At 37.2% G+C, this 72,089-nt stretch overlaps 2 protein-coding genes across 2 annotated transcripts; both read left to right on the plus strand.

Moving 5' to 3' along the window:
* The first annotated feature begins 20,409 nt into the window (after nt 1-20,409).
* LOC139144693 (SREBP regulating gene protein-like) lies at nt 20,410-24,398 on the plus strand. Its single transcript, XM_070715419.1, has 5 exons — nt 20,410-20,531; nt 20,678-20,828; nt 21,553-21,704; nt 22,240-22,353; nt 23,488-24,398. Exons 1-5 carry the CDS (start codon nt 20,439-20,441, stop codon nt 23,572-23,574), a joined length of 597 nt encoding a protein of 198 aa, XP_070571520.1. The 5' UTR covers nt 20,410-20,438; the 3' UTR covers nt 23,575-24,398.
* Nucleotides 24,399-26,295: 1,897 nt separating this feature from the next.
* LOC139144690 (uncharacterized) lies at nt 26,296-46,252 on the plus strand. The gene is made up of 14 exons (XM_070715415.1): nt 26,296-26,435; nt 26,999-27,176; nt 27,844-28,063; nt 28,559-28,682; nt 29,441-29,606; nt 30,580-30,758; nt 31,392-31,535; nt 32,245-32,406; nt 35,021-35,136; nt 39,660-39,912; nt 40,644-40,941; nt 41,946-42,176; nt 43,138-43,319; nt 46,103-46,252. Exons 2-14 carry the CDS (start codon nt 27,038-27,040, stop codon nt 46,103-46,105), a joined length of 2,217 nt encoding a protein of 738 aa, XP_070571516.1. The 5' UTR covers nt 26,296-26,435; nt 26,999-27,037; the 3' UTR covers nt 46,106-46,252.
* Nucleotides 46,253-72,089: the final 25,837 nt, after the last annotated feature.

Genomic DNA, 72,089 nt, shown 5'->3' on the forward strand with positions numbered 1-72,089 from the left:
CCAGCAGAAATGAATAACAAGGTATCTGACAGTTTCGGTTCTTTGAGTGCATAGATGTCCAGTATTGCTGTCGCTTCTGTGTCACATGAAGCGGTAACAATATTACCTTGAATCACGTGACACGTAAATATTTTACCCGCATCTTCTGTACTTGAAATAAACTCATACGTAACTACAATTGTTTCATTTCCAAACCCACTCTTCTTGCCGACAACGAATCCAGTTTCGGAGACTAATCTTACCGTTACAGAAGGATAACCACCTCTGCTTTCACAGCGTACAGTCGTCTTCGTCGTAGTTTCAGTCATGTCGATGGACACTCCAACTGACTTTACTGAACACACTGGGTATCCAGAATCCGGTAGAATCATGACATCCAGTATCACATTATGAGTGAATTCTTCAGTGAATCTATTGTGATCGAAACGAGCATTACAAGTATACTGCGCGGCATCTTCAAAGGTTGTGTTCCTAATTGTCAAGGAAAAGTCTAATAATTCTGAGATGCTGTCTGTTTCTGTCGACATGCTGTAACGACCACGTGAACCGGGACAATCACAGTCAATTTTACTGAAGTACCTTCTAAAGAGTCTCAAAAATCCAGAGCACGAACACACTCCACGTCCTGATGATACAGACCATTGCACATCCATGAAAACACGTGGTCGATATCCATAATCACTTAAGAAATCGAGAGCAACCGTACACGGCAATACAGCGTCTTCACCTCCTCGCACAGTGACGTTCTCGCCATCCACAGCGACGAGAATTTCGACTACGACAAAGATCAATGTAAACAGCAAGAATCCACAGGAACGTACGAAATTGTGAGAATGCGTACCCATTACGTAAACTATCAGCCGTCTCGTAATCTCCGTTTACCTGTGTGTAACGATGAATTTTTCGATGTGAACTAATGTCACTTCAAGTTGAAATTACAGCCTTTCTACTCTGTGTAAGAACGTTTCCTAATTCTTGTTGGTACCTCCGCTTTCTATTATTGTATTTCTTCTAAAAGCGTCAATGAATGATGACTAGGCCCCTCTTCCTGTTATATGACTGTGACCTACCAGGTATGGCAAAAATGATACGATAAGCTGCAACGTTCAATCACACACCATAGGAAGTTCCGGGACTGCTCTCTGTTGTGTTGATACTTAAGTCTATCGTGCAAAGGATGTTATAATGAACTTTGTGTACAGGCTGTGGTGATGAAAGGTGGCTCACATAGGTTCACAGGTAGCTGAGGGGCCATGACATGTTTTGTTTATTGATTTTCATTTCCAATTATAACGTTCACTGATATTATCCAATTAAGTTTCAATGCCTTTAGATTGTTTTTGCACGTGTCAAGCACGAGACTGTCTCAGTTTTACCTTATACCACATGACGTGAATGTTTTACCTCCATATTATATACACCAGCGAATATTAATGTTCTTACAGTAACTCAACAATTCTTTCCATGAAAAGTTTGTTATACCGATTGTACGCTTAATGTTCCTTTTCATCAATCAGAGGTTGTTAATAATGCACTGTTATTTTATTGACTAAATAAATATGATTGAGAGTCTCTTATATAAAAGTGTAAAATTTTATTATCGAAGTGCAACAATCCAAGATATTTTCAGTTGTGCAATTCAATGTGTGTCTGTTCAACTAGATAGAACATAGCACCGAGTTTCGGACCTCTGAGACATGTCAAAAGTGTTAGGAAACGTATTTAATCACAGTTTGAATAACTGTTTGTTGTCCAAGGTTTTTCCCAATGGCTAGTAGTAGAAAAGCTTTACAAATAATCCATCGTGTAATGCTTGCGGGTAATGTCTATCATTACAGAGTGCTGACAATAGTCGTATTGTCCTTGTCACGGATCTGCATTGGGTATTTGCTCTGATAGACCAGGATATCCTTCTCAGATAAAATTATCCTTAGCGCTGACTACAAATGACGTCATTTTCCTTTTATTAATATGTAAAAATAAATATTTTTCCGCATTTCAGCAGATCGATGAAAGTAAAACCTGTTTGTGTTACAATAGATACAAAGGATCACACTAAGTTATGGCTCAGACTACAAGCTATAACAACAACCGTGCATGCAACAACAATATTTGTTCAAATTTCAAACAGTAGTGTCCGATGTCGCGTGCGTGCAGCTATGTTTAATGAGAAACCTGAAATCGCGATCAGCGGTATTCATTGGTCGGTTTCAAGCAAAAGCCCTGAAGACTCCAAGAGTTGTGACAGAGTCAAGCATAGCTCGTGTTATACAAATTGTGTCGGACATGCGCAGACACACTACGATTCGTGAATTCCATGGAATGACAGAGGGAAACAAAATATGGTGACAATCCATGATAATATCATAACATGTGACAGAAGAGTGAAGAGTGGGTATGTTTTAGGGTAGACTCAAGCAATGTGGTCAATCATGTAGGGTGTTTAGATATTATTAGCTAGAAATTTGTTGAAGGAGGACCTGTGCACTATCCAGATATGTTTCAATCTATCTCTATGATTTTTTGAACAGTTTAGGCCTAAAGAGGATTACAGTAACCGACAGTTTGCTTTTTGTTTGTACATCTCCATTGTTCCATAATTCCACATGTCAAAAAGAGTTCATGATAAATAGCGGAAATTCTAAAAGATCTTGCATGACGCGATAACGATGTAACGTGACCTACACAACTTTTCTTCTGCACCCGGAACCATGAAGTCTCGCAAAGCTGTGGGTGAAATGGGACATGTGACGTCAGGGTCCGTCAGGACACAAATTTCAATAACAAAGACACTTCTTATCACAGTAATGCCTTTGCCTTAAGTTCCAACAACTATATTTTGTATCAAACAATTACAAAATTTACCAGCATCAACCAGATGAGTGATCACATAAATCGTATTCGAATGAATAAGTTGATAGACATAATGTATATGGTGATACAATCGACAACGTGGTGTGTTTTAACTTTAGTTTTACCTCAAGATTGGGAAAACAGACTTAGTGAATCAGAGGCTGCTTCGTCTGCCGACAATCGTCAAGGGAATAAGTATAGAAACTCAATGTAGTCATGGATTTTACCATCGGCCAAGTTGATTACTACAATCGATAAACATCTGAAATTCTGGGGAAGGGGTGAGGAAGGCATTACACATACACCGTAGAGAGCGAAATCTATTTCATACAGAGAACTGAAACCAAACCATTTTAACGGGTTTTTGCAGACGTTTATCTGTCAAGACTTTAACGGAAAACGGATGTTAGATTTTGATATCAAGTTTCATCATCCTACTCTTAGCTGGCCGGTTTTCCTTCACCAGAAAGGTATATTTTTTACAAATACATCACACATTATGGTTAGGGTGATAAGGGTGGCCCATTTGATTTGGGGTAGCTAGAGGCTTTTGAAAAAAAAATTGCTGGCCATTTGTAGGAAAAAATTGTCTGCATGCCCAGTGGGCAGGGAGAGAAATTGTTTCAGGAAGGCTATTGCCGTGTATCTGAAGATAATAGACTGTGTCTTCAGTGGTCTCTGGAACTGCTGTGTACGGCAGTTAACTATGACCAAGCTTTGGGAAGACCCACATGATGCACCCACATGCTACAGATGCTATAGATGCCAGTCCTGGTCATTTCAAAATTATGTAGGTGATGCTACACTATACGAAGATATCCCATGATTCATAATGATTTGAATCCTTCGAGATTCCTCGGGGAAGTCTGCAAAGTCTCCCATGTGTAGACGAATTCATAGACTAGTTTTAAAAATTCTGCAATTTTTCTACCTCACCATTCTTCTCTATAACCTTTCAAATTTATTTGGTAAAGAATGCTTGATTGAGAGAGGAGATAGTATTTTTGTAAAACAAAAAATCACAGATTGTGCCCACAGCAATACAGAATAATGTAACGGAAAGTAAGGAGACCAGTTGTACCTGTTTTATGAAACAAAAGGATATTGTCCAATAGAAATGACAAACAGATTGCATGCTGACTATTCTGAGAATGATACTTTCAGTTTGTCATACCTTGCTTGAGAAAGACACTTGCAGAATACGTGACTTTAATGATAATGTAATGATTATTTTGAAATTTTCACTTAAATATCTAAACGCACTTTAACTAAATATTATTAAACAATTTTACATGTTTCCATTACTATTTATATACAGACCAGTATAAGGAAAGCAATATTCATTGGTACATATCAAACAGATATATATCTATATTACTAACACTATCAACGCAGGACACAGATATATATATATATATATATATATATATATATATATATATATATATATATATATATATATATATATATATATATATATATATATATATGTGTGTGTGTGTGTCCTAATGGGAAATTACAGTGCTTGATGCGGAAAGCAGAGCGTTATAGATAATACCACAAACTACACAAAGTTCTTCTGTCTGAAGATTTGCGAGATGCATGAAACTTAAGTAACAGATATTATTACTTTGTACTCGAAGTAATTTGTATTATTATATATATATATATATATATATATATATATATATATATATATGTAATTTTTAAATACCAAATATCCAGCTTGTCAATTTGTTATGTTGCACTGTTATTGTTGTAACCCAAAATTGTACGCTGAGTCTGTACCTCAAGTTGATTACTAACACTATCAACGCAGGACACAGATGTACGTATACTGTCAAGCTAGCTGAGTACTGAGTATTTCAATACGCTGTGAAAAATACATCTAGAAACTATTGATGACACATGCAACAAAACCTAAAACAACAACGACAAAAACAATTTCCAAAAGTTACAGTTACTATACTTTTGATCACATATGTGTTGTAATGATGATGGAGAATTATTAAGAACTTTCCGTGGCTGATAAAATAACCCGCTCGCGAACACCATTTTACTCGAACAGCTTTGATGGCCGTGCACGCAAGTAAGTTCTTGAATAATGGGATTTTATCCCTCATCGGATATAAATGTAAGCGCTCAGACTATTTTTTTACAATTCTGTCTCTACTGACATTGATCACAGAGAATAACGAGGACTTTGAATGCAGTGAACATTCACATTTCAGGGCATTTGCTTGGTCAGAATAATTACACCAATGATCTGCATATTCTAGATTATGAAAGTTTTGAGAATGTTTGTAATGGTGTGATTTCTTTGAAAAGCGTGGGCAATGAAAAGTTTAATTCTTTCATTTTAAGTGCGTATTAAACCAGTGTACGACGTGCACGTGTAAACAATACATATGTGACTTGTGGATGAGAAACATTTAGCTTGTGTCCTCGATAAGTCTGCCACATATATCAAAGTCATTATCAGTTGATCGCTTACATTCAATATATTTTCATGTAAGGATTATTAATGTGTCTATCTTGAGTAAAGATAATTGAGGAAACAAACTGGAAAACAATGTTACATAAAATCAGCTTTGTTTCCGTGAAAACAAAGCAGACACGGCGATCAAAATATTCCAAAGGAATGACAGACAAATATTGGTGTTTTGACACTTCACTATGAATCAACGAAACACACTGTAACACATCTACGAATTTAGTGGGTAGCTTATCTCTGAACCACAGTCGCCTGATCGATACACAATGGCCGTTGTGTGGTAAGTCTATTTTTCTGATGCATACCACACAGCGGCCGTCGTGCATCGATTTACAAACAACTGTGGTTTGAGCAATATACTGCGAGCAGTTTATGGTACAGTATCAGTAAGTGCCCTCGGCATATAAAGATCAGTATAAAAACCGTATAGATATTAGAAAAGCAACTTTGATTCTTAAGACCAGCTGTCACTATCAATTCAATACCCAATCATGATTACCTATATAGTCCCATCGTATTTTGGATATTAACCAAATTCACTTCATCTGTTCCTCATTGTATATTTTTCAGTCTGAAACTTTCACTTTGTAAAATCGTGATGTCCAAATGAACTTAGTTTACAGTTACTATCTTCATTGAAATTCGTCGGCAGAAATTATATTCGGTCCTTCAAAATGTAGAAATGAGCACACTGCGTAAGGTTCTACCCTCAAATAAAAGTAAAAATGCGTAGTCATCGTATCGAACGTGAAGCAGTTACAATTGCAAAAACTCAAACTATTTTGAAGAAATGTACGTTTATACATTTTTGGTGTTAGTGATTTCAATAGAACCTACACAGCTTCGTAAACATCATCACTTACGACGACATCGCCTTGGCTCAATCCTTCATATTGTGATGCGGACTGTTCTGCCGTCAAGTCTGCGTAGTCTCCAGCTTCGGGTTGTGCCTTGATCTTCATGAAACCTTTCTCGATGACAACATTTTGGTAGGTTTCTGAGCTTGGATCGATGTACAGGGGCATGTTCTTGTTCTGCACTTCATCAAAGTGCTTTTCGCCTTTTTCTTTCATAGAGCTCATTCTCATGGATTTGGATGCTTTCTTGTTTTGTATTCCTTCATCCGTGTACTCGTTGTCCTTTGCTTTCGTTCGAACCCGGATGTTGCCTGGAAGGGACCGCTGATCTCGCATCCTTGACCGCAGTGACTCCAGACCCGATCTAAGGTTACCAGTGCGCAGTAGATAAACCATACAAACCATCATCAGACAAAACAGCGTGAAGAAGACACCTCCAACAAACGCCCCTGCGATATCACCGCCTTGATACACTTTCGAATCCTCGGGACTTGGGCCCTCACAATCCGCAACTGACGAGGGCAGACTCAATAGAACAGTAGTAATATTCAAAACCACCTCTGCAAATCCTTTGCCTATCTCGTTCCGTGCCTCACATCCAATGCGTTGGCCATCGGCGTTGCTTGAGACATTGTACATAATGAAAATATTCCCTTGCACAGAAATTTCAAGGCCTCCTGCCCCACCAGGTCTCGTTGCACCAGGTCTCGTTGGATCTTGGATTTGCAGTCCATCAAAGTACCACTTAAAGGAGGTTGCAGATGCTTTCGTGCTAATAGAACACATACATATCAAAGATATCTCCCGAGATGCATCAATGAATGTCTCGACATTGAGCACTGTCAATGGATCCGTTTTGCATGATTCTTTCAATACTCTGTCACCTTGCATGACACGACAGGTATACATCTTTCCTGCATCTTCATCGGTTTGCTCGTACTCGAAACTTGCAATGCTGGCACCATTGCTGTGTCCAGAGGTCAAACCCACAACCTGACCAACGTCAGAAAACAGCTCCACGACATTTCGAGGCCTTCCAACACTTTCGCAACTAACGGACGCCTTTGCGACGATACGGCGAGACTCCATCGAGTAACGTGAATTGATTGAACAGACGGGAGCAGTGAAAACGGATAGTTTGGTCGAACGTGTCAGGGGACTTCCATCATCCCCAGATACGCCACTGATTTCACACTTGTAATCCCCTGCATCCTCAAAATTGATGTTCTCGATCGACAGAGGAAAGTTGAAATCCTCTTGAAGGTCGACATCAAGGTCGCAGTTCGGACATGTGCAGTCTTCTGTGCTGACAATATCTGTAGTTCGATTTACCTTGAGAATATAATAACACTGCACTGTTGAATTTGGAGTTGTCCAGGTGATATCGATCGAATTATCTTTTGAATTCTGTACATAGAATTGATCGAACGAACAGTCAAGAATAGCGGGATCACCGAGAATCACTGTCATAACGTTGTCGTCGCCATTAGCCATCATAATTTCAACTGTATTCATCAAAATTGTCAACAGCAGAAAAATACGATTGCCGTGCGGGAACATGACTGATCTCTCTCGGCCAGCGTCGTAGAGGTGCGAGGCTACGTCCCAGGAATCATGAACCAATCTGACCTGAACTGTTGTACACCCTGGAAATTTCCTTGATCCGGGTCTTCTTTTACTTAGCAGGTCTTATGCTTAGATTTCCCCTTCCCGGTTCAAGTAATAAATATCCATCCTCTTGTCCAATCGAAAGTTGTCAGAATACCCGCTGACATTCCTTGTTTTATATTAAGGGGAGAACCATCTAATTTCTGAGGGGGGGCTGGAGGAAATGGGTATGGCAGCATATCCCCCCGCAACAGTGGCAGCAATTTTTGTCTATTGTCTGTCATGCATCAATTTTATTCCACATGGGGAAGCAATGCAAATTCTTTTCGTGATTACCAGTTTTTTAATCCGTGGTTCTTGAGTCGATTACATGTCACTGGTTAACAACTGCATATCTAGCAATAATGAGTTGTATTCTATGTCAGCACAGGACAGATGATATTAAATTAGAGGACAGAGATTGTGCAAAACAAAGGATTGTCTCTAATGAATTCTTTATTGAAATTAAAGAGTAAAAAAATTGGTAAAAAAACTACCAGAGCATCTTGTGGAGATAAACAATCTAATGTCCCACGTGATGTAGAAACGAGCCATACTTCACAATCCATAAGTCTGTTATTTTAAATTCATTTACAAGAGATAACTGGTGAAAACCCATGAGCAGCTGAATGGTTGGTTGAGTGTTGTACTCCAGACCCCTCTTGGTTCCTTTCCTTCAAGCCATCATAGTAGAACCAGGAACACGAAGAAAATCTTGTGTAGTTATGACCCATGAAATGTGTATGTCAGGATGTAGCATACAACAAAGCATTTTGTGGAACGAGTTTCCTCCAACATTTGTTGTGTGTTCACATCACGAATACTGGCAAAAAGAAATTGGACTTCCTTTCAAGTGTATTTTGAAATGTTAGCGCCGACGAAGAGAGTCAGATATCCCAAATTTTGTGAATATTTTTGGTCTTCTGTGATCAGTTTTCTCAGGACATTACTGAATCAATTTTGCCCTACTTCTTCACCTGCCGACACATTTTTTCCCCAAATATCCCAACCCCCAAACCAAATGGTTCTCCCCTGAAATTAGACTGAAAGATTCAGTTGTGTGCAGGCGCTCCGGCGACCTAGGACCCTTTACTACTTAGTAAAGAGTCGTAGGTCGCAGTGCGCAGGAGCGCTCGCACACGACTGAATCTTTCAGTCTACCCTGAAATCCATTGGCTTGCTTCTGTAGAATGTGAAATGAAGTGTGCAGAGCGCGCGTAGAGTGGACTGAACTCGCCAAGAAAAATCCACAAATAAATCGATGATAAGTTTATGTTGAAACTGAACTAGTTTCACTCATACGCACATATTGACGCACGTATCCCTGAGGAGGAACTCTTTATACTTCCTCTCTTCGGACAATGTATGATTGACAGAGTTTATGCATAAACAGTAATTCAAAACGAAACTGAAATCTTTGGTGAAAATAGATAAGCTGTAACGAGCAGCCCACAGAATAGAGGGGATGATCATGAGTAGGGGGCGATGTACAGTTTGAATATATGTCAAATTTGATAAATTGCATACTATTAAACCTCATCCACTATTGGCAAACAAATCGTCAGCGTGACAAACTCAATCGAGTGAGGGCGCTCCAGGCTATGCAACCTACGACCCCTTTTCAAGTTTTTACATTTATTTATTAAATGAAACCTTGACAGTAGATATGTCAACCATCAGGGTGAAAGGCAATGTCCACATAACTGTAAATAAGTAACGTAAAGCCAAGAAAAGCAAACTTACTGTCACATAGTACCTCAAAGCGATTCATTGTTGACCAAATTTTCTCTATTTTCCCATCGTTTTCCGATCCTGGATATAGCGGAGTTCAGGACGCCTGCATTTGACCAAAAAGAAATTCGCTTTATACCACGCCACATATTCATTCTCGGCTGCGATTCGCAAAAAGAAGCCAAGTTTCGAGAAAATAACATTTGGTAAGCATATCGAATGGGGTAATAAATTAGACCTCATGAATATGTGATAGGTGTTATATAAACAATCCAATCTCAGACCTCATACTTTAAGGTACTTTGAGATATGTAATTCTATTTTAGATATTCAGGGTCAGCTAAAACATTTTGACAAGATATTCTTCAAATACATAATGTCTAATTCCGATGATTCTTTTGTGCATTTCACAGCAAAGTTCTTCAATGATCTGATGAAAGTTTAGTCGATATTTTGCCAATATAAAACAAAACTAACAATATCTGTGCATTTATAGACATTTAATAATTGATATACACTTTGCCATCTATCCCACATGTTTTTGTCCTTTGTATTTTAGTAATTAAATACTATCTGTATTGTTCCTGCAAACTGTGATAATCTTGTCAGACTGTATACTAGTATGTCTTAGCATGCATGTATATATTAGGGAGGGCATGGAACAAACCCAGAAAATATGAGGGGGGGGGGTCATAGATTTTCTCCATTTACCGGGGGGGGGGGGCATGGAAAAAAATAATCAGCAAAATAAAAAAATCATCCATGGCCGCTTTGGAAGTAAATTCTGTGAACACTCGATAACATCGAGTAGTATCAGGAATTATTTTGAAAATTTCTCACATATGCAATTAGTTTTGACTGAGCGCCATTTCTACCAAGAGACAAACAGACAAATGCCCTTGAACTGAAGTAAAATAAAGAAATAGTTATTTTCAGAATAATGATTTGAACATTCGTAGGCAGGCTGTTAGTGCTCGTTACTGCTCGTCACTGGTCGTTATTGCTAGTTACTGGATTTACAAACACCCCGCGTCTGCAAATCACTTTTTTTTGAAAATGTTGCCATGGCAGTTAAGTTTATAACTGGGCATGCTGAGTGCACGTGGTACGTACGTCTCTTTGGATTGGATAAATGTCATGACCTTAGACGGGGTCTATAAACGTGTCTGAGTGAAAAAATACTTTTGAGAAAAAAATCTTGTTCATTGGATTTTTGGACCAATGTTCAGGAGCGGCGAGCGAAAATTGTTTTTGATTTTTTAGGGACTGGACACAAATTACAGGGGGGGGGGGGTGGGCCGGTGTTTTTTGGGGGTGGGTCGCCATTTTTCGCGCAAGCATTTTTGAAGGGTCATAAAATTTTGTGCAAGCCTATGGGGAGGGTCACCTTTTTCATGCATCAAAGCTGAAATTGCATGTGCACGTTATGGAATACTGAAAAAAGAAAAATACCTCCTGGCACTTTCATTTTCTGCCATTACCACTTTTTCGGCGCGCCCTTCGGGCGCAAATTTCAGGTATAATAAACAATGTATTGATGATCCAAGCAGCCACATTGATTTAAGTTGTCATGATTTCTACTTATTCAACACTATTGTGCATAACTGTCCCCTATAATGACTCTTTCAATAACAATTTGGGAGATTACTTATTTGACATCATTCGCCCATTGACAATACATTGGGTATAGGTCGGTGTCAAACGTTCATGTCGCTGTATGTACATTTTTTAATTTTTTGAGGACATTGACAGAATACAAACTGTTCAGAATAGTGCATAGTGTCATCAATAACAACTGGAAGCTTCAGGTCGAACAACTTTTGAATAACAATTTAGGATCAGATAACCTATGAGTTATTTGTAGTTTCCTCATAGCCTACAATGAATCAACATTTTGGTGAAATTCCAAAATCAAATTTCTTGCACAACCATGGACTTGAAACCACTCTAGTCTAATCATGAATATTAATACTAATAATTAGGTGTACATAAATGCACAGGTCTACCAAGTTTTGTATTGGAAAAAAATTATTCATAGTTTCATCATAGACTGCCATGTATAGTGAATGGACATTTCAGTGAAATTCCAAAATCAAATTTCTTGCACACCCATGGACTTGAAACTACTCTAGTCAAATCATGAACATTAATACCAATAATCAAGTGTACATAAATGCACAGATTTTCCTATTTTTGTATTGGAAAAAAATTATTCATAGTTTCATCATAGACTGCCATGTATAGTAAATCGACATTTAAGTGATATGCCAAATCAAATTTCTTGCACAACCATTGACTTGAAACCACTCTAGTCTAATCATGAACATTAGTACCAATAATTGAGTGTACATAAATGCACAGATTTACCTATTTTTGTATTGGAAAAAATTATTCATAGGGTTTCACCATAGACTGCCATGTATAGTGAATCAACATTTCGGTGAAATTCCAAAATCAAATTTCTTGCACACACATGGACTTGTAACCACTCTAGTCTAATCAAGAACATAAATATCAATAATCAAGCATACATAAATACACAGATTTGCCAAGTTTTGTATTTAAAAAAAATTATTCATAGTTTCTTCATAGACTACAATGTATAATGGATCCACATTTCATGTGAAATTCCAAAAACAAAGTTATTGTACACAGATGCACGTGTTACCACCCTCTTCTAATCAAACACAATTATGTCAATTATTCAGGGTCATATATACACAAATAGTGCATATTTTTAATTCTGAAAATTTTTTTTTACAGTTTTGTCATAGACTCCCATGTATAGTGGATCAACATTTTATGCGAAATTCCAAAAACAAAGTTATTGTACACAGATGCACATTTTACCACCCTCTTCTAATCAAGCACAATTATGTCAATTATTCAGGGTCCATATATGCACAAATAGTGCAAATTTTTAATTCTGAAAATTTTTTGACAGTTTTGTCATAGACTCCCATGTATAGTTTTGTCATAGACTCCCATGTATAGTGGATCAACATTTTGACAGAAATTCCAAAATCAAATATCTTGTTCACATGTGCACTTGTAAACAACCCATGCTAATCAAGTATATCTATATCAGTTATTAAACATCTGTATATGAACAGATATAGCTAGTTTTATACTGGAAAATACACGTTCATAGTTTTCTTATAGTCGACTACATGTATAGTGAATCAACATTATCGATAAAATCTAAAAATTACATTTTTTTGCACAGGCATGCACTTTTTACCTGCCACTTCAAGCAAAGTACATTTACATGAATAACACACATATGATTTGATATTTTTTGGACAACGCGTTATATCGGCCACATTTTGCCTTCCTTTCGGGAGGGCGACTTAAAAAGTATAGCAAGTCAGAAGGGGGTCTTTAACACATTGCGGGGTTTTTTGGGGGGTATTGAGTAACAGGGGAGGGTCACTTATTTTCATGCACGGATAAGGGGGAGGGTCACTAATTTTTGTGCATGAACTTTTGAAGGGTCACTATTTTTTACGCAGCGGTTTTTCGAAAAACACCGGCCCACCCCCCCCCCCTGTAATTTATGTCCAGTCCCTTAGGGGCCAAAGGCAACCGCGGTCTCTCTGACTTTTTTTCGCCGGGATGCAGACAACGCAAAATAATCTTAGTTTTAGGCTAACCAGAAATATCTCAGACAAGATACACTGATAATGGTTCTTGAATTCAACACTGTATTTCTCAACAATAACATAGGGAATTACATATACAGTCGGTGTTTGAACAACATCACAAGGGGTATGTCTATCCACCATATTCCTGAATCGTAGGGAACCAGGAGCCCCAAATTTAAATGACGTCATTCTTCGACCTATATCGAGGACGGGGCAAAAGAAGAAACGAGATCAAAATCGTGCAAGTCGGAAAGATTTTAGTGTGAAGGTTTTCGGACGATCTCAGGTTTCGGACATTTAATGACATGCTGTTGGTTGTACTCACTTCGCTCCGTATCGATAGCGATTTACAAATCATGTTACGTTCCGTTTTGATAGTTCTTTTTAGGTAATAGCTATTTCGGGCGCTACAAACTTGTACGACCAGACCCCAGACTGTACGATACGAGGTGCAGAAAGAAACACACAGAGACAGCTTATGTAGGATGTACGATAGGTAAGCGCCACACGCATCGAAATATGTTGAGTCGTCCATGGAATAAACGGAACTAATTACAGTTTTCTAAAACACATCGAAATTGAAAATCGAGGTTTTGAAGTTTCAAATTATCAATATTTAGCCCCTTATCACATTCCAAATACGACGTCCGATTACTGCGATAGCAGCCGATTACTACGCACTAAGGTACCGTTCAGTTTTTACGGCCGGGGGGGGGGCCGGCAAAATCCAGGGGGGGGGGGGGTCATCATAATTTTGGAATCCGCAAAGGGGGGGTCATCGCTTTTTCACTGGTAGGAAAGGGGGGGGGGTCACCACATTTTCAAAAACATAATACCAACAATAAAGTTCACTTTATGCCATGGCCATGATCGACCCTCTTTACCGGCGGGCCGCCTTCGGCGGCCCACTACAATAAATATACATTATGTATTACCCATGACCCTCTTAACGGGCAGACGCCTTTGGCGGCCCACTTCAATTAGGTTTACTTCATGCAATGGCCATGATTGACCCTCTTTACCGGCGGGCCGCCTTCGGCGGCCCACTACAATAAATATACATTATGTATTACACATGACCCTCTTAACGGGCAGACGCCTTTGGCGGCCCACTCCAATTAGGTTTACTTCATGCAATGGCCATGATTAACCCTCTTTAATCAACCATAATTGACTTTATGTAATACCCCACGGCAATCTTACCGTAAAATTCCCAATTGAAGCCGCGGCTTGTATTAGAAACATTTTTGAGGGACCCCTGTGATCACGCACTGAATAATGGTAATGGCCGCGCGCCTTCAGCGGCCCTGTCAAGTAAAGTCTACTTTATGCAATAGCCATGATCGACCCTCTTTACCAGCGGGCCACCTTTGGTGGCCCACTAGAATAAAGTTGACTTTACGTAATGGCCCATGACCCTCTTAACCGGAATGCTGCCTTTGGCTAACCACTCCAATAAAGTTTACTTTATACAATGTCCATGGACATGAGTTGTCTATGGAAATGAAGTTAAAAATTGCCTTACAGTCGTCCTAATTAACAGACGTTTCAATGGATGTGGCTGAGAAGTTTGTGCAAGGCATCGAATAAAGTGTGCTGCGTACCGGAGTTCAAATCCAAACCATGCGGGTAAATTTGACATATGGGTTTTGGTTATTTTTCAGGGGGGGGGGGGTCATCAATTTTTTTCGTCTGACAAAGGGGGGGTCATCTTTTTTTCACAAAAAATTCAGGGGGGGTCTATATTTTTTTGAACACCGGCGACAAGATTTTGCCGCCCCCCCCAGGCCGTAAAAACTGAACGCTCCCTAAACATGGGGTCAAAACATTGGCAACTTTGACCCCTTAATACCACTCCCATCGTGTTAACAGTTGAGAAAATATGACAATAAAGTTTCGAAAGGTATGGTAATAAGATTTCGTAGTGCTCGTCATTTATGAGATGGCTTTGGGCGAAATCGAAATTCACTACCCTCGTAACCCTGTCCGAAAACTGTCACACTGAGTGTAATTATCTTTTATAGCAGAATTAAGCCAAACTATCGGCACGTTCAGTGTTTCGTTTCGCCTGCATTATTCGAAATGCATGTTTGAATTTTGTATGAGCGGACCTGGTAATATTGTAAATTGGCCCATATCTGGGAATTCCCTAGGCTAGTTCATAATTTACATGTATCCCAAGCATGATCATGAGCTTCTTTCATGTATGAACTCTATCCAGGAATCCCAGGAATCGAAGGAGATGAGATCGCTTTCCATATTTTAGAGTTGATTTTAGAGGCATTACACAGAGCTTGAATGGTATCATGCAGGTGCAGCCAACGGAGCTATTCATCGAAAAAGCTGTTCAGGAGCAATTTTTGAGGGCAGGGGAATTCTAATTTTGCTCGGGCAGGGGACATGTTTTTAAGTGGCAGGGGAGCAAATTTTAGTTTTTTTGTAGGGCAGGGCAGATATAGGTTGATTGTCCTGGGGAGAGGGCTTGGCGAAAAACGAGGAGAGGGAAAGCTACTGTTAAAACGGGGACAGGGGAAGTTGAGCCATGGTGTTTCCCGGGAATTGGGACACAGGGCAAGTACTTATAACTTTTCATGTTTGCAGGGGAAACGGAATGATAAAATTTTGAGGGGAATTTTTTCCAGGGCAGGGGAAATCGGCAAGTTTTTTTCGCCAAAGGGCAGGGGAACTTCAAAAATTCACAGTGGGGAGGGGAAATAGGCAAAAATAAGTGGGGAGTGGGTAAAAATGAAGTTTGAGTGCGGGAGGGTAGGTCGAAAAATTTTAGTGGGAGGGCAAATTATGAACAGCTAATTAATTACCCTCTTGACTTAAAATTAGTCAGTTCACATTGCTTGTCATACACAAAGTATCTTATCATAGTAAGGACCCCTTTAAAAGTGCATTGTTCGTTGGCTGCACCTGATCATGATAGAATTTCTCAATACATTGCCTATGGTAACTGGAATCACATAGTAATACTAGTGATAGAATGTTGATATGTTTAAGATGCTTGTCTGAAAAAGTACGGTAACTTTTGAAGTATTAGGCAAAAGTCAGCTGTTGAAAACTTGTGATGGGGGCGTGAGTCAGCCACTTTCAACATTGATTCGTTATTACTGGAATCAGTTCATATCAACGGCTCTAGGTATCTCTTTCTGTTCTTGCGTTTAGTCACAGTTGTAAAATTTCCATCTTCACTCGTAGCTGATTTTAGAGGTTGTCTTAACTGTATACCTTGACTAATACCAGCCATGCACTTGTGAATGATATAACAAAACATTAATTTCAGAGTTACAATTAAGTGACCATAAAAAGTTTGTTTGCTCTGCATATCATGAAATGAGAAAGAAATTTTTACCGTCCTTTTATTGTGATTTACCGACAATAGCAGAATTTACATTACTCATGCATTTACACAATCATGACACTCTGTTAAGTCTGTCAAAACTCCTGTTTTATAGCTTTAAAAAGAGAAAATTTGTTACAAAATATGCAATACATGTCCCTTTTGTGTATTTCAGATGTACTGTAAATATCCTGCAAGTATTCTTCCTTTCCTAAACGTTGTCTGTTTATATCACTTTTTATTTTCATGAATTGTATAGAGCTGGTGGCCTATTACTATTACTATGTATGTATATATATATATATATATATATATATATATATATATATATATATATATATATATATATATATATATACATTGTATACATTTTGTATATATATATATATATATATATATATATATATATATATATATATATATATATATATATATATATATATATATATTATATTTGTTTTTTATTTTCTAATTTGGTTGCCATAAAATAAAGTGGCTGCCACTGAGACAATCCTGAGGAATATTTCAGAACCTTTGTTAAACAGAACACCTTATCCATAACATGAATTCACATATATGTTAAATTTCTGCTAGTTCCATTCACAATGTCAAGAAAGTTCACATTTTGTTACCAATACATTTTTTCAAAGTTGACAAAGCATGCATATTTCACATTTTTTTACAAACTTTACTCATGTGCGTGATGCGCATATTTTCAGATTGCAGGAAACAAAACATGTTAATTTGTTTTTTGCCTTTTCTGCCAGCCGTCACTGAGAAATCCTTGATCTTAGAAATCAGAACGAATGGAATTCTAAAGTACTAGTATCATTACACAGTGTGTCAGCCTACCCACAATTCTCCTTGATTCATACACTGAGATCACTTCTTGACTTCAGCAAATTTCTTGTCTTGGGTACACAGGGTGCTACGGTCAATATTTTAAAAATCTGACACCATAGTGTTGATGCACATGATCTTCTGGATACACATACAGAATTGTTGGAAAATCAACCCTTTTTACACATAGGAGCTAGCATATTTGTAAAGTTTTCACCAGATATTTTTGACAGCCATGCATTATGTTATATATCAGCAATTCTGGGCAAATAATCAGTTGATGTGTTTTTTCCTTGCCCATCTAAAAGAATGTTGTATTTTGGTCGGCCCCCCAATTTTTGTTGGGAAAATGGGTGGCTTCCCCAGAAATTCCTCCAGGCCCCCCTGGAAGTAAATTCTGAACACCCCCTAGTCTAATCAAGTACATTAATATGAATAATCGAGCGTACATAAATACACAGATTTACCTATTTTTGTATTGAAAAAAATTATTCATAGTTTTGTTATAGACTACCATGTATAGTGAATCAACATTTCGGTGACATTTACAAATCCATTTCAAACTTCAAACAAAGTACATTTACATATATTATCAAAACATATATAAATTACAGATGTAGTTTGTTGTGTGGGGGAAAACTGTCAATAGTTTGCCTAATAGACTCTCATGTATTATGATATATTTTTTGTGACATGCTATATCAGCCAAATCTTGCCGCCTTAGGCCCTTGTTGCGCAAAATATGGTGACTCTCCCAATGCATGACCCCTTTAAAAATGCCTGCGTGATAAATTGCAACCCTACCTCCCAAAACGCCATCCCTCCACTTGTACATAACAATTAGACTAATTGTTATGTAAATTAGCTGATACTGTTTTTAGTTATTCCTGGGGAGAATACTGCTGTGATGGGGGGGGGGAGGGTCATTAGACACAAGGATAGGGGAGGGTCACATTTTACAGTACAGGTATGCACGGAATTCTCCCGGCCAATGGCCGCCTTGTAATTACTGAAGGCTCACTAAAAGAATGAATCCGAGGCAAACTCTGAAACCCGGGGAGGGGGGGGGGGATACTCTTGCTATTTTCATATGGGGGTGCCGCCCGAGTTGAATACACCTACCCATGTAGGCCTATATTTTAAAAACAAAGCAATGAAAGCTTTATTAAGCATAAAAGGTCAATTTTATGTGAAAGAATGTTAAATCCTAGACTTTGCTTAAAACTTTTTGACACATTGATTGTTCCAATTCTTTCATATGCTTCTGAAATTTGGGCAACAGAAATCACTAGTACTGATAATTGTCTTGAAAGTCTTTGTATGTCGTTTTACAGATTTATTCTAGGAGTCAGTAAACGTACTCCTTTGGAAGGCATAAGAGCTGAGTTGGGTAGACTACCATTGAAGATCTCACTTTATATGTCTGTTATAAGATATCGGTGTAGACTGAACAGTTTGCCTTCAAATCACATTCTTAAAAACGCACTCACAGAAAACAGAAAACTTCAATCTCCTTGGGTGAAATTTATTAATCGCAATTTGGGAAGATTGTAATATGCATGTTTTCAGTTCATTGGGAGTGAAATCATATTGTCAACTGAAGAAGAAAATAAAATAAAATCTTACAAGTGAATATTTGGGTTCATGGAGGAGAAATCTGTTTGATGATGTAAGAAAAAATGGAAATGGTAACAAATTACGTACATATAGAATTTTCAAAACTGAGTTTGTCTTCGAAAATTACTTAGATTGCTTGTCTGACTTTACACTCCGTAAACATTTGTCCAAATTCAGATTGAGTGACCATAACTTGGGTATTGAAATGGAAGAAAAAGTAAACCTAGATTACCTTTGAGTGAAAGAATCTGTCAGAGATGTGATTATAATGAAATTGATGATGAGTTTCATTTATTATTTTCATGTAAAAATCATACTTCAGAAAGAATTTTATTGGGACAAAGTAGTGGTACAGATTTTTGTAAATGTTATAGTCTCTTAGAAAAAGAAGAAGCTGTTAAAAAGTTAATGGAACAAATATCTTGCTGTATTTCTAAAGAATACAAATGTATGCTGAACCCTCCAGCAGCTCCGGGCTGAAAATGTCCTGGTAACTTTTGTTCAGACTTTTACTGTTTTCTTAAAGAGCACATGTTTATACTGAGCTCAAGCAGCTCCAATGAATGTAATTATTGCATGTTTTCGTATTACAGAGATGAATGGTTGTTTTTCTTTCTCTGTATTGTTCACTTACATTTGTAACACATCTTGATGTACCATACCATACTCTCTGTTAGTATGTGTTGAGTAAATAAAGATTGATTGATTGATTGATTGACAAAAAAATGACGCATTGTTTAGGGATTTCTTTAACAAATTTTGGGAATTTTCACCCACAATAGCTGTGAAAAACAACCTATGTTTAAGGATTTTTTTTAGGTTTTTTCGTGAAAAGTTACCCGTTCGGGCGGTTAACACCCGTACACCTTTTCTATGGGAGTACCCCACCGCCGCTATGACAACAGCCGCATACGAGAATTGTATCATAGGCGTAGGGCCTACTACTAGCGAAATGATATATCATACATACAGTAAGAAATAAAATAACGAAATTGAGCGACTGACTTAATAAATTTTATTTGTTGAAGTGTATACTTGCTCCAAATCGACATAAATCAATGAAGCAAGTCGCTAATCTCTTATTTATTTCCCCACTTTCTGAGTGGGGCCGGCCAGCTGTCTGACTAAAAAACTTGGCTCGGCGAAAGTAGAGCGCCACCTACGCACGACCAAAGAGAATCCCATACTAGTATATCTACGTTGTGCATTCGTACACCTTTTAGGAACATAATCTTTGATAAGAAATATTATATACTTCAAAAATGGAATAGAATAATTGTAAATTGTAATAAATATATAATTTCTAATACTTATTATACTTTTTTTATGAGTAGATGAATATTTTCGAATTCGCAAGCTGCGATTACAACAAAAGACAAAGCTTTGACCTCAAATATTTTGTTGATGGGATGTTTCCAACGCGGGCGTTACGAAAACGCTGGGTTTTAACAGTTATTTTTCTGCTTTCGTTCGTTTATTTCGTAACAAATATCTTTAATCAGGTAACTTGTTATATCTTGATTGTTTCCTTTGCTTACTTATCCCATTTAACCTTGAAGTAGTGAGCTTTGATTGGATATGGTACGTACGTACGTGTGTGAATTTATGTCCGAATAAATAATGTTTGTGTACATATGCTGTTATACAGTCAGATCCCTTTATCTTGCAAGAAGACTCCATACAGCCTGAAGTGAAGCGGACATTCAGATGGAAATCTCACCACGAAACTAAGAATTCAACAGTCTTGACAACTTGCCGCAATTCCGTCCAGGGTAGAGTCCATATCGCTGATGAAAAAGGTATGTTCACAATGTGCAATAATAATGCTCGGTGATCGTGAGGGCTGCATGGTGTAGTCATCCAGAGTTGACACATCCATACCACAAATATTGCATAGTAACGGCAGAAGACGCTTTTCTCAGTTTAAACACACATACTGTACTGAGAGCCTGACAAAACTGGAGGCATTCTCCCTATCGACCCATGCATCACAGTACAGCCGGTGTATTTGTATTACCAGGTATGAGTCATGCTTTACTCCGTGCTTTCCATGAATAAATCAAACGTAAATGTTAGGGTAACCTCCACAGTCTGCGTATTTCAAGTGTTCCCTGCAAATACCCTTGCTGTTTGTAGTATTATTAAGATCCTTCAGCCACTGATTTCAACAAATTCATGTTTGTGTAGTTGAACGAGCCATTAAAGGACTAGTCTACTGTCGACACTGGGAGCAAGTCAATGCAAATTCTGTGTCTTGGTCAAGCATGGAGGCGGAAGCAACATGACAAGTGATATTTCTGTGCAAAATCATCAGTACTACCCTAAAAAGTAAGCTGTAAAGTGGATGCCAAAGATAGCGTTAGTCAATTCCACTCATGCTGGTTGTACCCATGTGTTTTTGTATAATACGGTTTCATTGGAAAACCCATATGTAAAATTTTGCAGTGTAACATTCACTTTTATCTGTTTTTTGCAAAGGGCATTGAACTATCAGGTTGATAACAGGACTCAATTTTGTTGCAGGCTATTTATGTGAGAGAGCTGATGTGCTAGCCAATGGTTGTTGTGACAGCACTGCAGAGAAAACTGTATTGTACTGTTGTGACAGCTGTCTGGACAACGGATGTTGCAGCCTGTATGAGCATTGTGTCTCATGCTGTTTACAGCCACAAAAGGTATTTCCCCTGAACAAGTAAAATGCGTACGTCATATTGAACATTGAATTAGATTAGGTTTAAACATAGACCCTAAAAAAGATGGTTTAAACAGCAAGCAAGTTTATTCAGTAGCAGATATCAGACCTAGGATATCAGGCTTCTCTCAATTAGCATATTTGGAAGGAAATAATTATGGAGAGGAGCATCTTTTCACTTTGCAAAGCCAGACAAATGCTAAAGATTGTAAATTTTAAAATTTTAGTTTATTATTCATTGTCCAGGTCCCAAATCTTCTGGAGAGTTCAGATACTCTGGTCTTATCCAATCAGATTATTGGAGTCAGCAAGGCAATATTACATTACTAGAGTTCAGATACTCTGGCCTTATCCAATCAGATCATTGGAGTCAGCAAGGCAATATTACATTATTATTATTTATGCATGAAATGAACATGCATAACTTGTTGTAAACATGAAGTCTGCAGAGTACTGTCAACAACATAACAAAATCACAGGTCTGACATCAAAATGAACAGGGATTGTTTTTATTACAGCAACAACTCCTCCAAGCTGTTCTAGGGAGAGCCAGCAAAGCATTCCAAATTTTGTTCTCATCGGTGACTGATCATTTTGAGTTGTGTCTGGCCAAGTGTCGAACTTCATCTGAGGTAAGCATGCAATTTACTGCAGCTTGTATGTATATGCTGTCTCAAAATATCACTCTGTGAAGAATTCAAGTATGTAAATTGTTAAACTCCACATACAAGACTATTGTTTCATCTAGAGAGGGGGATTAGGGGATTCCCCCTCTGTTGACATGTTGTTACCCCCCAGTAATTTGTCAAGATGGGACCAGCCCCCTATGAAATGGTGCTAGTCACACCTTACAGATGCAAGTAGAACACATGAACTGGTGAAATCCCCCCTAAATTTTCTTGTAAAGGGGGAAATTTTGGCACCCCCTACTAATCTGTCAAGGGGGAACCAGCCCCTAATGAAATGGTGCCAGTCACACCTTAGAGATACAAGTAGAACCCATGAAGTGGTGAAACCCCCCTGTAATTTCCTTGTAAAGGGGAAATCCCCATTGTTGATGTCATCCTGGATGAAACATTGGGATACTTTTAAGTTAACTCTTTTAATCCTATTTTACAATCTGTAGGGATTGTTGTGAATTCTTAGCGTCAGTCAATCAAGAATTTAGCATACATGTACATGTAGATAATACTGCCAGTTTCAAGCCCTTCTTCACTGTATATAACGGTATACACAACCATGCATTGAAAACAAAAGGGAATTTCAGTGAATTTTTGATTGGATTCAAACCCACAACATAAGTAGGTATTCACCTTGTGAAAACATATGTGGTCTAAACAGCTCAGTGAAATGCCCACACTTCAAAGATATGGTGGTAGGATACCATTGGTTTCAATTCGGTGCCACATCACTGTGTCTGAGACAGATGCATTTTATGTACGATGTAAACAATTAACATTTCAAAGCCATCAAGTCATTGATTGGTTACAGTAAACCAGCATGGTGCAACTCTGTCTGAACAAATAGCTGAACAGTTCATTGAACTTGATCTACAATGTAGCTGTTTTTTAGTTACAATTAAAGCTGAAAGTTAGAAGATGTGGCACCGAATTGAAACCCACTGTAGGATAGCCTTCAAACTCTGTTTATCCTATGGCAGAACTCTTTGGTTTGATCATGCAGCTTACCTCCATGGTTTGATAATAAGGTCACTGGTACTTGTATAAATGTATGCTGCCATGATGTTTCCCACTTTTACTTCACAGAGTGTTCAACACGAAAATACATACCGAGATCCGGAGGCAAAGTATTGCTACGGTGACAATCCTCCTGAGTTGCAGCCACCAAACTAAAACAATCCTCTGATAGAATTGCTGAACCACCCTTGTGAATCAGGCTATAGACTATCAAGATTAGAACCCCCAAACTGAAACCAAGCACTAAGTTTTGGATGAATTACAGAGACACTGGTGTAGTCAGCTACTTCATAGCACAAAGTTTATGATTTTAAAACAATATCCAAAACAAATACAGTCTTATGAAAATTAAGTTTTTCATTTGTTACCGTAGATTTCATCTGTGATAAATTGCCAAAAGAAAAAAGGATATAAAAGTACTTCTTCTGAAGCAGGACAATTTTTATCTCATTACTTTTATTACTGGTAATATCACTCATTTCCAGTGCAATTATAAATTCCAAATGCCAAATGCATATACAAAGTCAGAGTTTCTGTTCAGAAGAAGGAAAATATCTGAACTCAGAAACATAGCAGGCAATACTTAAGTATGTGACTAAAAAGTTGTACAAATTTTTAAGTGTTTTGTAAATATTGTACAGATATCTGTTTTGGGAGTTGGATAGATTTTGTTTCTGTTGATTTCCAGAGTTTTCAGTATATATCTTGGAAATCAATAATCAAAGAATTTAACTTTTAAAGAGAAATATAAGAATCTTGTCACATTTCGCAAACTGGAATATCCCTTTGTTATATATAGAAGGAACTGATTGGAAAGTACTTCATTCTAACTTGTTTTTGTCACAGGTACAAACCAAGAGTTTTAGAGAAAAGTAGCATTAACTTTGTAAAGTATTACTTCCAGAAAGATTTGAAGTATAACATTTAGGATTTTATTTTACTGATATTTTAAAAGTCATACTGTTTTAAGAAATAATGGCCCGAGTAGCAGAGCCACAGTACAGGGTGAAGCCCTCAAAGAATGATGACATCAGCACATACCGGCCGTTTGGTCCTCAGTGGATGGATTCTGCTGTACAGGAGACCTTACTACCTGACTCACCCTGGCAAAAGGTAAATTTACGATCTATCTACAGAGATAGTTTACTTCAAATGGGATTCAGTGGTTGTTTAAAAGTTTTTGTTTGCCATACTGATTTTATGACAAGTTGAAATTCATGGTAAACAAAGTTTTCAAACTTAAAAAGAATATCTTTGTTCTTTAGCGACAATCTTTGGTGATAGATCGCACTGTTTTAATTCCTTTTTTCACAAAAAGCATTGCAAGAAATGACTGTTGCATCTGTAACCAAAACAATGTTCCATCTGTATACAAGAAAATGTGACAATTATAAACATGCATGGTATCTGCAAACAGGTTCATGAAAAAATCAATGAAGCCCTTGCCAAGAGAATAGAGGCTGAAATCTACAAGGGGAACAGTGGTGAGAAACGTGAGGCTTTGTACAGAGTACTTGGACCAGAGTTCATCAAGACATATCTTGGTAGTTATCCACGTGACCCTCAGCTCCTGGTGAGATATGCTGTTCATTTTAACTGTACAGTGCAATATTGGTGGATATTTTAGATGTCTGTGTGTGTCCATTCCCTGAGACTGGATTATATCGATGTAGTTTAGAGTTACGTGTACTTCATATGATGTGAATCATAGTCTTACAATGTAGGGATAGTCTGCAGGCATATAAATATCAAAACAGTAAATTGAAGCAATATACCATAAGTCATTAGTTAAATGCGATTTCCAACAGCCAGTAACAACTACTTATGCCAAATAAAATCCAAGTGGCTAGGGCCAGTCTATGGTATGGATTCTTTGAATGCTGCTTTGCTAATAATCATAATCATAATCATAATCTTTATTTCTTATATAGCGCATTACATATTTAAATATCTCAATGCGCTTTACATTAAAAACAAAGAAAAAAGTGACAAATAAAAACAGTAAATTTTAAATGTTCAATAAAAGTAACAGCTGGTAAAACTAAAACTAAAGAAATGGTTAAAAAGATCAACAAATAAAACTCAGGTATAAAATTACTTAAAAGGGTATAAAACTCATGTATAAAATGACTTAAACAGGTAAGTTTTTAACCCGACTTTAAAATTATCGAGTGACTGAGATGCACGAAGGTGCGACGGCAAAGAATTCCACAGACGAGGCGCACATATTGAAAACGCCCTATCACCATAGTAAGCTGTGCGGCCGATGGGTTGGTTTAACTTAATTTCCCCATTTGAAAATGAACGCAATGTCATTGCTATGTCACCTCAGTTTCTGTTTTAATCCATATACATGTACTTTGTGAATAGTATAATCAGTGGATGCTGTAATCATGAATGTTTGTATTGGCTGAGAACGCAAAATTGTACTGTTGTTGCTACCAGATGATGTTACATCATACATGTAGGGCTACACCCAACTGATAGCTATTGCAGAATTGGTCAGTATAGGTAGTGGCTTTTACAGCAAGTATTCCTGTGGTACAGAAACTGTAGTGTTGCATAACATGTTTGTATGTGAGAGATTACTGTGTGTATATACATGTACGTTTTGTTGTGTACATTGTACAGTGCACATGGCTATTGTGTGTTTACTGGTGTCATTACATGATAACTACTGTACAATTGTACACATAATTACTGTATACATGTAGGTATACATGTACACAATATTGAAATGCAACTTGAGTCATTTTGTATTCATACCATCCATTGTCATTCCAACAGAGTCCACCAAATGTACCACTGCAACAGAGAAGGCTGTATGAACAAGAGATGCAGAACTGGGTCAGAGAACAGATTGATGAAGCATCTAAAGAAGTTGGATGTGAGAGGCACCCTGACGGAGACTACAGTCAGAGTTCTCCAGAAATGAAGGCATTTGTTGATCACACTTACAAAGTTTCAATACTGGACTTGATAGACATCTTTTTCTTCAAGAGAAGAAAGAAGAACTGGTGAGTATGCTCATCTACCCAATAGTTACTCTTCAAATCTTCATATCAGCTTACAGTTTTGTACAAAGATAACAGTGCGCCCTCCAACTTTCCTGAATTTGTATACTCTTTGATCATTTGGGAATTTCTTGAAATTTTGAGTTGGTGCTTATACTGATACAGGTACTGTACATACAAAATCTGTGATCAGTCTTAAGTTAACTGTATATCAAACATATCCTCTCCCCATCTCATAGAGTACCAATCCTTAACACAGGATTAGATATTGTAAACAAATAAATGATAAAAATACAGTGATGGTGTGAAGGTACACTGTTATAGTTTGCTCACATATGTTGATTTGTATTGCATTTCTCATTCAGTTGAAGTTACAAAGACATTGCCACAGTAAGAATTTGATTTATGATAAAACTTTCCATTGTAAAGAGCCTGGATAAATGATGTGTATTGATAGCAACTTGGTATCTTCAAACTGATTAAAACTCTGTGTAAGAACTGTAACTTACATTGTTGATACCCCAAGTCCAAGATAATCTGTTAACATTTCACCGATTGTTTTGCAGCAATCAAGAGTGAACACAGCTGAGAAAGAAGTTGGACAAATGTTGAACAACCTAGGGGGCTCTCCTATGGTTTTACCAGGGAGTAGACCACCTTTGTTGCCAATTGAAGACAAAGACGAGAAGAGCACAGCTACACCTGGCACTGTCCAGATGTTGACCAGGGCTTCCAAAAGACGAGGTATGAAATACTGATCCCATGAAGTTTTTCATCATTTGTAATATTTCATAGTCATATAGCAGGGTACTTTTGAAGGTGAAGATCACATTTTGCATTACAAGTTGGTGTTTAACAGTAAAGCTTGCCCATAGACCCTAAAAACGGATAGGGTCTACGGCTTGCCAAGAGGACATAACCATATGATTCATGTGCCTTTTCTGTGCATTGAGTCTTTCACCAGTATACCTCTAACCTTTGACTGTTTGGGCAAAGGTGAAAGGTCACACTTCAGAAAGGAGATCAATGGGATTTACCAAGTGTTGAGGTGAGAAAGCTAAATGAAAGGGTAATCACTTGACAAGGTAACACTCTAATCAAACTGAACACTGGTACATATACTGTTTGCAGTTCTCTACTCCAGTGTGTAATACTCCTGCTGACAATGACCTTGTGAGTTCATCCAGAATAATCTATGACTTTGAATTTAGGAACCGGAAATCCTTCATGATTTTCCTCATTCAGATATTTAAAACAACAACTTTGACCTTGAAATTTTATGCACTCTGATTTGATGATGCTAGGTGGGCATAGTGGCAAAATATAAGCATACATACAGCACTTGAAGATGGTTTTGCATGTTCATGTACATGTCTACCCATAAAACACTGACATGTTTTCTTTCACCCAGATCGGCATGTTCTGAGTCGCAATGACATGCCACCAAACTGCTGGAGTCCAGTCAGTGAGACCCTTGGAAGGGCTATATCATCATTGCTTCGGAGGAATCCAAATCGTCTTCATGAAGTGTGTGAAAAGCTGGCCGGCAAGCAGCTACCAGGTGGTTTAAGACAGTACATATGGACTGAAGTACTCTTCAAAAGTGATAAAAGTCTGCTGAGTAAAGAGGGGTAAGTCTTCCATCAATTATCTTATCAAACTGAAACAACAGTAAGTATACTATTTGTTTTATGTCCAACTTTTCTGGCAGAATTTCCCATTGTTTGTGATAATTTGTTGCAGAAACGCCTTGACTTTTACGTTGTGACAAAATACTTCCTTACAGCAGTTACATCATAATAATTGAACAGTGTGGTGAAAGAAAACTGTCTTCAGTAGAAGCATATAGCTACAGGAAAGAGCAAGTTGTATAAGAAACATCGAATAATGGCATATTGAATTCATGTTAAATTTACTATGTGTTTTTTTTACCCACTTACTGCAAAGCTTTCAGAATTTGGAGTGGACTCAAAGAATTCACTGACTTTGGCTTATGACAATAGTATGATGAATTTGTAAAGAAATAAATTAAAAACTTATCCACAAAGAAGATGTTTGTTACCAGTCATACTTTGCTTTATTCTTGACCTGTAATCAGACTGGGTGTCTGTGTTTGTTTCTAACAGAAATATTGAGAAGTTGCTGAGAAACAGATTTGCCAAGAAAGTGTCAATGGGTAAAATAGATTTGAAGTTGAAGAAAGCTACGTACACACCGATCCATGGCTTGATATGGAATGCTATTGTTGAGGTAATATGTGAAATTTTGTACATCATCTTATTTCTTAGACAATACATGTTGTTTTGACTGACCACGAAGCCTATAGTTTTCTTTTTTCAGTGAAATTCTGTTTTCCCCAGTTTTATTCACATTATAAAGAGGGTTTGATTACTGCATCTTATTGCTGTGAAGTTGGTATGACGCAATAACTTTCAGTAAAATAATCAACAATAGTTGCCTGAAAGACGAAATAGAAAACTTTTACTCATACTTTTTGCAAGAAAACTAACTTTTCTAAATCAAATTGTAAATTTGACCACTTTAGACATAAACTGGTGTACAACAGGCTAATTTTTCTTCTTTATAATACCGGTATAAACAGAATCAGAAGTCACCCTATAAAATTGTTATTAAAGAAACTACATGTGTGTCAAATCCTCCAATATATGTAACTCATAATGACAGAACTCTGTGGGAATAAATTAAACTCAGTTTGCAGACTAAAAGGGTGAGAAAGCAGTTTTCTCTGCAGGTTTAAAACACCAGAAATGTACTAGAATATTTTAGAATCAAAAAATGTCTCTTTAGGATACATTTACCTCAACATATTCATCCATGTTTGTCTAGTGTGTTCAGTCTTATGCGTCCAGAGCCTGTAGCATGGTTGACAAAAACCTTGAGATATGCCATGCAAGAAGTTTGAAATGAAGAAACGAAGTCTGAAATTTGAAAGCAGTTCATAAAACATTCAACTCTAAGAGCTGGTTGTATTTGTATTGTTCTCACAGATGTTTGACAGCACACCAAGTATGCAGGCTTATCAAAAACGTGAACACATGAAAGAGAACGCCAATGTTCTGAATGTATTGTACACCTACAATAGAAGTTATGAACCCTACCTGATTCAATGGCTTTTCCCTGTTCAGCTGACTTTTATGGATAGAAAAGCAGAAGGTATGACATTTCTCTGTTTCTCTGCATTCTCTGTGTTATCACGCCTGTTTGTTCCACCTTCATTCCTTACAAATGTCCCTTTCATAAGGTGAGAAATCTATTGGTAATGTTGAATATTTTAAATTATATCATAACAGTATACTGATGGTGCAAATGAAGTAATCAGATTGGTCAAGATGTGAAAATAACTGTGGTATATTCATTATATAGCACGGTTGGCACATGCACAAGTTCTTGGCAAGGGCAAAAATTCTTTTTTGATGTTCCTTGCCAGACTTTCAAATGTTGTCGAATGATATAATAGCAATAAATCACACCTAGCAATGGTATACCATGAGATTTTGACCAGTTCACGACATATATGCACAAGCGATAGCGAGTGCATATATGAAGTGAACTGGTCAAAATCGAGTGGTATACCGTCGCTGGGTGTGATTTATTGCTATTATATCATAACAGTATATTGAAATTCTGGCATGGAACGTCATAAACAGAGTTTTGCTCAAGCTGAGAGCTCGCGCGTATGCCAGCTGTGGTATATCGCCAATATACCATGGTTCTTTTCGTGTCTCGACCAATCAGATCGCTGTATTTGCACCATCAATATACTGGTATGATATAATACTTGGTTTTGACCAGTTCACTTCATATATGCATTAGCTATCGCTCGTGCATATATGTCATGAAGTGGTCAAAATCTTGTGGTATACCGTCGCTAGGTGTGCTTTATTGCTTAAACAACAAAGCAACATTGACTATTATATTTATCTTTGTTGATTAGGGTGCAAATGCACTTTGTTTAGCAAGGATAGTGTAACTTTCTCTGAAAATTTACCTACATTTTCAGAAAAAGTAACACTAATCCTGCTGAACAGACTACAGGAACATTTACCTTTTACATCTAAACTAAAAAATTGCCAAACCAGTAAAAATCTGAGATATCATGCAGTCATGTTCTGTGCTTTTATTGCAGAAGAGAAACCTTATGAATTGGCAATGTACTTAGATTTACTGATGACCAACTTATTCCCCAAGTGGCCAGAAGTGTTTGCTACGGCTGAGAAAACCATGAGTAGATTGAAGATACAAGACCCAGATCTGCAGGATCACCTTGAAGAGTGTGCCTTGAAGAATGTAGATCTGGATCCTAAGGTATCAGTGAATGTAATATGATTCTGAGGGATTTGCTGTAGAGTGGAAAGGATTAGGAATGGGAAAGATGACCATGGCGTGAGCAAATGATGTATATCTTGCTGCTGGTATTGACAGCTCTGACCTACCCTCCATGTATTTAGAACTGTCTGACCTCAGGCATTCTGTGCGCATTTTGAAATGATGCATTATTTTGCCAGTTTTGCTGTGCTTTTATTTATCACACCCTATTAGAAATGATCAGTAAAAGAAAGCTCGCAACTTACCTACTGTATTGCTTTATGGCATGGTTACAGGACAACCATATTTCCAGGAGTTGCAGCCTATATATCATCTGTATCATCCATTGTTATGAGGTCAATTGTGTTGCAAATCATGTAAAATGTATCATGACCCTTCCATTTTATCATGACACACTTAGTGTATCCCATATACTGTATTTTAACAGAATGCTCTGACACTTATGAAAACTCTTAAAGAATACACAAATATGGTGATTTACAGACTGACTTTGATTGTAAGTGTCGAGGTGACTCTTGATTTCTTAGCTGATTCAGAATTGCTTCACCTGCAATGGGAGCATGTCACAATGTCACTAGACTTAGCAAAATTTGTTTCTTTGTGTTATTTCAGCAATTTCTGGTGCAACTGATTCACATTGAGAAAGACAAGGCCTTGGCTTTGGGAAGAGCATCGCCTGGATCAGAAACATCTCTCAAGCTTTCCAAAGAACTTCTGGCAGATCCTGTCATATTTGTCAGGAAATGGATGGGAGAGGTTGGTATTTCTTTGAGGTAGAATGTGCCTCAGGGACAGATTTCTGACTCTAAAATTTTTACAATTCTTTTCTGATCTACCTTTTGTGGGGCTCATTTTAAAGCTCTTGGAGAAAAATATTTCACTGTCTTAGTTCTTTGAAATTTGAACATTTTATTTTTTGCCAAAGAGTGAATACAGGGATGGTGGCCAGTTCAAATTTAAAAAATGGGTAAATGTTAGGTTATTTGTTTCTCCAGTTTCAAACTTTGCATGGTGACCCCTGATTTTTATTTTTGATTTGGTACGAGAATGGTTGAAAGTTTAATTGAAGAAAGTTTGAGCAAAAGCTTTAAGTCTCACTTTTACGGCACTTACTACCTTAAATCTTGTAATACTAGTACAAGAGCATTCAAACAGCTGCATGTTCACTACTTGCTAAAAGGTAAGGTGGATATACAGAGGGATGGCTCATTGTATGTATACAGTATTCATAACTTTACAGATCATAGACACTGTCTGCTTTGTCAGCTATATAGTGAAATGTATGAAACTTTTAAAATATTTGATTTTAATATTGAAGAAAAGTAAACTTGTAACCACTAGATCAAAAGTAAGATTAGAAGAAATACTTGGTTTGGAACTGAATGTCCTGATGTGAGTGTGATGTGATGGTTCATGAGATACAGTACAGAGTTTTTGAGGTGATACTATATATCTAACTTTGCAGGGTTTTGTTGGCATTTTGGATGGACAAGCAGTCCTGTACGTCTGGGATCAACTCTTTATGAATGGATGGAAACATGACATACTAGAAGACTTCTGTTTTGCTTTGCTATTGCTCTTGAAGGATGCATTCCACCAGGCTAATGACTACCATCAGATGAAACAGGTAAAAGACAGATAATTCACACTCAAATGACAAAACTGCCATAATGTGTCTGTGTACTTAGAATAATTTCTGTTAGAGTACATCCATGAGAGGATGTCATCAGATCCAGTCTTCAAAGAACGTTAGGGTAAAGATTATTTTTACCTTCTCGTGTCTATTTATAGACAGAGAAGGTATTAGAGTTGAAACCAGTATGCTGGTGTCAACTACTTCCGTCTGTCAAGATTTCTGTCTGTCAAGATCCGTTGACGTCATGCCATTGTGATGGGTCATATCATAAACTGGTGGGGGTGTTCATGGCTCAGGTTGAGGTGTGGGAGAACGATTTTGAGCTGTGACAAAAATCAAAAGGGACTTAGCGGCATAGCCACAGTGTTAAGCCTTTCTCCAAGGTTTCTTAGTTGACTACAATCTATTACAGACTACTGAGCTGATGTTAGGGGTACTCACTTTGTGTTTGCTCACTCTGTGAGCGCTAGTGTTTGGTACTGAGTAGCGTGGATATCCCCTCATGGCCTCACGTGATATGGGCCTGTTGCATTATCTACAGAGATGATCATATGCCTCCGAGTCTGAAAACGGTCATTGTGTAAGCCTCTCGGCATTTTCCTTGCATTTTTTTTCTCATTTAATTTTGCAAAATATCGGCGAATACCTCAATATTTCAAGATAACCCTTTCTTCCCAATCATTTCCTGGAGTTTCAGAGTCATATGAACGAAAATGAGTGAAAGTTTTAGACAGGAAAATCGGACGTCGGCCATGTTCAATGTTTACAGTACACAATCAGAAGTTTATGTGGAGGAATTAACCAACAAACACTGTTCATGATGCCCGCCCTCTAGAGGCAGACCTTCCTATATGAAGTACCACATTTGATGCTTGTGGAAAGCTTGACCACACAATGGAGCATTTAAACTTTTAGAAAATGACAAACTGAATAAGAAGGTATTCTGAAAATGTCAAATACTGAGGAAAAATGCGCAAATATTCAAAATAAACATGTTAACTGATTGGTCAGCTGTAAAAAACAATGAAAATGTTTATGATCAAAAGTTTTTGAGATGTGCACATTTTAACAAATACAGAAATTATTAACATTATAAATATAAGACAAAACTATTTTTTCAGGGATGGGACAGGTTGGAAATGAGGGGTGAGAGACAAAGGCACTCCTATTGCTGCATGTGGATGCAGCCACACCATTTCATTTACAGCATACTTATTTACTGTGTTGTGTTCAGGTTCCATATTGTACCTGACTGTCATACAAGGTTAACATAAGCAAATCAAATCAAATTAGAAAAGGATCAATGCTGTTGTGTGGATTTTGCTGAACATGGCTGATTTTAATATTTCGCCCTATATATTTGGTATCCAGCAAAGGCATATTTTGATGTAAAGTCAAAATTAACACTACATTGCTGACAATATATGTTACCGTTTCTGCATGAACTTTTCTTTTTTAAATTATGGTATAGTAGTACTTCGAACAGATTGACAATTATCGTGATGTCAACCCATAATTTTACATCACAAAGACTGTAATTCTGCCAATTTTTTTTTTTGTTTTTCAGTCATTTTATAAATTTTGCACTGCACAAGATGATTGAACAAATTGCAATGTTTGAATTTGTAAACTCAAAGAATAAAAATCCTTTGGTCACAGATTAAATTATTTTTTGAAAAGAAATTTACTCTTAAAACACTTTTGGCATATATTCTTTACGCGGTCATGTATTTCAAGGAAAATATGCCTATTAAAACATTAATTTCTTCACTTTCAATTTTTTTCAATACTATGACAATTATCAGCCATGAGGTTATACAAACACAAGACCAGATAAGCGTTTTTCATCATTTCCACAGGACTCTTTGGAAAATCCATTAAAAACAGTTAAAAGTGACTTAAATGATCACTTGGTATACATTTAATTTACAGATGCCAGGTTTTGTATTTCACATGCACTCAGGTCAGTAGGGAAGTGCGTCATTACTATTTTGGACTGTTAATTTTTATTTCTGAATTATTTAACTTTTTTTGCCACATTGAACTATCTTTAGGCAGTTTATACTGTAGCTTAGAATTTTTGTTGATTGATGTATTTAATCATCTTTTGGGTTCTTTGGGTCCATATCCCACCTCATGCCCTACATCGTCAACTATTTACCAACAACTCCATGCCAACAACCATTACCTGACCTGGCCACACATTAGAGAAGGTACAGCGTCATTGACGGTATTTTTATTATTCTTTTTATTTCAAGAACATTTTCATGAAACCAAGAAAACAGACACAAAATTGAGTGCCAGGCTTTTCACTCACTGTGGTCTGCAGCATTAGCTGGCAAATGTATCATTTACATGTAAAATACAGAAGACTTTGGATGGTTATGAGGAAGTCTTTGTCTTTTTAGCATTCAATAGGAAGTGAGATATTTGTACTGAAAAGTCATGAACCGAAAGAAAATATCTCATGCATCAAAGCTATCTTTGATATTTTGCACATTTTCAGTGTCCATCATTGTACAGTCCAACCATTCCATTGGAACCAATGATAGTATCATTATGAAGGTTTTACCCTTGATATGTACCTATATTGTACATTCAACAGGTGTTCCTACAGCAGCCAGCAAGGTTGTACACGGCAGACATCCAGAGAGCTTACCTTCATCTACGTCAAGGCGGTTCACCGAGTGATATACCAGGATTCAACAGATACAGACCACAGTAAGTGTAAAGCCTGGCACTCCACTACTTTTGAAAACCACAGCATGAAAGAAAATGTGTAATTGAATCAAAATCTGAAGGAGGGTGCTTTGTTTAAAATTCAAGTGTAAGAGAAGACAGCTTCATTAGTTTTTTAGACCATATCACTGCCTTTGGGCCTTGTCACACCATGACGATTTAGCTAGCATATGCCGACATATCAAAATTTCCCTAAAACACTGGCTTGCTAAATTAAACAATGTATTTTTCAACTTTGGGTGTATACATAGTGTATTCATAACGTAATCATAGATTAAAGATATGTTTTTGGTACGCTAGACAATTATCTCAACGTATTTCGACTTCTGAGTAACTTACAAGCAGTGTTGCCGCCAGGACGCGCCCTTGCGACAATGTCCCCAAAACGGAACTCGTTGTCCCGCATTCTTGCGTACTGCAGGTCACCTCGGGCGCACTTGTGTGTCGACTGTGTTGGATGTAGTCTACAAGTAATATCTGTTACTAAACGATGACCTTAGTTTTGCATAATTATTTCCAGGCTTGCACTTAAATACGTACTTTCGGAGCTAGCCATGGTTAAAAGTAATTAAAACGTTGCACTTGATATCATAATTTGCTTGACCGTAGTCCGTCTGAGTTCTGATTTGCGACAGATACGGAGATACGGTAGACTGCTACAATCGCCTGAAATTCAAGCATAGTGACGCGTAGATTGAAATTTGTTCAGTGAAACATATTTGTTGTAAAATAATACAAAATTTGATTGATAACTGACGCTTGTTGTCCCCAAAATGTGCAGAATGTCTCCAAAAATATAATGTAGTGGGACACAGTGTCCTCTGCCTTAAAATTCCTGGCTGCAACACTGTACAAGGAGTTTGTGTGAACATGTGTCAACAAGCGCATAAGGCCGAACAAAAAAAGTTGTGCTGTTCCGATAACCCGTCCTACCCTATTTTTTACCTGCTAACCCTAAACTTTTTAGAGCTACGTAAACATGGAAGTAAAAAAAGAAAGAAAAAAAAACGTAAAATCAGGCGTTCGTTACCTTGCATTTGATTTTTGCTTGAACGATGATGTTTTTTTATGTTTTTTTCCTTTTAAATGTATGATACATTTTTCTGGAAATGTTGTGGCCAGTGTTTGACTGCCCTGAACCCCTGAAAAATGCATATTTAAAAATAAAAATATTTTGGAAAAAAAAAATTCCTGCCGACCTACCTACCCTATTTTTGAAAACCATGTTATTGGAACAGCATATTGTATTTTTTTTGGCCTAACCTACCTACAACTTATGGCCCGCATGTGCGGGACGTATGAGCCATGTTCACCAAAATGATTTGTGCATGCACAAAAGTTTTCAATGACCTTGCTGTACTACGACTTAGACCAGCGTGCTTCAGCGTGCTCTTAACCTATACAAACTTTACCCATAATGTATTCAACATACGCCCAGCGTATTTGCCAAATTTTTCACACGTTGGCATACGCTGACTGAATCATAAAGGTGTGACAGGGCCATTTGGAAGACATGACACAACAGAGTGATGAGTGCACCATGTCAAAGGTGCAAGCCGTCTGATCTTCTATTTGTGGAAATAGTTTGTGAAAAATTACAGTGCAAGTATGGAAACTTTCCAAAACTGCATTCTGAACAGAAACATTAAGTGGTCATACAGTCCTGTCAAAGAGCAATATTTTGAGACTAGTTGAGGGTTGTGTTACCTCTCTGTGAAAATTAAATTGGTTTCAAAGTTATCTTGATTTTCCTAGTTGCCTGTGAGAATCATGACATTGATTATTTAAATAGTTACTTCTCCTGTTTCTTTTCATGGAAGAGTTTCCCAGGCATCTCACTTTTCTGAGTTTTAATAATTAGTGCGCACTATAGATGTTATGATGTCTGCATGTCACTGTACTTCATACATATCAGTCTTGAATCTATACTTCCATATTTTGCCTTCAAGAGTTCATGCATAGCTCTGCATGCTGTATACATGTACATTCACTGTTCTGTCAATATGTCTGTTTCCTGCCATAGTTACACATTTTCAACTGTATCAATGGTCACATTGAATTCAACTGTATCAATGGTCACATTGAATTCAACTGTATCAATGGTCACATTGAATTCAACTGTATCAATGGTCACATTGAATTCAACTGTATCAATGGTCACATTGAATTCAACTGTATCAATGGTCACATTGAATTCAACTGTATCAATGGTCACATTGAATTCAACTGTATCAATGGTCACATTGAATTCAACTGTATCAATGGTCACATTGAATTCAACTGTATCAATGGTCACATTGAATTCAACTGTATCAATGGTCACATTGAATTCAACTGTATCAATGGTCACATTGAATTCAACTGTATCTATGGTCACATTGAATTCAACTCTTGCATTAACTCTATCCTTCAGGCTTCAACTTTGCTTTTAACTCAAATTTTTTGTGCAAATTACTTTTAACACTCTGTACTTATATTGAGCATAAGTCAGTAACATCTAGTTTACTTTGCAACTTATATACCGGTATAGTCTCTTATATTCTGAACCAATCACTTACAGTATCTTAAGTACCCAACGTACCTTTTTCAAAAAAAGTTTTCAAAATTTCTGGTTGACAGTCTTTCTGTGACATTATTTAAGACAACACAATGGCAACGTCAAAATATATTTGAAGATCATATTTCTGTTCCTGCAAGGGATTGCAGTGTACCAACAAACAAGTAAAGTTGGTTTATATAGTAATGTTTTTATAAGAATTCAACAAATTGACTCAATAAAATTGGCTGTGGGGATTTTGACCGAAATGAATTTTATCAGGAGTTTATCAGACACTCTGAGGAAAAGAAAAGTATTTTCAATTTCCTGTTAATACATCATGTGGTCTTGTACATGCACTTATGCATTTTTGAATTGGTACATAGCATTATTTATTATTTACACTTGTGATATTTAACTCTGACAGTATTTTTGAAATTTTTGCAGCTTCATTAACAGCTTGACTCTCTCCTAGGCAGACTCAATGCATTCATCTTTACATAAACTGTACTTTTGCTCATGTAAAAGCTGCATTCTTTTTCTGATATTTGAATAATAAAAGCAAAGCTGCCTTCTCTAATTTGCATGTATCGCAGTCATTCATTTGCTTGCCGCCTCACTTTCCTTTCTCCACCCTGTCATGCCCTTATCACTGAGTGTGGACTCTGCTGTTCCTTTGAAAACAATTAGGTTGAACCATTTGAAAGGTAAGTTAGGGAGATTTTGAACTAAAAGCTGAATTTCCTCTTCTCATAATACTGCATGATGACTTCATTTTCTATAAATATCTTCCTTTAATTGAACCTAGGAATATTTTTTAGCGTAAAGATGTGAATCATGTCAAATTATTTTATGATATGTCTTCTGATGAAGTACAAGTGTCTTCAGAGCATTGTACAGTAAACATTGATCAGTGAACTGTTATTGCAAATGTTATAGCATAGAAGTTTTCTCATGAATGTGAGAAAATGGTCAGATTTTGCGTTAAGAATTGCTTGAATAGTAAGTTACTGATAAGAAACCCTTACTCAGTGGTTTAAGAGGGTCAAGATCAATGAATTGGTAAAACTGTCACTGGTTCCAAGGCAATCAAGTAGAATTCTTTTGTGGCTTGTAACTAAGTTTGTTTCAGAATAATTTAGAGTATTCATCTCCATCCATATGTGCTGTGTCTGTGAATTTCTTGATTGCTCTGTCCTAACTGATAGTTGATGGTGACAGACAATGTGTTTGTATACAGTTATGAGTTAAGAGAGACAAAGACACAGACAGAAGGCAAGAGATACTGTGAACACTTTGATGATCGTTAAGTCGGCATTGACTGTCCAAATCTGAGAGCTTACAGTGGTTTGCATTGAATTGTTGGCAATACTGGAAATCGACAGACTGTCTACATTGAGGAGTTGCTGACACTGTCAGAAGTAGTTTTCGTCTAGGTAGTAATGTCAGTGGATCACAAAGAAATCAACTCTGAGAAAGTTGAAACATTGTCTGGAAGGAAGTCAGAAGTCGTCAAACAAGATACGCATAAACAAGGCTTGGAAATGATGGGTTCTGAACAGCTAGGTGGATGTGCAGTGTTGTTTTGACTTTTCGTGACTTCTTGACAATGTTTTAAATTTCACAGTGTTGATTTCTTTGTTGTTAATTGATATTACTGTCTAGGTGATAACGACACCTGACAGTGTTGGCAACTCCTTAATTTTAGACTGTATGTCCAGTTCCTGTATTGCCAATGGTTCAACGCAAAGCACTGTAGTTTGTGTGTCCTCATAGTGAAGGGAAGACTTAAATGTGTTAACCATACATGTAACATAGTGATATTATCATCATAATAATGATTATAGATTACTGCCAGAAGAACAGTGTTTCACACAAGCTGCTTGACTTGTCAGTCTTAAGAGGTGCACACTAGAAACCCCCCCACCTCTGTTGGGTGTCTTACTCTGTGACATGTCTCACATTACAGGGGTACTTTATTCACCCCTGGGAGGAGCAGAGAAGGCAGCAAGCAAGCCTCACCTTTGCCCCCAACTTCCAAATCAAAACATCCAAGTAGAGATGAGGCTAGAGGTCAGCTGTCACCAGGAGCCCTCACTGACATTGACCCTGGGGAACTCAAGCCAGTTGGATTAAAACACTTGAAGATGACTTTAGTGTTACGACATGAAAATGTACAAGAAACCAATGACAGACTGAGCACGGCTGATAAATGGAAAAGGGTATGTCTCTCCTATGAATACTAACCTTACAAGCTTTGGTGAAAGGTTTTATTAAAGGATGAGGAACAAATAACAGTATTTGCAAGGACAGAACATTGAAGTTCAAGTCTGTTTCCGTAATTTGGTATTACGGTAGGCTGAAATGCATGGAAGGGTTATGTTTGAACTGTTACCATAAATTCCAAAGTCCTTCCTTGCTGTTGTTTTATTGCAAATTAAGGCTGAGAACATGTGTGATGTTTGAATAGGGCAGATTACACTTGTAGCTATGGCAAAGATGTCTATATGATTTTTTTATTCAATATAATAGCAACGTTTCAAAATGTTTGGAGGTGTGGAGGCAGGGTAGGGCAGTGGTTAGGGTAGCAGACTCAATATCGGTGGATGGTGAGTTGGAGTCCCTGCAAGGATTATAATGGACTCACTGTCAGAGGTTGGTTAGTTCAAGACTCTAATGGTGTTGTACCCTTCAGCAAGGCACTTTACTCCTCATTGCTTCACTGGGTACGTAATGTGTCGTGAGTACCTCATCCTGTAATTGGATGATGGATTGAATAAAAACCTAAAATCTCCCCAAAAAGCTTATTACTTTGACTATGGATGATGTGCTGAAACTTCAGTGCTTTTAAGAATACGAGAGAATGTGTACAGTAGGTAACAATGGCAATATCTCAGACAGGTAATGCTTCTATAAATCTCTAATCAGATGATTTGCTGTCCTTGACTCACAGGATCAGATGGTAGCACTGTCTAAGTTTGATGCAGACAATGTGAAGATTGCAGTGTCTGTGTTCTATGGCCTTGTCAAATTGAGGACCATACAGACACAAACCAAAGCGAAGACATACACTCCTAACCAAGATGATGTGAAAGCGCCTAAGAACAACACCAGGGTGTTTTATCTAGAGATACCAGATGAAGAACTACTCTTTTACAATCTTGATCCATCTGGTTTCCATGGTGCACGTGGTAAACACAGCCATCCATTTGCCCTGATAAAGATACTGTACCAAATTCCATCAGGCAGCAGTGAGTATCAATTGTGACTTTGCTGAAGCCTTACCAACTACTAATTTCTCATTCTTACTTGCATGAGACAAAATCAGGTGATGAAAGAATTGAAAACAGAGAGGATGAAAAAGTATCAGGAAGAGAGAAAAATTAGACTTTTTGCAGTTGTGTAGCTCAGTTGTATTGAATGATGAAGTATAATCATGAACAAGGGGTATACAAGGGTACAATATGAACTGTAATGTCACAGAATGGCAATAGAATCCTGGTGTATTCCCGGTACCATGCATGAAAGAAATCAAAGTGAAATCCAGAGTCCAAACATCATTGTCACAGCCATGCAATTACACACTCAGAAATTTCATACACAAACAAATGACAAATGACAAAACACAGAATGACAAAGTGAAAGCAAGATGTTGAAAACTTCACTTATTCCATAGGCTTCAATACGTATTGTAAAAATTTTAGAGTTCAAATATCTGTCCCTTGAAGGTATACAGTCACCTGTAATCTAAATATGCCCATATATGGTCAAAGGGGCATTTCTTGGTATTCAAAATGCATATGTGAGGGCGCTGTTTTTAAAAAGCGGCCACCCGCTTAAAATCTGTGATTGGTTAGATTTTCTCTTTCCATGGTAAATGTGGTAAAATTGGAACAGGTCACAGTATACCTTTAAGCACATCCTGCCCAAGTATGAGGCACCTTATGTATATCAAGCTGTATTGAAGTCCATAGTAGAAGCCACTTTCTGAAGTCACATGTAATTAATGCTATAGAAGAAAGGAATGAAACCCATTAACACAGTTAACTAGGTTTTATAAAATGCTCATTCAGTATCTACTACCGTACAGCCTACCATGTTGTGATTGATGGATATGTTTTTGCATTCTGTACTGTAAATCTGTATTTGAAAAGTACTTCATAGCAAAAATTATCAGTGCTGTGACAGGGCATTCGTGAATTTCACTCATAAAATTGTCTCTAATTTTTGTCTAAAATTGATGTTTGTGATTCAGAGGGTAGCTTGCAGACCATTTCACTTGGCTGGGTCAAGCTGCCACTCTATGAACTCAAGCCAGGTGCTGAGAGTGGCAGACAATCCAAGGTATCACTGAAAAGCAGTGTTAGTCAAAATATCAAGTCTCCATGGTCCATACTAGCTGATGATTACAAGGAAGCCATCTTGCCAGGACCTGCTCCAGAAAATATCACTGCAATTGACCAGCAGAAAACATACACTGGTCAAGGTAAGCAGTTGAATTGACCATCATACCCTGCGCGATATGAACACCTGTGACAGAGTAAGCTATCAGAAGACGTCGTAGATGCAATGCAAATAGTAATATTTTGTTTGCTGTGAACACCCTGAGATGATACTTTGTTTGTATAATCAATAATGTTACCCCTTCACGGCTCATAATAGACGAAAGCAAACTTTGCACAACATACGGTACATGTAAATGTACGAGGCAAAGCCAAGTTCATTATGGTGTGCAAAAGTTTTGCTTGAGTCCATTATGGGCTTGGAGGGGGTACATTATTGCTATTACTTTATAGTTTTGGCAATGCCAGGGGATTGTAGATGTAGAAAACATCCGGGCCACATTGCTGGATAAGTGGATACATTATCAGTAACAATCTGGGTTATGACATCACGAAATTCACTGGTATTGACAAAGCTATAATATACCGGTAATTCTATTTTAGCCTTAATGCTTGTTAGATGTTTGGCATAGTGTGAGGCATTACTGTTAATGTTCATATTAAGTAATATCGTGCAGAAAAGTACAATTGCTTCAGTGTCAGGCAACACATTTATTATGGAGTATAAAGCTGGTGCCAGGTCAGTGAGGAATTGATCCTTGGCACAATTGTTGTTCAGAGTCTGAACAAGACTTTACAAGACCTGGTGCAGTTTTGATTTTCAACATTTCATTTACATGATACAGGAGAAACAACATCATCAGCTTGGTTTCAGACTATGCAAAAGCCACTGATTCCACACCATTTAATCCTTTCACCCCCATTCCCTGTGTAGAGATCCAACTTTGCCATAGAAAACAATTGATCTAGACCAAAATTTGGTGATGAAAGGGTTCCAATATACTTATGTCATACTGTAACGGTATAGTCACTGACTTGTTTAATCTGCAAAGTGTACATCTTGTCACATATTCAGCTGTTTGTAATTGTGATCTTCCTGCACAGATTTTCTTCAAGAGGGTCACAGCTTGGAATTCGAGTGTTTGATCTTCAGGTTGAGCCACCAACATTACGTGAACCTTCACCAGTTGAAGAGCCAGCCAGGGCACCACCACCAGTGCCACAAACCAATCACAACCCCAACCAGAACAGTCCCCACCACCGAGAGCAGTCAGCCCCTCACCAAGGTGAGTTCATTGCCCTTTTTGAACTCATATTGGTATACATTGTATGCTACATCACCAAGTCAAAGCAAAGAGCCTCACTGTCTTTGACTCAACACCTTTGATCCTCACAATCTATCCAAATCACGGAAGATAAATGTACATTAATGTAGCAAACTGCATGTATAACTCCCGTTGTGTGGTTCTGAAAGTATGGTCAAGACAGCATGCTAGAAAGTGATTTACAACTCATATGGGTTTAGGTCTCAAACCAGAAAATTATTGCTCAAGACAGCAGACGATAAATTCTGAAAGACGGCCATCTGATCTACCTTGAATTGAAGATAGTTTTAGACACTTCCAAATGTTATTCAGATTTGTTTGTGTCTTAGTAGCTCATGTGTGGAGAGCTCAAATCATCATCCATTTAACTTGTTTTAGTAAACTTGTTTTCTTGACCACATTGTCATTTTTGAGGAGAATGTCTGTATCTCAGTGTAAGGTGTCTGAACCACTACAGTGGATATAACCCTGTGAAATAATGTCTGTATCTCAGTGTAAGGTGTCTGACCCACTACAGTGGATATAACCCTGTGAAATAATGTCTGTATCTCAGTGTAAGGTGCCTGACCCACTACAGTGGATACAACCTGTGAAATAATGTCTGTATCTCAGTGTAAGGTGTGTGACCCACTAAAGTGGAAATAACCCTGTGAAATAATGTCTGTATCTCAGTGTAAGGTGCCTGACCCACTACAGTGGAAATAACCCTGTGAAATAATGTCTGTATCTCAGTGTAAGGTGTCTGACCTACTACAGTTGATATAACCCTGTGAAATAATGTCTGTATCTCTCAGTGTAAGGTGTCTGACCCACTACAGTGGATATAACCCTGTGAAATAATGTCTGTATCTCAGTGTAAGGTGTCTGACTCACTACAGTGGATATAACCCTGTGAAATAATGTCTGTATCTCAGTGTAAGGTGTCTGAACCACTACAGTGGATATAACCCTGTGAAATAATGTCTGTATCTCAGTGTAAGGTGTCTGACCCACTAAAGTGGAAATAACCCTGTGAAATAATGTCTGTATCTCAGTGTAAGGTGTCTGACCCACTACAGTGGATATAACCCTGTGAAATAATGTCTGTATCTCAGTGTAAGGTGTCTGAACCACTACAGTGGATATAACCCTGTGAAATAATGTCTGTATCTCAGTGTAAGGTGTCTGACCCACTACAGTGGATATAACCCTGTGAAATAATGTCTATATCTCAGTGTAAGGTGTCTGACTCACTACAGTGGATACAACCCTGTGAAATAATGTCTGTATCTCAGTGTAAGGTGTCTGACCCACTACAGTGGAAATAACCCTGTGAAATAATGTCTGTATCTCAGTGTAAGGTGTCTGAACCACTACAGTGGAAACAAGTCATCGTTGATGACACAGTCCCACTTGTTAATGGGTACTTTGATTACAAGTCCTCAGAGAGGATAGAGTCCTCTTCATTAATTAGGTCTGCGATAAAAATACTTTGATACAGATGGCGCTTAATGGCCAAGAATGAGTTCCATGGTGATGAAAACATAAAACCAGTGTAGGCCACCATCCTAAAGGTCATTAAATGAGTCAACTAGGAATTAATCAACAGGATGTTGCAAAACATTTTTGCATCCTATCATAACACTGATAGATTATCACTGGTACCATATTTTATAAAGTTTGATGCAGTGATTCTGGACATTCACCCTAAAAACAAAAGTTCATCATGTAAATGCAAATTGGCAATTAATTTAATTTATTGGATCGTATCACAAAACAAATCGACGTGCATATGTATGACATAGGTCAATGTCCTTGTACCAACTTTAAATAAAATCGGTTGAGATATGCCTCTGTACATGAAAAAATTGTAACAAAATGGCCGCACAGCAGCCATATTGGATCGTATCACAAAACAAATTGACGTGCATATCTATGACATTGGTCAATGTCCTTGTACCAACTTTGAATAAAATCGGTTGAAACATGTTTGAGTTAGGTCTCTGTACATGAAAAAATCGTAATAAAATGGCCGCCTGGCGGCCATATTGGATCGTATCACAAAACAAATCGACGTGCATATGTATGACATATGAAGTAATCCTTGTACTAAGTTTGAATGAAATCGCTCCAGGCATCTCTGAGATATCTGCGTGAACGGACGGACGCACGGACAGACAGACGCACGCACACACGGACGCATGCACGGACATGACCAAACCTATAAGTCCCCTCGGACGGTGTCCGGGGGGACTAATAACCCTGTGCAATATGGTGTCCAGAGAACATCTTTTGTTGAACATCCAAATTCTATTCAACATTCAATTTTTTTTCAAAATATGCTGAATACCAAACAATAAATCTTGAGGTTGAATGTGGCTTTGTGACAAACTTTTCTGATCTACCACTGGTGTGGGCTCGTTTTGGAACTCTTGAAGCAAATAAAGTTTTATCATTGTAATTTGTCAGAACTGAAAATTTGCTCTTTGCCCATACAGTGTGCATGCAGGTATGGCTGCCATTTTGAATTGTAAATTAGGTAAATATTGTAATTTTTTTGTCTGGTATGAAATTTGCATGTGGACTAGAATTGTTAAAAGTTTCCTTTTGGAAAGTCAAAAGTTTAAATCTTTCAGTTTCAAGGCACAATACTACCTTAAGAGAAAGGTTAGTGATAAATATATGATCAATAAAACTCTCAGATCACAGTGTTTAATTTTGACTGATGTAACATTAATGAAGACAAAATATCTGTTTTTTTTTAGTGAGGATTTCCGTCCAAGACTGGAAGGTGATCCATGGATTCAACAGAAACCCAGTGCCGCTGTGTTGCCGGCAGCTACGGAACTCAGGATGGCTTTGATCTGTACATTGATGGTGTACAATACATTCCAGACAATTCCACTATCATCAAGGTCAGTTATTAGACGTAGAAGTGTTTGCTAAGTCATTCTATACTCAATAAATAATGTTCATGTTCAGACAACCATGACTTTATAGTATGCAAACACATCATCTGTACTTGCCTACATTGTACATGTAGGTACACTGTGCAAGGTAATGCTAAACATACATCTACACAGTGCAAGGTAATGCTAAACATACATCTACACAGTGCAAGGTAATGCTAAACATACATCTACCAAGGTAATGCTAAACATACATCTACACAGTGCAAGGTGATGCTAAACATACATCTACACTCATGCATACAATATATAATAACCAAGTAAAATATCAAACTTTAGATGTTTTTTATATTTTTGTATTTTATTAAAGTGCAGTTTATTGTTGCACTCCCCAAAACATGTTGAGATACACAATATTCAGAATGCCAACTCAGTCTGTTCGTGCATAGACTGAATTTTTATCACTGAAATTAAGGTACCAAATTAAGGAAATTAAGGAAACAAGGTACCCACGATTCTCAAGCTTACAAAGATGCTGTCACTTCATCTTGCAGGTGACAGGGCGTTTGATTAACTCTGGACTGAAAGGACTTGAAGACATTGCAGCGTACTGCATCACCAGTTCATCAGCTCGTTGTCCGCGTTTCAAGTACAAATACCCTATGTCACAGCAAGTGTCGGGTGACTGCATAGCTATACTGCGAATCTACACAGTGGACAAGGACACCAAGGAACTTGTTGTTATTGGATCAACCATGCTACAGATATTTGAGAAAAAAGATGGACAGGTAAGAATTATTGTGTTTGAATTTCATCTCTGACATCTTGTTATTAGTTGATAATAGTATTTGAGTGTGTAAACCTAACCCTTGAAGAGTTGTCAGGACGTGTAAGACTACCGTAGTTGTACTGAAATTTTACGCACTGCGAATAAATGAGCATGACTCATCTTGGTTGCAGACAACACTAGCAACTTCTGTAAGTGTTCTAAAATGTGTGCATGCATAAACAGTGCTTTCAAATTTGCCCAGTCAACAGTTGTTGTGAACGGATTGATGATTAACAGTTTGGAAACAGTTAACTGGTAACTGGCTGTACGTATGTACAAGTGCCAAAATGATACTTACATGTACCATGTGACCATATTTGACCAATCATGACAAGGAGTTTGTAAGAGATTTGCCACAATAATATAATTTTATATCAGTCAATGATAGTATGTGCATTATCACAACAGTCAAAGCTTGTTCGTTTTGTTGAAAGAGTTCAGCTTTATCTGTGTGAGTCCTTCATGTATTTCTCAATACCACTCTCTGTCCACTTTCCCTGCAGACCAAATTAGCTGTTGGAGGAATTCAGCTCAGAGTCAAATCCGGACTTCCAGACACCAGTAAATTACCACTGACTACCCAGGCTATGGATCCCTTACCAAATGTCCCAGGGTGCTCCATGCTTGTCAGGTTGCTTCCTAAGAACCAGGTAGGTCATTGTACTGGGGCCAAATTGTCACTTTACACTTTCAAAGTACACTTTGTAGACCCTTGCATTTTACATCAAATGTATAGTGTTGTCAAAAGAAGCTTTTTGGAAACAAGTGTATATAAGCTATTTCATTTTGAACTGCATACCATTGTAATAAATAGTGATATCACATGATATATTTTCTTTGATTAACTTTCTACAACTGAAATGTGAAAATAATTCTTCTTCAGAATATCCATGTTTGATGAAACATTTATTCAAAACAGGCTATTCACATTTGTAAAGTTATTATTGACTGTATCTTTCTATGTGATTTAATTTTTTAAATGTCAAAAACTTTGTTTTTCATGTTTGTGTTTAATAAATAGCCAAAAATCCAATTCTATGAAAACTTTGAATACCAAATATGGATATAAACATGTCCATCAGTGCAAATGACTAGATACAAGCTTTGCGCCTAGATTTTACTTTCAACTCTCTCTCTCTCTCTCTCTCTCTCTCTCTCTCTCTCTCTCTCTCTCTCTCTCTCTCTATCTTTGAAATGCATAAACTTTTCTTTATGTTGATAATGTGCTTGGCCATTGAAATGTTCCTCACAACTTTCTTTGCTGTTATGATCACAGGATTTCATTGATGCTCCAGACTATAAGAGTGGATATTACAACAGCATTCCAAGTCAGCCATACGCCTCAGAGGCACGTATTCTGGAACACTATGTGAAAGACCAGAAATTTCCTCTCTCAGTTACAGAGGCAATCCATAGACTACAAATTGATGAAGGAAAGGCAACTGCTCAAAATTTAGGTAAGCTTTGACACTTTTACACTTTCTGTGCAATATAACAGGGAGATAATATCATCATAACCTACATGTAACTCTTAATTCTTTCTTGATATTGTACTATCAAACATCTGGTATTACACACATCCAATAGTGTAAATTTGGCAAAACATTCATTATTATTGTTTTGTCATAAACTTCATGTACCTGTACTTTCTTGATCTTGTACCCTAAAGTACAATTAAACACCCGGTATTGCACACAGCAAATAGCTGTATATTTCCAACATTGTATAATCAACCACAATTTCATTCACATCAAGATGTAAGTTCAGTTTTTTACCATTAAAACACACACTCACAAAATTATGTCTGTTCAAGTAGTGAACCCAATTTTTTTATCGTGTCCATTTGTTATTTTTTTCCTTGAACTCAACAAACAAACAGAGATTTATGACCGAGATGTTTCTCAACTACCTGCCATACACATGTATAAAACACGCCATCACTTAAGGGTTTCATTGAATCATTTTGTCATGTTAGTTGAATCTGTACAATGTCTTTTTTGTTTGTCTACCATATGTATGGGACATCCAAGATGAAAACAACCTGACGATTCTCTGTGTGATTTGATGTTACATTCAAACATAAATATCTGTATTAAGACTTCATCATTCTTGAACAGATTACATATCACATCAAATTGAATTGGTGGAAGATAGCTAGATTTGCAGGGTCATTGAAAATTGAACAGTTATAAACAACTCCAGTCTTCAAATTGTCAACTTTAATCACCTATGAAAAATAAAATCATGAATAAAATGGCATCAATTGATGATTGTTCCTTTTGATTTCACTAACAGAGCAAGATGAAAGTCGTCTTTTAGAATGGTCAAAGGACCGTCTTGACAAGAAAAATTTACCTGCTAAGGCACCTCCAAAGGATCTAGACTTGACAAGATTGATTCTATATGACATCTCACGAGGTGTTGATGTCCAAGTACAGTCTGCATTTGGAATGGATGGTAGGTTACTTACAGTGCCAATATTGTGTTTGACTTGGATTTCCAATGTGTCACCCCAGGAATTGAACTTATAGCTGTTTCTTTGGTCAGAGACAATGTACACTTTGAAAACTTAGTAATTCATTCGTTCATATAAGTTTATAAGATCAACTGTTCAACATCAGTGAAATTGCAATCTGAGCTTTGGCGTTCTGAAATGTTTCTCAAAATAGTAGTAACAAATATTATCTGCTCAAATTGGGAAAGAGTCATGAAATTTCAGGTTCTCAGTATCATGCTTGGAAAAACATTTTTTCGTGGTTTTCCCTTTTTAGCTCCCATATTAGCATATATGCAAATGGGAGCTATTCGTATAAGTGGGAAATGGTTGTCTGTATGTATGTATGTATGTACGTATGTATGTATGTATGTATGTATGTATGTATGTCCGTCCTTATCAAAAACACGAAAACCGCAATATCTACCGTCTTCATATTTGGTACAAAGGGGCAGCCTAGGTTGGAGATGTGAATTTGTTCAAATCAAAATGTTTGGATCAAAAATATGCAAATGAGGTACAAAATGTGAAAATCCATTGAGCTGCTGCAACTCAGGAACCAGCAGGTAGAATGTGTTGATATTTTGTGCATAGGTAGGTAGCACCAATCGTTTACAAAAATGTTGATTTTTACAGGGATATCTTTAATTTTTGTATATTTAAGATTTTTTTTTCATTTATGGTTGAACAACTGAATTGTTATACCTTCTTGCCAGTGGGATAGCTCTTTGTTAACTATTTGTGGGTAAATTACATGGAGAGTGTACTTCTAAAAGGGAAGAAATACGCAAAGGAAAAAAAAGTTTAAATTTGGAAAGTCAATTTTCTTGATCAATTTATTTTTAACTGCGTCATTGCTGCTTATGCAAGTTCAGCCTATGTTGTATTGCGTAATTGCTGTTACGATGATAGTGTAGGACCCTATTGTTGCATGGTGAAACGATACATGTAAGGAGGGAATAGTAACAATTAATGTAATAGCCAATTTGCCAGCGTATGCACCATTGTCACCAAGTGAACGACGACAAGACGAGTGTGTCAAAGTCGACTGAGGAATCCGGATTTTTTCCTGCCGCTGGCGCATACTTTACGATTGAGGAGGTAAGCTAATCTGTATGTCTATTATAGCTTTTGCTGTTTTCGGATGTATGGTCTATCATATTTGTACATTTAGAAGTGGTGGATTGTAATTTGTGAATGATTATTGTGGCCTGTATACAGGCACTTGCTGAATCTCTGTTGTTTGTGTGGCTAGCGGCTGTGAAATTGTTCAAAACGGCATTGCCGTGTCAAGATGTTCCTAAATGACAAAGCGGATTACTTGTTGTGAGGTTAATACATCTAGTGAACTGTGTAGCATGTATTTTGATGTTAATTTGAATTTGATTTATAAAGTCAAAACGGCATGTCGATTATTGATGTCAGACTGATGACGTCTGTTATAAGCCCTAGCGAGTAGCTTTGAATGTATGTCTGTCTGTTCAGTTGGGAGGCGTTTGTGGCATGTGGTACGTCTATCGTCGGTAAACTCGCTTTTGAAGTAGCGTGATTTACATCAGTAAATGTCCCGAAATGACGGGGCGGATTACTTGTTGTGAGGTTATTTTGAGATTACGTTCAATCCGCATGTCGACCATTTTCATTTTGATGACTGACTGATTCTGTGTGATTTTCATCAGTAAAGTCGCTTTTGAAAGGGCCGGTGTGATTTTCATTTTCTGCGTAGGTTTACAGTGCACTGTTTACGCACGGTGCGGTCATCCGCGCAACATTATATCAGCTTGGTATCACGAATATCTCGATTATATTTTAGTAGATTTTTTTAATTGATGTTCGCAGCTTGAATCCGCCTAAACTTAGCAATTTTCGATTGAGAAAGAAATACTGGCCGAGACCAGCAACTAAGAACACGACGATTCAATTTCGCTGCTGCGACGGGCGCGTCGGCATTGTCCTGCAGCTGATGACAAGAAAGCCAGTTATAATTCTTGCGAGATCAAGACTGCCTACACGTGTGACGTCAAAACTCTCGCGAGAATAGGGTGTTTGGTGCAAGCTGCAGCTGCAGTAAATCCGGAAGTACCGGTACATGTAGTTTTAGCGGGTCATTGAGCTACCGGTTGGCGAATGTCTAAAACGAACCAGTGTTTTTCTCTTGTTTTTCTACTTTGTCTAGATAAAAAAAAATTGTTGCCTTTATTAAAAGTTTCGATGCTCGCGACTGCGCTATATAATTATAAATAGAGTGCATATGATTAGGACCAAGCAGGAAGTGTTTATGTGTCGATGTCGCGTCGTTGAATATCATCGGCACACAAGTCAGTCGTGTGTAGTCGATCGGTACCACCTAGCTGGCGCACATACGTGTATTGTACCCGGGTATTGTAGCACCAGTTTGTGGCATCAGTTCATGCAATGAAAGGTACATGACTTGTGGGTCTGTAATAATGTAATGGAGGGTTCGAAATTCGTTTTTTTTAGGGGGGGGGGTACGTAGCTGTTGTTGGTAATTCTTTCATTATCAAGTTTGGTGTGAACAAATTTAGTTTATTGTTTCATTTACGGTCCCCGAGGGACCGTGTTTCATTCTCCAAATTTTTGTAAAAAGATGGTTGTTCTTGTTCTGACAATTGTATAGTATTTTCCCTAAGTGTGTACTAGTGATGAAAAAATGTCAATCAGCAAATAGTTTATAGCCACATTTTTAGTTGTAATTCATACTGGAGGAAACCTGCACTTTGAATTATGAAACGTGTGTGACCATAATTTACCTTTATCAAACCTGCATTTTGGTTGTTTTGGTGGAACAAATGTCTTAGTGTATGACCTTAATAAACCTAAAAATTAAGCTATTTAAGCAATTTTTGTCATGTGTCAACCACTGTTTCTTGGTCCACTACCTACAGCGTGTTTGAATACACTTTAATAGCACTGTAAATTGTTGTCATTGACAAATGAACTGAACATTTTTCAGTTTTTAGCACCCTCTAGATATAACAAACATATCCCACCATACATTTCCTGTTAAATTACTCTGAATATTTACCCACACCCACTTCATATTTGATAATTAAGTCCACCCAATATCCACATTTAATTGCAACTTTAACTAACTGTTTTTAATATCTCTTCTCATTTCAGATGCACATTTTGCAAACAGCGGCAAGGCCAATCATCACGAAAAGGTGCAATTCTTAATCTCTCACTGGAGAATGACATGTCCTCAACCACCTACAAGATATACCCAAAACGGGCAAAGATCCTATTAAGAAAACTCAAAATCGACCCTTTCAATAACACCGAATCCCAATTGCAACAACGTGGTAGCAGCATTTTGTGATGGCCGAGAATTAATTTCAAGGCTAACACCATCGTTGCCATTAAGAGCATAGAATCTACATAAGCATGAAAACATCCAAATATTTTCTATAAGACACAAACACCAATTCAAATTCAAATAGTCACTATTACAATCATTGTTGATGCATTTGAAGACAAGTTCATTTATTTTATATAATAGTCCTTACATATCCTCACAGTGAGTATTATTGTACTTTCAATAGTTACACATCAAAGCCCATACGCTAGCCCCCTATTAGTTTTGAGAAAATCTTATTCTTTCTTTCTTTCTTTCTTTATTATTCTTCTTTCTATTGTTTGCCAGCCCACATCTAAAAAAAACTGTATGTACACTTCTCAAATGTAGCAGAGTGTTTAGAGGCGATGAGAGATGGTGAACCAAATTCTTGAAATTTTATCAAGTTACCAGATTTACTTTTCACAAAACCGAACAGGGCTTCTCCCAATGACTTACAGGTCTGGGCACTGTGAAAATTTTATACAGCACGCATGACTTCAAAATTGGAGTTCCAATAATAGCAATTTAATCTCTTAAAAATCTTAAATTCCAGAACAAAAAAATTGATGTGCTAAAATTGATGCTCTATTTAATATTTGTTACAGTGTATAACTAAATAGTTTTGTGTACTTAGTATTTACAGATTATTTTTACATTATATTTATTGTTATTTTTGCCATTATATATTTATCTTTATACAAGTGTTTTATGTGAAGCCGTACAACTTCTAGCCAACGTTCTTTTGATAATTCACAGTTATTCAATTGCATTGTTTAAATAAATGTATTACATTCCATTACTGCTTCATAATTTGTGTGTGGTTGTGTATGTGTGTATAAATTAGAATGCATTACAGTGTTCTCCCCAGGATTATTTTAGAAGAGGGCGAAGACGTGGTGCGAAGCACCACAAGCGACCGCCTCAGCGGAGCTTTTGAAAGCTTTTGAAAAACAGCGATTAAAATGGTGTTATTTGGTGGCACTTGGGGAGCATTTTGTTCAGATTTTTTTCGTATAAAAAACTCAAAGGAAAGGAGATCTGAGACAGTGTACCATAACTTTTATTACAGTTCACTGATTTCAATTATGAAGATTTCATTTTTTGAAAACGAAAACGTAGCGAGAGACATACATTTATTCATCGATGTCAAAATTATCACCATAACACTCAGTCTTGGGGAGTATTTTTTCAGATTTTTTTCGTACAAAAAACTCAAAGGAAAAGAGATCTGAAACAGTGTTCCATAACTTTTATTACAAACGAAAACATAGCGAGTCTAGAGACATACATTTATTCATCGATGGCAAAATTATCACCATAACACTCACGTGTTCTCATCCTGATACAAGTCCGACCGAGCCTAAAATTAGGTTGTTTTGCTTTTGGAAGGAATACACAAACGAAATTCTAACCTCCTATAAAAACTTCAGTGTACTCTGCTGTCCTTGGTTACCCTCAAGCTCCTTGCCATGTTTACTCAGCTAAGTCGGTTACCTAATGCACGGTCCCTATAGGACCGTGGCTAACGTAACGTTACGGACTGAGCCATGCAAATATGGCTGCCTTCGATGAGTTGCACATGGGCTTATGATCTCGGATGACATCACAAACTCGCGAGATTTGCAAGATCGATGAGAATTACGTTTGCAGTCTGCAGGATCGACGCTCACGCTCGCATTTTGCTTGTAAATCACTGTCAACTTTTTTTCCCTGTACATTTTATGTTTTTATTTTTCAAAAAAATAAATCTTTTTCATTACTGGCAAGGGGCGCTCGGAATTTACAAGAGGGCGCCACGCCCCTGTTACCTTATTCAGGGAGAACACTGCATTACATATATATTTCTTAAATATATAAAGTTTACCTACACCAAATCAACCAACATGTCCACAGTCCTACCCACCTTTCCATTCTTCATTAAAATACTCAAAAATAAAGAAAGGTCTTTTATGTTGATTTTTACATTACCATGAAATAGTGAGCATCTGAAAATAACTGTATTGGTACAGCTCCACCTTAGGTACACAAGAATAGGGAAAGAAATATTTGGGGAAATAAAGATGTCATCAAGTTTCACTGAAGAAAAAAAAGCCAGAAAAGGCTTACAAAAAAAGGAACAGACTGAAAAAAACGATAAATCGAGTAATAACATAATGCGCTAGCTCATCAATCTTCCAGGACACCCCCCTAATTTCAAATGGTCCACCCCTGAAATAATACAATTACTAACAGTGCAGTGTATCTCAATTGAAGATGTCAAGTTAGGTCATGATCTGAAAAAAAGTTCACGACAGTTTAAATTGTTAGGTTGATCTCAATACCATCATGCTTGTGCAAGTAAGTTTTGTAAGTTGTTCCAAAGTGAACCCATCAGATGTACTGGAAAAAAACAATGATTACTTATCCCTGTAATTAATGGGTGTACATTTATATCTCCATGTATCTAGTGTAAATGTAACATTGGTTGAATCTTATGTATTTCAGTCAATGTCATGAAAAGGAAAACTTTGTTGTGTGCATTTGATTGTCTGCAATTATCACCGTACCTAAAACATATTCACTCTGGGTGCCAGTATAATTAACTCTTTTATCATTACATCCAGCTGTCACTCTCCATGTCCATGTCATGGCTCTAATCCAGTCCGTGTATGTCAGTCTATCAATTATTATTGTTTTTTATTATTATTATACATCTTTATTTCAAACTGAAATCTCCATATCAGGAAATTCACCCTGGCATATATCCTTTGCACAGAAGTTTACAATTACAATGCACTTTAGTAAAAAACCAGACAAACAATGTGGGCAAAATGTCATTCAACTATGTTTCTTACATTTGTCAATTTGTTTTCATAACTATATGGAGCGACAGTGACATTGTCACTATTTTTTTGGTAAAATTACAGGTTCAAATATGTTGACTATTGGCATCAAGTAAGATGTTCAGATATGTTATCCTATGACAATGTGTCTTTGGAGAAGATTGACTGTTTGTTTAAACTGATTTTGTTTAACGTCGCACGCTTTGCAATAATTGTGAATATATTTCATTTGAAGGCCAGAAAGCTCCCTTTGCTTGCACATAACATATCTTAATATAATACCGCTCTTATTCCAGTTGAGGGTTTGTACTGCAATGCATTTGTAAGAGTTGCTCCTGGCAACGAAGCCTTTGATCAAGATAAGACTCCAGAAGGCTATGGTGGAGAAGAGAAATTCCTAACAAGTAAACATGACTACTCAAGCCTGCAGAAGTCACCCCGATGGCTTGACTATCCAACAGTATGTATATGCTTGATTTATTCAGCACACAGTATCGTGCCTTTTCAGTCAGATGACATAGATGTTTTCAAGTTTTACTTGAAATTGTCCTAATTGTCAGTGACTTCAATCAGAGATGCAGAGAATAGCAGTCAACCATATTAAAACACTTGTCCATTGCAGAGTTCAAATTCATCTTTCACTCACACACAGTAAGTGAGGCTACCCACAATTCTCCATTATCTGTACACAGGAAGATCACTCACTGAACTGAAGCAAATTTCTCCTGTACACAGAACAACTCGGTCCATATTTCAAAATTCTGGCAACATAGTTCTGATAATCATAATTTTCTGATTTCTCACTGTGAATAATGAGAAGATCAACCCCTTTTCCGCGGAGGAGATAGCAATTTTGTAATTTTGTCGACATAGATTTTTGACAGCCATACACAATATTTTCAAGGAAACTAAGGAATAAGTTGCATCTGTGTTTGCAAAAGAAAGGGTATTGATTTTTTTAATGTTCTTAACAAAGGAAATTTGCATGTCTGACAGGTGGTATGATGAGACCATCTTAGTTGCTGATAACTTTATCTTGAAAAGTGTGCAATTTTTAGCACCTCCAAACATCGACTTCTCATTCAATTTACTCTTGAATTTTAAACATAATCAATAATTTTGGAACATAGTTTTAACAAATAATCCTGAACTTTAATTGTAAGTTAAAAATTGTTAAGAAACTGATAAAATTGAAAAAGCCTTTAGCAAAAAATGTCTGAGTGAACAAATCGAGGGGAATTGTGGGTAGCCTCACTTACTGTGTCACACTCACAGATCAGAGACTTAGAGCATCAGATAATGTAGTAATACTTTTACTTGCCATGTGTATGAAAAGTATACATTTAGGATTTCATGTTCATGCATTCAAAAGTACAGTTAAACATGGTAGGAATTGCTGACGTTCAGATGTTATCTGACTTGTTGTCATGTTTGCATTAAATTTTTAATCTCTGATTTTCTGGCAATTTATATTTTTATTTTTCATTCATATTCATAATGAGTGAAATATACTGTAGATGAGTATACTTGTATGAACAAGCCTTGGTAATATAGTGAAATAAGGTGTAAGGTATGCATGTGAAATGGTGCACTGTTGATTGTACATTTGATTTTATGTTTTAAATCAGGGAGTGAGAGTGCATGCAATGATAGCACTAATATAAGGGAATGGTTTTGTTTGACAGAATGTTGATCTCATCTGAACATGATTACGCCAATGATGTTGGTAATTTGAAGTAAACTTAAAAAAGTCTTTGTTGTTTAAATGGTGAGGTGAAGTGATATCCATTGAATGCAACTCCAAGGTTAATTTCCATAGCACATTGCACAGATAACATATTCCACAATGGGTTTAATCTGTTCACTCTAATTCTTAGTAACAAGTCCACATCCATTATTGACAATGACGAGTTTGGATGAAACCATGGCGGTAAAAGGGTTAAGTTAATCTGCTGTGAATTTGACTTTTCCAGATTATGCACCCACGTCATGATGTCAATTCCATCATACTGGTGCAAATATTTGGTCTGGAGGCTGTGTACACACCATCAGAGGATGGTTCAGAGCCTGGCACAGTGACGGGACCTGATGGTGATGAACCCAAACTTGACCTTGAGAGTCAGATTGGCTGGACAGCTTTACCAATATTCAATGGTCCATATGTGATGCAAGGAGTACACTCCCTACCGTTATTTGAAGGAACTCCATCTAGAGTGAGTATATTATGCAATGCCTGTCTTTAGGATGCTTTAAACAGCACACTGATACAAATATATGGTGTACTAGGTACACATCGAATGTAGTAGCCTTTGATGCCTCTATTGTGCAAGCCCTATCTCTTTGATACTGCTCACAGCTACACATCATTCCAACTGATCCATTTGTGCAGTAGTCCATCCTTAACAAATCTCATCAATTTCTTCCCTCATAACATGTACAAGATCATTGTGTAAAATCCACCACACAAACTGACTGGAATCCCTGCTAGATAATTAAGTTAATAATTCTCTTCATCCATGGGGACTTGTAGATTGGGCATGTCAGTCTGATAATCGAGTTAATTAGTGTGGGCATGTCTATCTAATAATTAAGTTAATTAGTGTGGGCATGTCTATCTAATAATTAAGTTAATTAATGTAGATATTTTATACTTGATATTTCTGTCTGAGAGTATAGGTACATAGATTCCTAGAGAAGTGTTAAGGAGTAACTTTATGACACAAGGTGACTGACCCTGCTTACATCAGAGTAGTTTGCTCTGTGTTCAATCTTTTATTTGTATTTTAAGTTGGCTTCTTATTCTCAATGAAGTTAGAAATGGATTAGGTGCTGATTGCCAGCATTTTTGAACCAAATGAGAAATAATATTCTTTTATCTGCTGTATCCAGGAGTTTGTACAAATGGCCTTGACAACTCCACTCTTAGAAACCTTGAAGACTTGTGTCAAGGACAAGAGTATTGTGCTTGATAGAAATCATGCATCATTGATTGTTTCAACATGGGATGGACATTATGACAAGGATGAAGTTGTACCTCTCCCAGTAGGTATCACTTTTTTTCACAACGTGGCATTTCTTGAATTTTGAAAAAATATTGTTTTAACAAACTGTAAAAAATGTTCCTACTCAAGACAGCCTTTACAGTTTCACTTTTCCATTTGGCCAGTGTATTTCACATACCCCTTTGAGGCTTACATTTACTTGCTTACGAATCAAAGGCATTTATTTAAAAAGATGAGAAGATGGTACCAGTTGTAGAGCTGTCAGACATGTGGTGATTATAGTAGGACAAACGCATAGTGAGCCAGGGCACAGATACAAAGTGATAGAATGAACGTAAGAGTGCTTTCTCACTAGCCTTGCACATGGCAAAGGTTTACATGTGATCACATTGTTTCTGTTGCTGTAGAAAATTGATGAGTATTTCAGTGTGGACAAAGCAGAGAAATTCACCAAGACCATTAACAATAAGAAGGGCAAGTTGATGTCAGAGATGGTGCTTTCAACAATGAGTGAAGACGCACAGAAACAAGGTCCTAACAGCCCAGCCTATAGGAAAGAAGAGGAGTTTTATACTGAAGCTATGTCCAAGACTTTCTATGATTTAATGGTATGTTTTATCTCTTTTTCACTAAACTATGGTTTCCTCAGATCTACAATTGATTTCATTTTCCATTGCCCAGTCAAGCAATGTATTCATTGCTTTGATAAAGTCTGTGAGCAATGCGTGGTAGCAAGAGTGTGTGTGTTGTGTGTGTGTGTGTGTGTGTGTGTGCGGGTACTGTTGGTGCAGCTTATGGAGGGCCTAGTCAGAAAAATTGTAACAACTATAGCTCAGTTATTGAACCACTCTTTTCAAGGGTGGGGATATTGCCGAGCGGTTTTGACTGTGATGTCTTCACAAGGTGACTAGGTATGTTGAGAGTTTGAATGCCACTGAGAATTTACTGAATTGCATCATGGTAATGGCAGGAGTACAGCGTTATTAGCATCACATCAGAGGCCTATGTGTGTTTTTTGCTTTTGGACAGACTTTCGTTTGGCTGTTTTGAAGTGGTAGTTCCGTGTTGTGGTATTTTAACATTTTCTGTGATTTCATTTGAAATGATGCAGATTTGGTCTGCAGGTTTGTTAGCAAGTGCAGCAATTCACTGGCAACACTTTACCAAGCTGATAACAAATTCAGACAAATTTTCTCTTCTTATAACTGTCTTTATTACTTCAGCTTATGATCAGGTTTCTTGATGTGTGATTTCAGTTGCTTTTGTCAAAACATCAGCACTAACAAAGTATTAATTTCACTATTCCCTCAGTTCTATCTGAAAGTATCATGAAAATTTTCAAACAAATATTTATTTTTGCATATTAATCATGGCACAGTGATGTTATCATGAATTGTGGGTATCTTTCAGATAAACGACCAAATGACCTGACAAATGTTCAAACAGTTAAGCTGTTCCATCGTGTTTGTAAGCTCGTCATTTGCAGAGACTTTGGTGTTGTCAATTAGCTGTCAGAGAGAAAACGGAAAAGAAACACTTGTGATAAGCTTTATGTTATTTCAACCCTTTTTTAGCTTAGCTCATTATGGTTTTATCCAAAACTATTGTTATCAGAGGTTAAATGTAACTTTTATCGTAAAAATTTGCTCTGAAGGAAAGGCTGGTGATTAATGCTGTGTGCATCTTTGTAAAATATTTTATTTTGCTTTCTTTTAATACAGGAAAGTGCATTAATGAATGCTGGTTATGGACCACTTTGAGAGGAGAGATGGAAGTGCAATCAGAACAAGACCAACATATGGTGATAGTCTTTTCCATGAGTAGATAGGTGTAAACAGACACTGATAGATTTTACCATCATGAATTGACCACCCCTGTGTTATCAGCTGCAGCACTGTCTCAGATGATCAGCGTGACTCGGCAATGAGAGTATCGCATCACTTGAATCAATGCTGAGTGGATGAAGATCTGTACATTGAAAGACCGTAGAACATTTTCACAGTGGCTAGGAAATGAATGCTCACTATACAGGATGAAATCCATCATGTAGAATTAATGATATCTCTACACATCTAGATATTTCACAGTAATTATATCAGTCATCTGAAATCTTGCTAGATTTGCAGCTGGACTTCAAATCATCAAGTAACCCTGCAACAAGTGTCAAAGTTAATGAAATATTTATAGTTTCAATACCTTGGAGGTAGTACCTAGACAACTCTGTACAGGAAAGGATATAAAAACCTAAGATCCGTGTTTCTGTAGTTGTGGAATATTATTATATCAGTGTTTTCAACACTAGTGGTTTGTTTTTGCACATGGGGTACAACTCATTTTGAGATATGCTTTTAATCTTTGAGGATGAAGTAATGGATCAATAGGCATTCCTAGAAGTTTTAGGAAGTTTTTGTCATAACACTTATAGCTATACATTACTAGTGCACTGGAGCAACATGTGTCATAAAATGAAAATTTCTAAACCTCTAAAGAAATCAATAGATTCAGTGAGCAGAGATGATATGATTCAAAATCCATCAACAAGAGGTTAATCATTAATATTTCAATTTCTTCCTGAACATCATAAATCTGCTCTGAGTTTTTGCTTTTAATCCTTTTCTACCCATTTTGTATGTTATATTACAAACAGGTATTATCAGGGCTGTTGTTGACAAAAGTGAAAATTCTTTATATGTAGCAATTATCATGTAGAAACACACATCATGAATTGTATCTGATTGGCCTCCGCCAATCCATGCAAACTGTGTATATAATCTCCAAAGATGCATCTTGCCATGTTGAATGACATAAATGTATGTGTAATCAGTCCGGGTCAGCTCCAAAATTGGAGCGTTATACCATAATATTTCCCCCCTCTCATTAGCCAATCAGCGGCCAGCGCGCCATCAGTAAAAATTGTATTTCCTGGCAACCTCCACATGCGTCCTTCGTTACGTACGCCATACTGTGTCGAACTCCCGCGCCGTATTCTGTCATAATGTCGAACAGTTGTGTGGCCACTCTGTCAAAACACAATTTCAAAATCGCGTACCAGTTTTATTCTGGCTAAGACAACCAAACCCCATATATCGCTGTGATTCCTAGACTCTGGCTTGAAGTCCTGCGAAATATAAATCGTGTACCTACACAGATCGTTCAGAATACCCCATTTGTGTCGGAGATGGCAGCGATACAAATTCTACCGTATGGGGAACAGTTGTGTGGCCACTCTGTCAACACATTTTCAAAATCGCGTACCATTTTTAGTCTGCGTTTGACAACTACAAAACAGGTATCGTTCTAAAGCTCTGACATTGCTCTTCTTTCTTGCAAAATGTTATATGCGTACCTACACAAATAACCTTTATAACAGTATTTCTAATAGAGATGACGAACATCCACAAAATGATTCTCGGTACTACTACTTGAGCGAAATCGATAAACTTGGGGTAGAAATGAATCGTCAATATTTCGAATATTTGTTCACTAATCGGACTCCTTGTTGGACATGACCTTCTGCAGAACACGTGGATTATGTTGACTGTCGAAATTCGTCGAAATTCACAAGACAGGGGCTTAATAAGCGGCCCAAAACTGCCGATCACACTTGGTGGGTAATTTGTGACCCAGCGTGACCTGTACTTTATTAATGATGTAATCTGGTCGATGATTGGCTGAATGCCGGAATACATTATCATAATGAGTCTCCAATTTTGGAGCTGACCCGGACTGGTAATATTCTCATGTATGTGTAATATTCTCAGTTGTTGCATAGGTTCATCTCTGAATGCCATTTTGTTGTCATATTTCATCCCAAGCTACTCTTCAGTAAGGTAGTATGCGCCTTGAAAGACCTGATCTTCTGCTCTACTTTCCAAAATGAAACTTTAAAATAATCTCTTAGCAAATCAAGAATACATATCTGGGGTCACCTTGCAAAGTTTGGCACTAGATAGACAAATCACATACATTTACCCATGTTTGAAATTCAAAATGGCTGCCATAGCGAAAGAAATTAAACTTTCAATTTTCAAAAGAGCCTGAAAATTGTTCTTACTCAAAGAGCTATAAAATAAGACACCCCCTCAGAAGATCAGAAAAGCATTGTAAAAATAAGAGAGTCTGAATATCTGTCCTTTGGGAACATTCTACCTTACTGCCATAAGAGACTTTAATCTTTGTAGTGTACACTGAGACATCTTATTTCAATAGTTTGAACAAAGTAATATGTGCAACAGTTCTGATTAAACTGTAAATTTAAAACAGAGACCTCTATAAGTTGTTGTTTTTTCTCATTCAGTACTTTCTAAAAGAATCATATATAGTGTTTAAAGATGTCATGATGGAAGAAATGTGAATTGCAGTTTGCTTACTTCAAAGGCAACTAGTCTTTTGGAGCAAAATCATACAATAATCATGCTGATTATTTTTATGATATGAATTTGTGCACAACATGAGATATGATGTCAGAATAATTTTTTTTTTACATTATCAGTTACAAAATCAAAGAATGCAGCTATTTACAACAACAGGTAATTGTACCCACTAGTCATTATTCACCGTGAAGGTAAATCTAAAACGTCTAACTCTGTGTACTCAGAAGATCAATCTTTATTGTGCCCCTTAGTTTGCTGATTCTTCAGTAAAATACCCCCTACCTTCTAGTAAAAAGTGATCCCTTTGAGCTATTGAATTGTTGTTCCTTTTATGAGCTAAGTGGCACAGAAATTGTAGAAAGCACACTTATCTCAGTATTTCTTTGAAATCTTTCCAACATTTGTCATGTACACGTAACAAGGTTACTTCATATATGTATAGTTTTTATAGTTTTATGTAGCACTCAACACAGTATTATGTAAGCATAAGGCCAAACAAAAAAAAATATTTTTTCCTTAACCTGACTGACCGTAAGAAAACTCGCCTATCCTAGACAATATATTGCATTTTCAAAAAACTTAGAGTAAATTCTGTAAATTTGTTAATTCTTTATGGCTCTCAGACAACACAATTACAAATAAAAAGAGATTTTCCTCTTATATGCCTATCCTAATTTGAGGTATGTCACGGAAAACATTGTTTTTTGTTTGGCCTGACTGATTTACAGACACTGCATGGAATAATCAAAATAAAAAAATGGCATAAAATACGTCTTTTTTCATCTTAGTTGTTTTATCTTTATCATTTTTATCATTATGTATTTTGAAAATAGCCTATTAAAATACTTAAACAACTTTCAAGCGTAAGTAATTCTTTGTTTTGCATTCTCATCTGTATTGGTAGTCGAAGGTTTTCATGAATAATGAAAATAGTGTATCAGAGTAGGACTTTAGTATGTAGCTTTTCTGTCCAAAAATCTTTATCACCACATTTTGTAAAATGCACCTATGAAATGCCTGCTGGCTTACAGAATGTCACATTGTAATGTAAACCTTGGAATTGATGAAGAAATGTTTGCTTTGATTCTTGAATTGGCACTCATTATAACATATCCTGAATGTCTTTAAAAATTCTGAGTTGACACAGAATAAAGAAATTAATTAATCTATATAGCCTCAACCGAACAGAATAACATAACACAAAACATCAAGTTATCTGCAATTAGTGAAGATAGTATTGATGATGTCATCTTATATAATTTATTACATTGTTCTGTAATCACACCTGTGGGGGGTTGGTTACATTATTGGACAGAGAACAGCTATTCCCATACCGTCCAAATATCAGTCTGCAACTACACACAACAAGTCAGTGGTCACTGGGAGAAGCAGGAAGCCAATCAGTCGTTCAGTTTACCAACCATTCGATCATTTGATCAAATAGTCAAGCTGAACGAGTACCATTAAAGTTGCCCGACAAATATCTTGTAAATACTTACACTTACGCAATAATGTACCCCCTCCAAGCCCATAATGAACGAAAGCAAACTTTGCACGAAGCTAAGTACATTATGGAGTGCAAAGTTGACCACAGAAATTCAACACAATTATGAGCGTCTAAACCTTTGAATTACATTTAAATCGATCAATTCAATTCAGTTTATTCAGTACTTATGGCCACCGGCCAATATGTACAAATAGTAGCAGTAATGTTGCTTACAGATCGCTAGTCAATGCAATAATTGCATCCACAAAAAGAGAGAAAAAAATAACTTATTTACAAATAAATTACATTACATAAATTACATTTAAATCGCTATCCGTATATCTGTCTAGTTGCAGCCGGTCTTGCCAGGTTTGTAAAGATGAGTCTCCCCTATTCCCCAGTCACAACCCCTGTAATTACTGACGCATGCATTGTGAAAACCAATCCTAGAGTCATGGGACTGGCTAGCTATTTGAGTGCGAATTGATGTAAAGATGCGGTATTAAAGAGAAAACATCGATAATGCATATAAATGTTGAGAAAGTCAGTAATCCTGATATCTAATGGTGTGGCTCTTTCAGTCTAGATGACTCTAACGATATAGCCTTTGGTGCTTTTCTTTTTTCACAGTCCCTGTGGATAGAGGGACTGGTTTTTCGCAAGTCACAAGAATGACTTTTTTATTTTTGTTAACTTTATTTTTACCTTTCCAATGGCATACTCTATCCGTGAGCTTATTGTATTTGTGTGCCAAAGTTTAACCATATCACTCATTTCTGACCGAAGAGAATTCAATCGATGTCCTGACTGAAACGATACCGAAATTATTAATCTCTTTAGAATAGAAGGAATAAAACGATCGTCACAAATGATAGTACATGTATATATATATATAATATATATATATATATATATATATATATATATATATATATATATATATATATATATATATATATATATATCTAGCACATAATGAAAATGGAGCGATGACAGTACGGTGATCTTGTTCAGAAGATTTACTTTCCTTAGTTGTCGTGATCATTGCAAAGAAAAAAACGTACAATATCAGTGCACTGTGTATACAGTGAAACATTTGAAAGTGTCCATTCAAGGTGTTAATTAATTCAGTGTTAAGTATGCAGTGTAAGGTGTTGGCTAAATTTGGAACTAATTGTCCACGCAGATTTATGCAAAGGTTCAACATTGATGTCGAATGCTAAATGTGAAATAAACTGTTGATAGAGTTTAGCTGTTCACAGGGTGATTTAAATACAGAGGAGCGATTGTAGACATTGTGCAATAGTCAGGCGTATCCCAGGCACGACCTGACAATCTCGTGCTGGGGCTACCAGGCTTTGACCTGGAGATGGGGTTAGGCATTAGACTAGGAGCAGCCTTTCCCCTCCCTGCCGGCGGTAACACCCTCATGGGGTGCGAGATTTCGGTATAATATCAAATCCGTTGTTGCCATTTTTCTTTTTGCCTTGCCAAAATTTTATTTTCTTACGAAAATAATAAATAAAATATATATACTCTTAACCGTCTACAGTACAGATGATTTGTAGGGTTTTTTGCTCATATACGATCTAAAACAATATATACATAGAAAAACCATGATTGGAACTAATTTGGGATAATTGGATGGTGAAGTAATGTCTTTAAAATCTGCAATGTAAGCTCGTCTGCTTTTCTTTTTACGTTACACACTTGTTTTTATGAGTAATTTGTAATATTGAGACATTCAGCTATAGGGCACCTAACATTTTTGAGAAATTTGAAAAAATATAAAGATCCAATTATCCCAAATTAGTTCCAATCGTGTTAAAATATAATTTAAACTTAAAATAATCTAAAGTTATGATATAAACAAATTATATGCTCGATGCATTGACACTGACATTAAAACACGGCTAGACTCTTTGTAGCCTAGTCCCTCGCCGGAGGATTTTTGCCTTCGGAGAATTTTGGCTTTCGAAGGCCAAAAATCTTCGAAGGCAAAATACTCCGGCGAAGGACTAGGTTAGTCTCTTTGATATTCGGCCATACTCGGACCCTTCTAAAACTTAGCCGTATTGCTGCCGTCTTCTAGCAAGGCCAACAACTCGAAGGTACTCTGGGAATAATTCCAGCTAGGAATTAGACGGGTACGCGACGTTGATTTTATTTTGAAAAAAATATGGGTTGTTGGAACGATAAAAGCTGTTGCGAACAAAGCAGAACACCTAGATTGGTATTAGAACAGTATGATATCTCCAACGGACGACTGATACTAAATGTCGTCTGAACAAAATTCCAAATACTATCTGGTAATAGTTGTGACGTGCGGCTTTGTTGGGACTCAGAGGTCAAGAAAGGACGACACGATATCGTCTCCAGGCTATTCAATCAAAAGTATCTGGCAATGCTAATATTTCAATAATTTGAGCCTCTGGAGACAGAATTGTTTGAATATAAATTTCATCAAGTTTCAGAAAAGGTAGGGTGCCGCCTGTAATATCCACAAATACCGGAGTTTGCTACGATTTTGTCCAGAGACTCGGACATGCAGGTATGAAACTAATCAGTGTCTCAATTAAATAGACAGTATTCTCTATTGAAGATATTCATATAGAAGTTCTACTAATATTGTAAGTGGAGAAGTTGGTTACTGACATTGCATTTAATTTCTCAATTTTTCAGTTTCTTTATGTCTTCAGTTCGCTATTTCGTCGACTATAATTATCCCTGTACTTATCTAATTTGAGATAAGGATGTGAAAGATACATAAAAAGCAGCTTTATGCTCCGCTGTAGCGCAAGAATATAATTCCCGAATCGGCCGAATCTCTACGTCACGGTTTTTCCCTTGAAATACAAATGAATAAACTTTCTTTTAGCTAATATTTAATCATACTATTGACCCTTTTTGAACAGACAACCGCCTACCGGGTCAGCTCTTGGAAAACCTTCAACACGATTTGAACTAATTTGGGATAATTGGATGATAAAGTAATGTCAAAAGTAAGCTCATCAGCTTTTCTTTTTAAGTTACACACTTGTTTTTATGAGTAATTTGTAATATCGCAACATTTAGCTATAGGGCACCGAACATTTTTGAGGAATTTGAAAAATATAAAGATCCACACAATTTTCCCAAATTAGTTCCAATCGTGTTCTTCACAAATCGGGAATCTTTAATGCAATCAAAAAACTAAGAGCGCCATTTTCTGGGAACTCTTCTAGCCATGAAACAATGGGGCATCAGCTCAATATTTTCTCCAAATTAGTCGGCACCAAAAACGCCAAAAGATGGCTATCGTAAAGCTCTTCTAATCCAGTGAACTTGTAAGCTAAACCGTTGATGACTCCAACTGACCCTGTGTCTACCAAAAGTCAGACAGTTGTTTGTTGTTTTGTCATTTGCTTTTTAAAGCTTTTCCAATGTCATTGAAACCTTTCTGGAGTGGAGTGCTTCGGTTACCCATGAAGATTGTCGGTAAGTAAAGTTAGTTGATTGCAATAAAATCGGCCTATGTGTAGAGGTTTTTCATCCAAGAGTTGAACCATTTGGCGGTTGACTGTTCAAAAATGGTAAATAATATGATCGAATACACGCCATATCTGTAAAGCAATTTTATTTGTTTAAATTTCAAGGAACAAACACAGAGATTAAGACGATTTGGGAAATTCTTGCGCTCTGGCGGAAGTTTTAAGTCGAGTGCCAAGGAGCACTAGTACACGGCCTGGTCCTCGACAAAATATATGTATTTACAGGAAAAGGCCATCGTTTTCTGACTCTCACTCGTTACCTCAGTCGACATTTCCACGGGAGCAAAACCTAGGGTTCCTTCTCTCCGAGTGTTTAACGTATGCAAACTTAAGGCAACTTGAGTGGAAGAAAAAGCAGCGTTTTAAAGGATATTAGCGATGGACAATTCTACATTTCTCCAGTAGGCGAAGACTAATTTGCAGTTACCAAAACAAAATAATGAAGCTTGTTGTCGTTGGGGATGTAAAGGCGAATTCCTAAGGGTTGAAAGCATTTTCGAAACTTTGATGAACTCCACGAAGTAGCACGGTCCCTCGGGCCTGTAAGGAGACCTTGTACAAACAACATAGCTTTCCCCAAGGAATGTTTCAGCCATGCCTCAGAGATACCCTGAGGTAGGTAAACTTTAAGATAGTATGAGCCTCATGTTTTTTCTCTTAAATAAATAGACTTGCTTTGATGGTTAAGTTGTAAATCAAACATGTAATTGACCTTTTTCTCATTATACAGCCGCCAAGCAGGTCAATTATTGGGTAAATAAGCCTCCTGAGGTAAACTTTGCAAGGGAGTATGCGCCTCAAAGAAAGACTTAAACTTTTGCTAAACCTAAATTTTTTTCAAGGAATATTTCATCCATACTCTTTCAAAATCAAGAATAAAAATTGACTGTCGCAGTGCAAATGTTTGTACCAGAGAAAAAATGTATAGGGAACGGTCCCTGCAATGTTAAAATACAACGGTACTCTGTACCTGAGAACAACGTATATGCTACATCCATTGTTTACATCCTACGGTTCTCTCGGAATACATGTATTGGGTACCTCCATTGTTTAAATACTTCGCATTCTTTATCTGAAAACACGTATATGGTACCTCCATTATTTAAACACTCCGGTACGGTATACCGGAAAGCCACTTTTAGGGTACCTAAATTGTTAAGTACTAAAGTACTCTATACCTGAAAACCAAGTATAGGGTACCTCCATTGTTTAGGTTACTCATGAAGATAGTCAGTAAGGAAAGAAGTGCCCGAATTGAATTTTTTATTCTGGCAGCCATTCTTGTTGAACTTTAGATTAGAAGTGACAGAAACGTGATAAAACAGTTTTTTAGTCATAGGCATGCGTAAATTCAGGTGAGGAGATAGCTTCATAAAATGCTGTCCCTCAAGGAAGCAGAGTTGACTACTCGGCGTGTGAGGGCGTTTAGTGTGGCACCCCGGCTCAAAAAAAGTTCCCCAGGAGCGGACAAAGTTGCCAATATGGGCCAAAGTTTTACGCTTTTTCTCTTGAAAAACTAATAAATAGACTTGCTTTGAAGGTCAAGCAGTAATTCAAGCATGTAATTGGCCTTTTCTCATGATACAGCCACTGCCACCCAGCAGGTCAATTACTTGGTAAAAAGACTCCTGAGGTAGGTAAAAACGAAGGTAGTATGAGCGTCAGTTGAAGATTTATACTTTTGCTCAACCTTTTTTCAAGGAATATTTCATCCATATTCATATTCACCGTGCAATTCTTTGTACTTGAATGAGAAAAAATGTATAGGGAATCTCCATTGATTAAACACTACGGTACTTTATACTTTGAAACTTGATATGACGGTAGGAAGTGAATGGTAAGCCCAAGGTTAAATGACCACTGCCATTTATTTCTGCTCTTTAGAACTCAGTTTAGAGTTTTTCAATTTTGCCAATTTTTCATTAACGGCATTTAATCTTGGAAAAGTTACTAGCTAATGACTGCAACGACTGTTATTTACTTACTGACTTTCATTTTCATATCATTGTTCCATTTCACGGTCGGCAGTCACAGGTGAAGTTCTCAGTTCGTTCGCGCCAGGACACAGCCGCTGGCCGCTGGCACATTTCTGAAATGGACAGCTACTAAATTTGGGGTCGTCGTTGCAATGGTGACCTCGTTGAACTCTATGACGTAACATGGTGTATGGCCATCAAAAGCCAACCTGCCCACTCTGGCCTTTGTATTCCTTTACAAATATAACGGTAATAATATTTTTGGTGCATAATGCGGGTCGCATAATTTGAAGTCTGCAAACTAATAAATTGAAGGGTATTAAGAAAAGACAACTTACCGGCATCAAGTTTGGATTCCTGCTCTCCAAGTATATAACGAATCCATAAGCAACCTTAGTGGAAAAGCAGCCTTTAAGAAAACATGAGTGATGGACAACTCTGGATTTCTCCAGTGGGCGATAAGTAATTCGCGGTGGCCAAATCAGAATGGAGGTTGATATCGTTGGAGGATACAAAATTTAATTTCTAGGTTCACAGTATACGTTATGTCTCCTCAAAGAATATACAGAGGACAGATACGCAGCATTTTTGGCTGTTGAACTTTAATACGACCAAGTCTCGGGGTTTTGAGATTTGCCGATGACATAGTCTGAAGGGTTTAAAGCATTGAAAAACTTTGTTGGGCTCCACAAAGTAGCGCAGTCGTTAGGGCAGTTGAAGGCGACACTATACATAGAACACTATGGATTTCTAGGAGTGAATAATCTAACTCAAAATATGTAGGGATTGTTTCTCAACGAATGGGGTATCCGTGCAAATCTAACCATCATATCCAAAATATAACAATTTTAACTGATTGTAAATTTCTCTAATATGAAAACTACTACGTCAACTTGAAGAAAACACGGTTTTGTAATGAGGTAAATCTGTTAATATGAGTTGAAAAGGTCAAAATGAGGGCAACAATCATGTGTGACAAGGGATTTTGTGCTGTTATATTTGATTAGATATAACCTGAATGTTAGCAATTTAGCAATACATACTGTTGTGGGAGTAAGAAGTAAATGGAAAGCCCGAGGTCACGTGACCACTGCCATTTATCTCTGCTGTTCAGAACTCATTACAAAATTTAAGGTCGTCATCGTAATGTCAAATTCGTGGAACACTTTGATGTAACGTGGTCTATGGCAATCAAAAGCAAGATGCTCGCTCTGAATATACCATGAATGCATTTGCAAAGATAACGGTGTAGTTAATATTTTTGCTGCATAATGAGAATGTTGATGGCAGTTTTCATGCCGAGCACAAGAATTTGAAGTCGGCAAACTAATAAATTGAACGTTATATAGAAAAGGCAATTTACTGGCATCAATCTACGGTCCCTTCTCTCCTAGTATTTAATGTATCCAAAGACAACTTGAGTGGAATAAAAAGCAGCATTTAGAAGATACGAGCGATGGACAATTCTAGTTTTCTGCAGTGGATGATGACGTATTGCAGTCGCTAAATCAAATGAAGCTTGAGGTCACTGGAGAACATAAACTAATTGAATTTCTAAGCTTTCAGTACATAGTGTGCTATTGCAAAATCGCTGCAAAATATACAGTGAACAGATATTGAGCATTTCTGGCTGTCTGGTTGTTGACCTACAATGCGGAGTAAATCTTGAGGTTTTAGAATTGGCGATGACATAGTTGGAAGGGTTGAAGCGTTGGAAAACTTGTTGGTCTCCAGTAAGTTACACGGGCCATAGGGTAATTTATGGTGATACTGTACACAACATCGTGGATGTCTAGGCATGAATAATCGGAATTGTAATATGAAGGGAATTATTTTTCAATTAATATTTACACCCTTGGGTATATGTTCGAATCTACCCATGACATCAAAATTGTCACAATTTTAAGCGTTTGTAGATTTCTATGATAAAACGATTGATATGTTGAAAGCGACTTTGTTTCATTAGGTAAATC

This window comes from Ptychodera flava, chromosome 12, assembly GCF_041260155.1.
Source record: "Ptychodera flava strain L36383 chromosome 12, AS_Pfla_20210202, whole genome shotgun sequence".
NCBI lineage: Eukaryota > Metazoa > Hemichordata > Enteropneusta > Ptychoderidae > Ptychodera > Ptychodera flava.

Coding starts and splice junctions, on each gene's coding strand:
- LOC139144693 (XM_070715419.1), top strand. CDS start 20,439: ATGTTTCCAACGCGGGCGTTACGAAAACGCTGGGTTTTAACAGTTATT. Junction 20,829..21,552: donor CCATATCGCTGATGAAAAAG/GTATGTTCACAA, acceptor ATTTTGTTGCAG/GCTATTTATGTGAGAGAGCT. Junction 22,354..23,487: donor AGTGTCGAACTTCATCTGAG/GTAAGCATGCAA, acceptor TTTACTTCACAG/AGTGTTCAACACGAAAATAC.
- LOC139144690 (XM_070715415.1), top strand. CDS start 27,038: ATGTTGAACAACCTAGGGGGCTCTCCTATGGTTTTACCAGGGAGTAGA. Junction 28,064..28,558: donor AGTCTGCTGAGTAAAGAGGG/GTAAGTCTTCCA, acceptor TGTTTCTAACAG/AAATATTGAGAAGTTGCTGA. Junction 40,942..41,945: donor CCAAATTCCATCAGGCAGCA/GTGAGTATCAAT, acceptor TTTGTGATTCAG/AGGGTAGCTTGCAGACCATT.